At 39.5% G+C, this 71,375-nt stretch overlaps 2 protein-coding genes across 9 annotated transcripts; one reads left to right on the forward strand and one right to left on the reverse strand.

Moving 5' to 3' along the window:
* The first annotated feature begins 1,907 nt into the window (after positions 1 to 1,907).
* USP16 (ubiquitin specific peptidase 16) lies at positions 1,908 to 29,544 on the forward strand. 7 transcript variants are annotated; one of them, XM_030328904.1, is made up of 19 exons: positions 1,972 to 2,034; positions 2,941 to 3,005; positions 5,484 to 5,585; positions 7,503 to 7,681; positions 10,577 to 10,680; positions 11,493 to 11,596; positions 12,517 to 12,701; positions 13,481 to 13,576; positions 14,839 to 14,969; positions 15,302 to 15,389; positions 16,467 to 16,545; positions 18,332 to 18,423; positions 18,780 to 18,836; positions 20,002 to 20,178; positions 21,809 to 22,472; positions 23,568 to 23,662; positions 24,796 to 24,882; positions 28,849 to 29,005; positions 29,095 to 29,544. In XM_030328904.1, the coding sequence occupies exons 3-19, from the start codon at positions 5,525 to 5,527 to the stop codon at positions 29,217 to 29,219; spliced, it is 2,481 nt and encodes an 826-aa protein (XP_030184764.1). In that variant the 5' UTR covers positions 1,972 to 2,034; positions 2,941 to 3,005; positions 5,484 to 5,524; the 3' UTR covers positions 29,220 to 29,544. The 7 variants fall into 7 exon arrangements, with proteins under 7 accessions (XP_030184766.1, XP_030184767.1, XP_032450673.1 ...); XM_030328906.2 differs by lacking the exon at positions 2,941 to 3,005 and having other exon boundaries at positions 1,908 to 2,034; positions 12,520 to 12,701; XM_030328903.2 differs by lacking the exon at positions 2,941 to 3,005 and having other exon boundaries at positions 1,946 to 2,034.
* Positions 29,545 to 30,839: 1,295 nt separating this feature from the next.
* On the reverse strand, positions 30,840 to 45,874 carry CCT8 (chaperonin containing TCP1 subunit 8). 2 transcript variants are annotated; one of them, XM_030329688.1, is made up of 16 exons: positions 45,746 to 45,874; positions 42,814 to 42,904; positions 41,655 to 41,734; positions 39,691 to 39,840; positions 39,052 to 39,232; positions 38,877 to 38,938; positions 37,859 to 37,996; positions 36,307 to 36,485; positions 35,526 to 35,592; positions 35,360 to 35,447; positions 35,163 to 35,278; positions 34,748 to 34,819; positions 34,505 to 34,669; positions 34,074 to 34,193; positions 31,385 to 31,489; positions 30,983 to 31,062 (listed from the first exon to the last, which is right to left on the reverse strand). In XM_030329688.1, the coding sequence occupies exons 1-15, from the start codon at positions 45,803 to 45,805 to the stop codon at positions 31,397 to 31,399; spliced, it is 1,662 nt and encodes a 553-aa protein (XP_030185548.1). In that variant the 5' UTR covers positions 45,806 to 45,874; the 3' UTR covers positions 30,983 to 31,062; positions 31,385 to 31,396. The 2 variants fall into 2 exon arrangements, with proteins under 2 accessions (XP_030185550.1, XP_030185548.1); XM_030329690.1 differs by lacking the exon at positions 31,385 to 31,489 and having other exon boundaries at positions 30,840 to 31,062; positions 45,746 to 45,872.
* Between the last annotated feature and the right edge of the window lie 25,501 nt (positions 45,875 to 71,375).

The raw sequence follows: 71,375 nt of genomic DNA on the forward strand, positions 1-71,375 counted from the left end.
CACTTCTCCCTAAATACTTCAGCATGTATAACAGACTTAAATATTTGATTTTTTTATTTTGGGGTAAAAGTGAAATGCACATCTTAAATGTATATTGGTTGAGTTTTGACAAACGCATACGACTTTGTAGTTCAAACCCTATTAAGATATAGACCATTATTAGCACCCTAGAAATGCTCCTTCCTAGTCAGTCCCCCTCCAAACCCCCAACAGGGAACCGCTGTTCTGAGTTTTTCCTGCCATAATTAGTTTTGCCTGTTCACATGCATGGAATTAGTAGGTATTTTTGTATAAGGCTTCTTTCAGTATATTTTGAAGATTCGTCCATATTCTTGTGTCTATCAATTTTATTGCTTAGAATTCCATTATAAGACTACACCAAAGTTTTCCTATTCTTTTGTTCAAAACATGAGCTGTTTCTAGTTTTCTGGCTATTATGAGTAAGGCTACTATGAACACTCTTGTAAAATTTTTCATTTCTAATGACCTTCAATAAGCATTAAGCATTTACTATGTTGCCAACACTTCTGGTACAAGAGAGAGCCGTGAACAAGACAAAGATGTTTCATCTCTCAAAGCTTACAGTTGCACATTTCTGTGTATGTATGGGAATTAGGGCGGGGGGGGGAGGAGAAATATATAAGTAAACATGAGAAAAAAATACTAGATAGTGACAACTGCTGGGTAGTGGCATAAAATAAAGTGATGTGAGTGATCAGGTGGCTATATAACCTAGATTGCCCAGCCAATTTCTCTGTGAGAAAGTGACTTTTAAGGTGTGAACAGAATTACAATTACCAACCACAGAATATCATGGGGAGCAGCATTCCTAGGCAGAGAGAGCAGGTGGTACAATGTCCCCAAGGCTGTGTTTTAGAATGGAAAAAATAAAAATGCCTGTGTGCTAAGATACCTTAATGAAGAAAGCTTAAAAAATTGTATCAGCAGTAAAGAGCAGGAAAGCCAGATTCCCCCCCCCCCCCCCCAAAAGCCAAATGTAACCATTGTTACTCTGGACAATTCGACAGATTAGGACGCCACTATCTTAACCTACTTTTTTATATATTTTTTTTCAACGTTTATTTATTTTTGGGACAGAGAGAGACAGAGCATGAACAGGGGAGGGGCAGAGAGAGAGGGAGACACAGAATCGGAAACAGACTCCAGGCTCCGAGCCATCAGCCCAGAGCCTGACGCGGGGCTCGAACTCACGGACCGCGAGATCGTGACCTGGCTGAAGTCGGACGCTTAACCGACTGCGCCACCCAGGCGCCCTCTTAACCTACTTTTATCTGCTCACTAATATGGATGAACATTTCTTCATATCTTTTAAGACCAAGTGTCCTTTTATCGTGAATTACCTGTTTATATCCCTTGCCTATTTTTCTACTGGCGCTTGCATTTTTTTTTTTTTTCCAAGCGATTACTGTGTCTTCTGTAGAAGACTAAATAAACCCCAGGGCAGCGAGCCTGTTTGTTTAATTCACTTCAGAAGGGGCTCGGCACGTACATATCTTGAAAAGGAACACAGTAAATGTTTGAAAAATTTACCCTCCCTCGGCAAGATTAGTTCAAGACAATATACGTACTTAACTTTAGAAGTCCATCGGACAGAATTAGGGGAACTGCGTGAAATGTAAATGTCACCCTCTTGGCCAGCCTTCAGATGTAATATGAATAAGGTAACCCATCAAGGAGATTCCAATACTCTGACCACCATCAGGTACTTATGCTTCCGAAGCATTTAAACAACCTCATAGTTAACCAGAGTGGGGAAAACTGCTAGACTCCTCCGAGCAGCTGAATCTGAACTTCCGGAGGGAGCCGCGCGCAGGCGCCAATAAAATAGCATGGGCTCCGCCGGCCCCTGGGGATAAATTACTTCCCATAATGCCGCGTACCGGAAGTTGTTGCTTTCTAGCGGTCACTCTGGCTTCGGCTCTGTCGCTGTCTCTGTCACCAGGAGGAAGACGGAGCTGGCTGTCCAGCCCAAAGGCCCATTAGGGGATGCAGCTATGGGCGCTGTCGCCGTGGGTGAGTTCTGTTCCCACTGACTCTCAGTCACCGCTCGCAGGACGTCCTGCGTTCCGAGAGCCCGAATTTCCTGCCTTGACCTCGTTCTCCTCTCGAAGGCTCCTCTTCCTTAAGCACGTTACCTGGCCTCGGCCCGGTACCGCGTTCTCATTGGTTTCATGTCCTGTCAGTTCCAGGAGCTGGCCAATGAGTTGTCGGTGCTGGCGCCCTGTTCGACCCCGGACCCCAAGGTTTCTCCGTGGGTGCGGAGCAGTTGGAAGGGAAGGGGAGGTGTGCTGGGCGCCGCGCGGCCCGGAGCACCCTACTGGTTGCGGTTGGGTTTGCTGCCGTGTCCATATGGTGGTTAGTAGGAAAAGCAGGATCTGTCATCTCTCCGAGTCAGTGAACCTAGGGTAGGTCAGACCTGTGCCAAACTTGAAAGCCATATTTAAGACTTGCTGACAAAGTTTTCCAAATACTTCCACTTTTTTTTTTTTTAATGGAATCGAGCAGGTATGGGAAGACTGGGAAGGGAAGGGAACTGGATTAATATGCGAGCTGGCAAGACCAGCTTTGATTTACATTTTGTGTGGAGTCCTGCAAAGAGTAATTTGGCTAAGAAGCTGACTCTCCTCTGAAGACTCGCCTGAAAAACTTAATAGGTTTATTGATGTTTTATAGCTGATGGTACTCACCACTCTCTTCTCTCGACTCATTTGATGCCCTTTAATAGCTGCTAAAGATTTACTGCAGCGTTTTCCACAGCTTTGCAGTGACCCCCTACTGTCCTCTCCCTGTACTGGTTACAATTAGTCTTTGAAGTTTTTCTTTGGAATCTGGGCTACTGCACTCCTCAAACCAGATTTGCTAGTTCTGTTGTCTTCACTACTGGAGACTTCTTCATTCTTTACCTTTTTGATTTCCCAGGAACCTGTTTGCTTCATTCTAATGTGTGCCTACCTTTGCGCCTTGTAATCACCTTTATGTCTCAGGTACTATGTTCTTTTTCTATTTCGATGCAAGAAGTATTTCTGAGGACCTACTATGTACTAACAATCATTAGATGCTTTAGGCAATTCGGAAGTAATGCCTAAAACCTTTCTTTTTCTCCTAGAACTTTAGATTCCAGACAGAAATAACACATGTCCAGAACAAAGATTTAAGAAGCCGCCCATTATTATATCAGGTTAGGGGACAAAATGAGTAGTGCACATTATAAAGATTGGGGAAATTCAGTTGAGAGATTTATTTAGAGTAGAATGGTTGTCTACAGTTTCATTGAAAGGGACAGCTTGGAGGATTGATGAGATTTGGGTGGATGGAGAGAACTCCCAGCTAGAGATTAAAGGCCTAGAGGTGGTGTCGTGGTGTTTTGGAGGGGACATTAGGGGAGACAGTGGCTTGACTGGAATGTAAATAGTGGTGGTCTTGGAATCGAAAGATCTGTGTTTTCAATCCGTCTCTGCCACCCTGTGATCTTTCATCATTTTCTTTCTGAGTTCCTTCTTATAACAAAATACCCCACTTAAAGGGTTGTTGTGAAAATCAAATAAGATAACGTTTATGAAATGGCTTGGAAGATGGAAAGCACCATGTAATTACACTTTAGTGGTTTTTTGGGGGAAGTAATGAGAGTCAGGATTACCAGAGTATTGGGACAGTTTATAAAGGACTGTGAATGTACAGCTCAGGAGCATGGATGTGATGAAAATGGTATTATTAGATCTGGTACTGGGATGCAGCACAGATTAGAGCAGTTGGATTGGAGGCAAGAACTTGAGTACTATTTTCTTCCCCCCTAAAATCTACAATTCTGAATAAGATAAATTATGTAACATGTTATTTTAGGGTGACAAAATGTACACAAAGTATACCCTAGTTTTATATATATCCATATACTTTGTGTTCTTTTGTTAGTTGTTAGTTAATTCACGTATATTGTAGACATGGAAACTTGTTACATTTTAGATGATCCTTGGAAAGTTTAATAATTACTTGATGTGGCACTCATTTTCCACTATTTTGAATTAACTATATTTACACTAACCAGTTAAGAGCTAGAAGAGGAATATTTCTAAGATGCTAAGCCAGGACAGGATGACAGCTAAGTATCAGAATTAATTGGGAAGTGTTTTCAAAATATATCTTCCAGGTCCTACTTTTCACTTATGTAATCAGAATTTTTTTTTTTTTTTTAAATTTTTTTTTTCAACGTTTATTTATTTTTGGGACAGAGAGAGACAGAGCATGAACGGGGGAGGGGCAGAGAGAGAGGGAGACACAGAGGGAAACAGGCTCCAGGCTCTGAGCCATCAGCCCAGAGCCTGACGCGGGGCTCGAACTCCCGGACCGCGAGATCGTGACCTGGCTGAAGTCGGACGCTTAACCGACTGCGCCACCCAGGCGCCCCTACGTAATCAGAATTTTAATAAGCACTCCAGGTAAAATAACTATTATAGTCATTTAATTGACTTTGGCACTAAGTTATCCTATGTGAAGAACAAGTTTTTAAAATCATTATTATTTAGTTAGGTAGACCTGGATGTACTTTCAGCGCTTTTGATGTTTTCTAATTTTGAATTGTTGACTAAGGAGGTGAAGACTTGATGTGCAGCTAGATTTGTCATAGTCGCCCAAACTGATTTTGGCAATAACATAATAATGTAAACGGTTGAGAATGTGGTTGTAATAAATTCTCAGCTATTATCCATAGGAAGTCCTGGTGTGGGAAATGCGGAACAGTGGATCACTTTTTAATTTTTTTTTTAACATTCATTTATTTTTGAGAGAGAGAGACAGAACATGAGTGGGAGAGAGGCAGAGAAGAGAAGGAGTCACAGAATCCGAGGCAGGCTCCAGGCTCCGAGCTGTCAGCACAAAGCCAGATGCGGGGCTCAAACTCACAAAACATGAGATCGTGACCTGAGCCTAAGTCGGACACTTAACCAACTGAGCCACCCAGGTGTCCTGGCTTTGACTTTTTATATTTGGCTTTGAAATTTGTAAATTTTCTGACTCCCTTTAGTAGATTATCTTGAGACTTGTTTTAAACTTTTCTTGGAGAAATGATCAGTTTAGACTGCAGACCTAAGAAGCATAGTTTAGAAGGAAGGGGCATTATCCTGTTTCAAAGTGCCTACCACCATTCCACATTTATGTAGTGAGAAATTGAATTCCCAGTAGTGTGAAAGTGCTGAGATTTCTCAAGAAAGACAGGTTCTTTCCTGACCTTTACATTCATTGCCAAACTCTAAACCTTATTAAGAATCAGTTTTCTAAGCTATGAAAAACAGGGGTAATACTATCCTGTCTCCTTCAGAGTTCTTACTGATAATATGTGAATGGTCTTTGTATGTTACAAAGTGTGATGGACATGCAAAGTATGTGGCTTAGTTATATTACTGTCTCCTAGAGAAATATAAAACCTACTTTTTTTTTTTTTGTCAAGCTAACTTTATCTTGTTTTCTAGATTGTTATTTTGTGTCAGTAAGTAATCCATAAAGTGCCAACATGGGAAAGAAACGGACAAAGGGAAAAACTGTTCCAATTGATGATTCTTCTGAATCTTTAGGTATATTTCACCAATTGAATCTTTAAAGTTATGTTTATATCCCTAAATGGACATATATTTTAATATGTACAAATGGGATCAAAGTGTACATTATCATTCTGTAATTGCATTTTAACTTAATGTTTATATCTATATGTTATTTAATAGTTTTGACAGCATTAAAATTTTTTTTAATGGTTATTATTTATTTTTGAGAGAGAGAGAGAGAGACAGAACATGAATGGGGGAGGAATAGAGAGAGGGAGACACAGAATCTGAAGCAGGCTTCAGGCTCCGAGCTGTCAGCACAGAGTCCAATGCAGAGCTTGAACTCACAAACCATGAGATCATGACCTGAGCTGAAGTCGGACGCTTAACTGACTGAGCCACCCGGACACCCCTTGACAACATTTTTAATGGCATGATATTCCATTGATGTAAGGACGATGGGTGCTGATTTCATAATTTAGGTAATTCCCCACTGTTATACATTTAGGTAATCTTTACCTTTTCAGTGATATGAATGGAGTGATCTTAAACATTTTTGTAGCTAAATCTCTGTGCACATCCAGTTCTCTTTTTAGTACATATTCTGGAAGTAGAATTGCTGAAATAAATGGCATACGTATTTTCAAGGCTCTTTTGGTTCTGTTGCCAAAATGCCCTCCAAAAATATTGTAGTAATTTACAGGCCCGCTAGTAGTGAAATAAAGTGCCAGTTTCCCCAACCTTTATCAATACTGGCTAGTATCATTTGTAAAGACCTGCTGATTTGCTAGTTGAAAAAGAGTATTTTCTTTTTTTAGTTTGTGTTCCTTTGGCCACTTGCTGGGATTTAGTAGTTTTTTAATATGATCTCATTTGTATTTATTTTCTTTTGGTGCAAGTTCATTGTGCGTAAGCTAAATGTGCCACTTGACTGGTTTCTGAACCTCTGGGGTCCTTGAAACAACTGAAGCGCTTTAGAGTGGCTTGCAGAGCCCTTTACTGATCTGGTCCCAACAGGGTTTTTGGTCTCAGGTCCCGCTGCTCATTTTTACACACGTGTGACTGCCAGTCTGAGGAGACAGTATGACATTTTATACCTCCGTACTCTGTTCATGGGATGTGGCCTTTTCAGTTGTTTTTCAGTCCCCGAGTTCATAGCTTCAAGTGTGAGCTTTGAGGTCAGAAAGATGTGAGCTCAAATTCTGGCATAGCCACTTAGTAGTTATGTGATCTTGGGCACTAAATCTTAGTTTTCTCATCTGTCTTTGGGGATAGTAGTGTCTTTCTTTTAGGGGGGGATCTGATAATTAAATGAGATAGTGTATGCAAAACATTTAGTACAGTATTAGGCTCATAGTAAGTACTTAATATCAGAACATTTTATTACTGTTATTAAGGCTGTACAGATGTTACCTCCTGTATGTAAACTTTATTAATTTTTAGCCCTTCTTATACTGCTCTAGCACATTTTGGAGATTCTTATGTGTTTATTTATCTGCTTCTGCCAGAATATAAGCTGTTCAAAGAGAAGGGCTGCGACTTGGTCTTTTTTAGGTTCCCTGGCCTTTACCACAGTGCTGGCCCTGCGATAGTTTTATTGTTGACTGAATGAAGGACCTTCTCCGTGAACCTTTTAAGATAAAGGGGATAATTAATATGATAAAAGCCTTAATTTTAAAGGAAATAGTTAAATAAATTGAAGTGATTGGAATTGGAATGGTGATGGTTGTACCCAGGACTTCAAAAAACAAAATTTCAGATTTGTGTAAAATCTCTTTCTCACATAATCATAATATTCAAACATCAAACAGAAATTTAAGTTTTTAGATTATCTAACAGTTTGTTAATGGAGTAAATTCATTTTTAATGTTCACATGAATGGTAAGTTTTGAGATTAACCGCAGAAAGCCATATTTTACCTCACCTACTCCTTTTTATTTGTCTTAATAGAACCTACGTGCAGACACATTAGAAAAGGATTGGAACAAGGTAATTTGAAAAGGGCCTTGTTGAACGTGGAATGGAATATTTGTCAAGATTGTAAGACGGACAATAAAGTAAAAGATAAATCTGAAGAAGAAACGGAAGAAAACCCTTCAGTTTGGCTATGTCTTAAATGTGGCCATCAGGTATGCTTAGGTTTTGATCAACATGGGGTTTTGTAAAACTCTTTGAATTTATTTTAGAAGGTATTACCTAAAATCGCAGTTTGGGTGAGTAGGCTACCAGCTGGCATAGGCCCTGTTCCCTGGAGAACAAATCTGGGGACTGAGGTTTGTGTATAGGTGGTTTACTGCAGAGTGCTTCCTGGTACCACAACCTGGAGGAGAGTTAGGGAAGCAGGATTAAGCACAGGGAGAAGTTGAACTAAAGTGGAAGTGTGATGGGGCCTCACCTGATCCCATGATGAACTCTGGCCTTCAGAGAGGTTCTGAATTGAGGCAAGGGGTCAGGCTTTTGTACTTGTGCGTAGGCTAAGCATTGGATGCGGGATGCCCCTGAGAAGGGGGACTAACCTTGGGCAAGGCAACTCCATTCCACTGAGGATAATTCCTGGGGATGGACAGACTGAGCTGTGAGCTGTGAGCAGGCCACATTTATGGCAGCTGGGGGATGGGTAACTTCATCGTGGGGGATGGAGGGTATCTAGGTAACAGAACAATTGACAGATATTGCCATGGTGCTGAAGGTCAGGGACTCTTAGTTTCATATGGTGGTGGCAAGTCAGGTTCATATTTTGGGCAACTGGGCTGCTAGGCATTCCTGTCATGAAGCTTTAAGATGAGGCAGAGAACTTTTGTTTTCCCTCTTCAGTTGAAATTTCTACTGAGATAATTATAGATTCACATGCAGTATAAGAAATAATAGAGATATCTCTATGTAGTTTGCCCCATTTCTCCAAGTGGCAACATTTTACAAACGTCATAGATGTCTGTAGAGTTTTGTCACCTAAGTAGATTCATGGATCCACCACCACAGTCGAGATACCAAGTAGTTTGAAATCACACGGATCTCTTTGTTGCCCTTTCTAAATCCTACCCACTTCTCCACTGCCATCTCTCGCCCAGGCCCATGACAGCCACTAATGTGTTCCCTATTTCTAAAATTTTGTCATTTCAAAAATTTTACGTGAATGGAATCATACAGTATACAGCAATTTTGGATTGGCTTTTTTCACTCAGCCTAATCACCTGAAGAGTCATCTAAATTGTGTGCATCAATAGTTCTTTTTTTTATTGCTGAGTAGTGTTTCCTGGTATGGATATACCTGGTATATCACAGTTTGTTTAACCTCTCTCCTGTTGAAGGACATTTGGGCTGATCCCATTCCAAATTTGGTGATTACAAATAAAGCTGCTATGAATACTTGTGTACAAGTTTTTGTGTAAACTTAAGATTTCCTTTTTCTGGAAAAATGTCCTCAAAGTGCAATTACTAGGTCATGTATTAATTGAATTTTTAGTTTTTAAGAAACTGCCAAACTTTTCCAGAGTAATGTTTTTTTATTCCTACCAGCAGTGTATGAGTGATCAACTTTCTCTTCATTCATGCTAGCATTTAGTATTGTCATGACTTTATTTTAACCATTCCAATAGGGGAATTGTGATAGTTCATGGGTCAATTTGACGATATCTGAATGTTAGCAAAGAACATATTTATTGTATTTGAAAGGTTTTCACTGAAGGTCTTAAGTATATAGGTGAGTATATAGGTGAGAATTGTTACTTCAAATTTTCCAGAATACATTTCTTATTATATATTTTATTTTGCTATCTTTTTAATTCCTAAGGGTAAGACAGTATCACTATCAAGTGTTAACTTTTGTCCTACTCTAGTTACCTTTTGCCCTGTTAGCAGGTGATTCTCTCAAGACAGGGCATCTCATTCTTAGGTTTCAGGTGATCTCAAATGGTGTTATATTTTTCAAAATTAATGTCAAATTTCAACTCATTTATTTTAGAATCGAATGTTGAGTGGGATAAATTAAATCATTAGTGTTGATATCGTAGTTAAAAGATTAGAAACCATTGACGAACATTTCCCCTTCAAAGTATATTTTTCGTTATTATAGAAACAGGACCACTTCTGTAGTGCAATCCAGTGGAGTTAGTTGGTGGCCTGGTTCAGATAGATACACAGGGAAGATATATCTTAGCAGTGATTTGACCAGCAAAAAGCAGAAAATCCAGTCAAGTTCTTTTATGAATAGGCCTCTACATCTTGTAGGTGGAAATCTCCCATTTACTTGTTCAGTTAATGCTTATTAACCTCCTTCCATTTGCTACATTTTTTGGGTAACAGAAAGATTAATTCTGTTTTCTGGACTTTCAATATTTATGGTCCAGGGGAGGAAAGGATACAAACATTGGTAACTTTAATGTAAAGTGGAAGATAAAGAATGCCACAAGGAATTTACACCATGTTTTGTAGGAGTTTGTTTACAGTAAGACTACAGTGTTTTCTCATCCGGGAGAATAAGCATAGGCTTCTGAGAGGAGGTGGCTTTTGAGCTAGATCCTGAAGACTGGGTGGGATTTGATACAGGAGAATATGGGAGTTAACCCTGGAAACATAGGTTGAGGTCAGATGGTATCAGGTTTGTTAATTAGGGGTTTCAAAGCAATTTGTAATTTTTGAATGGAGTGTATGAACAGAACTTTGTTTTAGATACCAATAAACTGAAAAATACGATTGTGAGGAAAATGCTTAGGAAGACGTTAAGTTGCTCCCACCATACCCAGTGAAAGACTTCATTAGCATGGTGTAGTTGGGACTAGAAAGGACAAGTTGGAGACGAAGAGTGCTTTGAGTGCACAGTTCCTAAATACCTTCTTCCTGAGTTGTCCTCAGTTGCCTGTTCCTATTTAAGTTTTCACAAAATTTGGACTCAGTCTAGAATCTAACATCTTATTTCCAAAATCGTAAGAATGACAGTTTCTCAGGCCACTTCCTTGTGCATTAGGGATTATGAATTCTCTTGGTGAACGACTGTGGCTTTGAGGTTTCTGATTATGATTCTCTAGGGCTGTGGCAGAGATTCTCAGGAGCAGCATGCATTGAAGCACTATATGACACCAAGGTCTGAACCTCATTGTCTGGTTCTTAGTTTGGACAACTGGAGTGTATGGTAAGTTTCAACTCTTGTGCCTGTCGGTTGACTGGAAACTGTTTGAAGTATTGGAGAATGGGAGTGTTTGAAATGTTTCGGGAGCGAGAAGGTTTAAATTTTTGTAGAATTTCTTTAAATACCATCACTTTTAGAAGGCTAGAGAATGTCATATTTGCGTGCCTTTTGCTTAGTATTGTACACGCATAGAAATGGTTGCGGGTAGAAGACATAAATCTTTCATCCTTTTGTTTTTCTTGCTTGTGATACTATAAATGGCATGTGGTCGGTTATTATTTAAAAATTGGGACACTGAAAACAAATTTCAGATGAAGTGAGAATATAGTAAAATTTTGACAGTTAATTTGCGTGAAAATCAATGTGGGGCTGGTGTGTATATTTCCTGTATTGTAACATCATCAAAACAAATTTTCACATCTTTAAAAACCATTTACACAGTGGTGTACATTGAACATCATCTGTCAGTTGTAAGATTTGTTAATTTTGATGATGTAGATCTATATTTTGGAATCTGTGTAGAAAAAAACTTTTGACTTTAATATTGTGAATAGCCATTTCAGTAAAATATTTGGAGTCTTTTTCACCCTGTTTGTATATAGCCATGGTTCTGGCTAACCTTACTAATGGTCTCCTATTAGTAAATCTTGGACACTATGGATAATCTTCTTCAAGAAAACACAGAATTTTTATTTTCACTTTCTTTAATAGGATGAATTGGTTGTTACACACTTTGGGTTCCAGGAATTATAATTTGTCCCCTTTTTTGGTTGACAGTTTGTCACTTTTCTTCTCTGTGATCTTTTGGGACACAGGTGTTACCTATGTGATGATGAGGTCCAGTATTGTAGTTCAAACAGATTGGGTCAGGTGGTTGATTATGTTAGAAAACAAGCTGGAATTACAACTCCAAAATCAGGTAAAATTATTTATTTCTCAATATACTCTGTAATGTTGACTTGTATATCTTACCTGTCTTATGAATGTATTTAGATTAATTTACTGTACTACTTGGCATTCCATAAACCTCAATAACATTAATTGTGGTTTATTTCAAACTATGAAACTATTTTTGGTTAAGAATGTAAAACAGTGGGAATAGAGATAAGTATGTGTCAGAAGGAAATCTGAGGAACAACCTAGTCAGATGTGATGAAGAGTCTGTGATGAGTCTGGAGTAAGTAACGAACAGTGATGCCCTTTCTGTCGGGGTCTCGAGGTACACCTGCCTCATACTGAATGTATTTTGTTGTATTTGGATGATATACAAGTGAAGTGCTTGTAACTCCTTCAAAAGGCCAGATATTTCACAGATTTTCTTCATACATAGTTAAATTGGGTTGGCATACATCATCTGCTGCTTTAAGCTTGTTTTGATTTTCACAGTCACAGAAGTATCTTTGGCACAGCCAGAATTGTTTGTTCCTAACTTCAGTATTTGTTTTTGACCCATGGAATTTCATTTAAAAATTTATTTCATGTCTGCATTCTTCACTTGATTGTTTCATACTCTAATTTCATAAAGTAGGATGTGCTTGCTCATTTGCAAAAAGCTTCTGTGTAGTAAAAAAGGGAAGATTTGTGCCAGACATAAACTGTTTGGTTTTATTTGTCAAACTGTTGCTTACATCATTTCTGAATTTGTTTTATTGATTTTTCTCTTTTGATGGTAATTTACTTATATTTGTTAGAAAACATTTAAAATGAAACAGGTGGTGAATAATGATGTTGGGTAAAATTCACGAATTCTAGTACTCTGTCCCAAGTATTACTTTGCATTTGGTATAGTTGTACTACACATTTTGCCAAATCTTTTTTCTTCCTTTTTTTTTTTTAAAGCAGCAAAAGATGGTAACATTGAACTTGAAAATAAAAAATTAGAAAAGGAGAGTAAAAATGAACAAGAGCGAGAAAAAAAGGAAAACTTGGCTAAAGAAAATCCTTCCACGAATTCTGCTTCCCAAATAACTGTGAAAGGACTCAGTAATTTGGGAAATACATGTTTCTTCAATGCAGTTATGCAGGTGCCAATGTTAATTTTTCCCGTATTAAGAAATTTTTTCCCCTCATGATATAGGATGTTTTTGCATGCTTGTTACTTAACAGTATTTTTTTTTACCCCCAAGTAATTTATTTCTGGGTTTTTAAAGAATACTTAAGGAAAGGTTGACTTCGCATGACAATAAAACACTGTGCTAAGTATTGGGGTGCGTTAGAGGCCATGCTGGTCTTGAATTCTGCCACTTGGGTGGGGGAAACACAGGATAACCTAGTACAAAAACAAATACTTGGTAGGGTAACTACTTCATGTTGGGTAGTAGGTAGTGCCCTTTTGAAGTGATGAGTAAACTGTAAACTGAAGTACTTATGAGCCAAATAAAGTAGGGAGAATAGCATGCCATTACTTTTTGTTTCCTGAGATAGATATAATAAAGGCTGCAGTGTTGATAGTGATTTCCTGTTTCGATAGAATGGACACTTAAGAAATACTTGAATTATTTAGGGGTGCCTGGGTGGCTCAGTCACTTGAGCATCTGACTTCGGCTCAGGTCATGATCTCACAGCTCTTTTGAGTTAGAGCCCCACATTGGGCTCTGTGCTGACGGCTCGGAGCCTGGAGCCTGCTTCGGATTCTGTGTCTCCCTGTCTCTCTGCCCCTAACCCACTTGCATTCTGTTTCTGTCTCTCTCAAAAATAAATAAACATTAAGAGATACTTGAATTATTTAAATATTTGAATGATGAAATAAATATTTGATTTGCCTTTAAATAATTTTCCTTTTCTTTTCCATTCTACGTTTCAGAATTTGTCACAAACACCAGTGCTGAGAGAACTACTAAAAGAAGTAAAAATGTCTGGAACAATTGTAAAAATTGAACCACCTGATTTGGCACTAACTGTACGTACTTTAAGTTTTTTTTTTTTTTTTTTTTTTAAGTTTATTGATTTATTTTTGAGAGAGCTTGCAGGCGCGTGCAGGGGAGGAGCAGACAGACAGAGAGAGAGAATCCCAAGCAGGCTCAGCCCTGCCAGGGCTGAGCTCAATGTTGGGCTGGATCTCATGAACTGGGAGATCTTGACCTGAGCTGAAATCAGGAGTCAGACGCTTAACTGACTGAGCCACCCAGGCGCCCCAGGATTTTCTTTTACAGTCAGTAATTTTCCTCTCTGAATATACACATTCTAAATTACTATCATTATTACTTCTTAATGTTTATTTATTTTTGAGAGAGAGCATGAGCAGGGCAGGGGCAGAGTGAGAGGGAGACAGAGAGTCCGAAGCAGGGTCTGTGCTGTCGGTGCAAAGCCCAGTGTGGGGCTCGAACTCATGAACTGTGAGATCACGACCTGAGCTGAAGTTGGACACTAAACCAACTGAGCCACCCAGGCATCCTGCCATTCTAAGCTATTTTAAAGAATTGATGCTCATTTTCACCTTTTTTGTTTGTTTTGTTTGCTTTTGTTTTAGGCTACTGAGTTAAACATTTTCAGGCTAATAGATTTAGCTTTTAGATTTATTTGCTATGTGTATGTCGTATTCTGCTGTGCTCTAGCGTTCAGTGTCCTTCTTGGGAAAGTTGTTGATATGCATGAAGCCCTAGGCATACATTATTTTTTTTAACAGCTTTTAAGGTGACTTAAATGCTGTGTAGCCAAATGAATTTTACCCTATCAGTTTTTTTAAAAGTTTATTTATTTTGAGACAGAGATAACACGAGTGGGGAGGGACAGAGAGAGAGAGAGGGAGAGAGAGAGAATCCCAAGTAGGCTCCACACTGTCAGCATGGAGCCCGATGCTGGGCTCAAACTCATGAACCGTGAGATCATGACCTGAGCCGAAACTAAGAGTCTGACATTTAACCGACTGAGGTGCCTAGGTGTCTCCTACCTTTTTTTAATTATTCATATTTTGCTCTGGCTCTTTCAGTTCTTAGGTGGTTAATACTCCTGATACTCTAAAACTAAAACAGTAGAACTGAATTCTTCATCAATAGTCAGTGACCAGGAACTTTCTCTGTTGTTCCTGATGTACATTTTGAATTTTTAAATGGGACAGTTTTGTCAGGAACACTGGCAATGCAGGCAATACTAGCTACATTTTCGTAAAATAAATGTTTCCAAAATTTGACTGAATAAAGCAATTTTTATTCCCATATTCAGGAACCCTTAGAAATAAACCTTGAGCCTCCAGGCCCTCTTACTTTAGCCATGAGCCAGTTTCTTAATGAGATGCAAGAGACCAAAAAAGGAATCGTGACACCTAAAGAACTCTTTTCTCAGGTCTGTAAAAAGTGAGTATCTGCCTTGATTCTGTTTTCAGTGCCTCAGTAAGATGCTGAGAATTAATATGAAAAACTCCGTAGCGTTAGAAGTCAACCCAGTAAATGTATTATAGTGTGGTTTATTTCTTTGGATTAAAAAATATGAACTTTATGTGAGAATTAAATCTGCCAAGGATGTTGGTGAACTAAAGGGAAATTTTGAGAAACTGGAACACTCTGAGATTTTGGATATGATCTTAAGATTTTTGTAAAAATAGTTTCATATTTTAAAAGACTCATCATTGCTTTTTTTCTTTCTTTTTTCTGTTTTGTTTTCTTTCTTTATCTTTTATTTTCTGTAGAGCAGTACGGTTTAAAGGCTATCAGCAGCAAGACAGCCAGGAGCTGCTTCGCTATTTATTGGATGGAATGAGAGCAGAAGAACAACAAGTTAGCATATTTCGACCCGTATATTTTATGATCCCATGTTCATTAACTTGTCTGTCATTTGAGGTCTTAAGGATTGTTAAAGCAATGAAAACTAGTTACTGAGGCCATCGTATTTAAAATTTTTTTTCTATACCAGTGTTTTCAACCAGTATGTTTTATCACTAGAATGAATGAAGAGAATTAGAAACGATTCTCCTTTTCATGATGCTCTGTTTTCCTTGCTGGTTAGAGCATTATTGTTCTTTGGGAGTTCTATCGTACTAGCCTACACCAGAGAGCTCCAAAGCGTTGGAAAATGTTTCTCCCAAAACAGTTCCCAGTTGCAGCGCATTCCTACTCTTACTCTGAGTGTGATTTAACACAGCTTTTTGAATCTAGGAAGTGCGTTCACTTTTAAGAGTCAGGGAGCATAGTTACATTTAGAAATTTCTGCAAATTGCCAGGATATAAAGTAAAGTATTTGGGGATGTTGAGTATAATTAATAAATGTAATAATAAGACTAGTGATAACAAGTGATAACTAATGATAATATTTAGTTTGCTCTTATTTTATGTCGAGCACTGTTCTCAGAATCTTATGTGCATTTCCTTACTTGGTCCTCACAACCTTTCTGTGAGGTAGATGCTGTTAATCATTTTCTCACTCCATAGATTGTGAAACTGGGATGTGGAAAAAGTGCATTACCTGGTTGAGGGTCACCCAGTAATGATGGCGCTTGGCTTTGAGGACCAGAGTCCCCTGTAGCTCTCATTTAAACAGTCTGCTTCTAGGACATGATATTTCAGTGGTCTTTCCAAAGGAGGTGGGCATGTGCTGAAAAGCTTTGGTTTGAATAGATTAAAATCTTGAAGTAAGACAGTGCCTTTGTTCAGGGGTTAGTGCTTGTTTTGTAATTCTTTTTAGCTCCTTGAATTAATTTTGAAAATGTGATTTTAGAAATACTATTTTTTATTCAGTAAGTTTGGGGAGCTAATTCTTGATCACTTTCTTGACTTGATTACATATTTTCTAAGGAAAACAAACTATAAACCTTTAAAAATTTAATAGTATATATATATCCATTTTATTACTTTTAGAGAGTGAGTAAAGGAATTCTTAAAGCATTTGGTAATTCTACTGAAAAATTGGATGAAGAACTAAAAAATAAAGTTAAAGGTAATGTCTGACTTTTTGAACTAAAACACTATAGTTGAATTCTTCTGTATCTTAGGACAAGATATTGGCACGTGTATTTCAAATTCACAGTTATTAACATACATTTTTCTTTATCACCATTGATTTAAAAAAATATTCAGAATTCCAAGGGTGAATATTTTGGAAAAATTTAACTTTTGGTGTATTTTTATGCACTATTGTAGTGAAATTTTTAAAGGTAGAGCTAAGATGACATCACAGTTTTATATTTCAAAAGCTGACACAGTTGACCCTTGAACAATGCAGAGGTTAAGGGTACCAGTCCTTTCCCTGGCCATTCCCACACAGTCAAAAATCTACTTACATAACTTTTGACTCTAAAAACTTAATTACCAATAGCTTACTGTTGACTGGAAGCCTTACTGATAAACAGTAAAGTAACACATATTTTATGGGTAATATATATTATGTACTGTGTTCTTGTTCTTATAATAAAGGAAAGAATGTTATTAAAATCATAAGGAAGTTAAAATACATTTTCAGTACTGTACTATATTTATTGAAAAGAATTGCACGTGGACCCGCACAGTTCAAACCCGTGTTGTTCGAAGGTCAACTGTATTTCTAATGAGCAGTGACATGTGAATTAGACTTGTCTGTGAGTTGTCAGTAGCTGGCTTATTAATTGTGGAACCAACTTCATTATTACTGTTTTGTGTGGCATTTAAAGGTTTAGGACAGATCAGTCCAATAGAACTTTTGTGATAATGGAACTCTTCCATATTTATGCTGTCTGATATAGTAGCCACTGGCCACATGTGGCCATTTAACCCTTGAAATGTGACTGGGGTGACTGAGGAGCTAAATTTTTATTTTTATTTAATATTAATTTAAATTTAATATTCACAAGGTCTAGTGGCTACCATATTGTAAAGCACAGTTGTTTGTCTTTTTAAGTAGACTCCATGCCCAATGTGGGCCTTGAACTCTCACGACCCTGAGATCAAGAGTTGGATGCTCAACCAACTAATCCAGCCAGGCACACTTGTAAATCACAGTTTAGAATCAACACATAGCACCTGTTTGCCTCCTTGGTGTCCTTTAGGGCCAGGCCAGTGACAGAGAGAATCCTGCCCTGTTGGCACTATCTGTCATCAAGTGTGTTTCTGTACAAATGGGTACACCTGTCATTTGAATAAGGGTGATACATTTCTTGTGTTTAGAAAATTGGGTGACCAGGTAGTAAAATTGTCACCTTACACTAACTTACCAAGAAAACTTACCGAGATTATTTCTGGGAACATAGAAAAATCAAAAGAAAGATTTTGTCTGAAACATTTTCCTGATGGTTTTTTTGTTTTGTTTTGATTTTAAATGGAGTTCAGTCTTAGAGTTCGTAAAACAAGTTACATGCATTTTCTCCTATGTTTGCTGCTGAATATTAGAATGGTAGAGCTAGAAGTGGTCTTGAATATCGTGTAGCTTAGCCCCATCTGTTCATTTTACTAGTGGGGATATTGATAGATAGAAAGTCTCACTGACTTGCATGGTTTATTTTGCACTGACTAGATCTAGGGTGAGAACTTTTTCTTTTTACAAGACACGATTGTGTTACATTGTGTTTATGCTCAAAATTGGAATATATCCTGCTGATGATAGCATAAAAATAAAAATTATAGTAATTATGAACAGAAAAAGCCTATGGGATCAGAATTAAAAATAAAATTTTAAAGTTAGGTAAGTAAATAGTTTTAACTTACTCAGTTAATTATATAAGGGTAATTGATAAACATTTTTCCCTTTATAGATTATGAAAAGAAAAAATCCGTACCAAGTTTTGTGGACCGCATCTTTGGTGGTGAACTAACTAGTACAATCATGTGTGATGAGTGCAGAACTGTAAGTTGCTGTGGTGTGGACTGGATCCACGCATTAAGATTAATGCAGTGTAGTTTGTGAGTTGTGTCCTTCAAAAACAGAAGTATCTAGTTTTATAAGCTGTTCTTAGTTCAACTGCCCAAATCTGCATAGTTCTGTCCTGGGACTATGAACCCGCCCCTTAGATCTGAAAGGAGTTAGTTTAACATTTTAATTTATTTCCCCTAACCCTAAGTTTTCAATGCTGTATAATTTTTCATTTTCTTAAGTCTTTATTTTAAAATGTCCCCCTCCCCCCATGATCTTACTATATAATGTCTAAAGTGAATCTTTTTCTTCTTTTTACTTTTTTTTTTTTTTTTTTTGGTTTGGTTAAGGTCTCTTTGGTTCATGAATCTTTCCTTGATTTGTCTCTACCAGTTTTAGATGATCAGGTAAGACTTACTCAACTTATTTTATTTAAGTAGATTTTTTTCCCCGTGTTAGATTTTATAACGGAAGCCTCGTCAATTTTTTTTTCCAAGTTTGTACATTAGCCCTTGTAGGAATTTTTAACCATATATTTAAGATAGAAGAATTTTAAAGATTTGAATAAAAATTAGGGTAAATATCTTTTTTTTTAAAGAGGATAGTTGGTGTGCCTAGAATTCTTTACAGATAATTAACTTGATTGGTATATGTATAGGGAAGTGTTTTCTTCATATTAAAAGTTACTATTTCTTTTCATTATTTAAGAATAAACACAAATCCTTTAAAGTCTTCAGTTCATACACGTTAATAAGAGTATCTCAATTTTCAGCCATATCAATTTGGTTCCTATCAAGTAGTAGTTGGAGAAAAGAAAACATGTTATGAATATTGGATAAATCATTATTCAAATTAATATGAATGAGGGGGTCCCTTTAATCACTGTTACTTAGTGATTAAAGTCTTACCAAACTTACTTTATTTTCTCTTTTTCTAAAACTCTTTAACGTGGAAAGGAGAAAGATAAAAAGGGCTGCCTTAGTGGGACAAGTACATCACTGATAAACACGAAGTGCATTTAGAAACAGACACAGTTAGGGGCGCCTGGGTGGCGCGGTCGGTTAAGCGTCCGACTTCAGCCAGGTCACGATCTCGCGGCCCGTGAGTTCGAGCCCCGCGTCGGGCTCTGGGCTGATGGCTCAGAGCCTGGAGTCTGTTTCTGGTTCTGTGTCTCCCTCTCTCTCTCTGCCCCTCCCCCGTTCATGCTCTGTCTCTCTCTGTCCCAAAAATAAATAAACGTTGAAAAAAAAATTAAAAAAAAAAAAAAAAAAAAAAAAAGAAACAGACACAGTTACAGTGTGATAGAGCGTGTACCTAATAACATTCATTATATTCCTTTCTAGTTAACTTGCATGTAAAGTTGTCTTTTTTACTGTTTTGTTTGTTTGCTTGTTTTCTCAGTATGTGAGGATTGCTTTCTAGTAATTGAGATGAATGAATTTTGTCTTGGATATATTTTCAAACATTGTGGAAAGTAAATGTAGTGTAAAATAGTAGAAAAATATTTAGGTAACATGAAATCTTTTCACCAAATAGTAGTTGTAAAATTTTATTTTTGGCCCATATTTTAAGAGTGGTAAGAAAAGTATAAATGATAAAAATTTGAAAAAGACGATGGAGGATGAAGATAAAGACAGCGAGGAAGAGAAAGATAATGACAGTTACATGAAAGAGAGGAATGACATTCCCTCAGGAACAAGTAAGCACTTACAGAAAAAAGCAAAGAAGCAAGCCAAAAAGCAAGCCAAGGTGGGTAACTGGGAAGAAAACTATGCTTTTCTAATTTTATATCTGCAACTGTTGCGTTTGAAGTCTGAGTGACTGAAAGAAAAGGTTGTGCTTTTTTGTTTTTTATCTTGCATTACTTGTGAGAACTTTTAAGAATTTTAGTTCACCTTAAACAATTTTTTGAGTTCTTAAAATTTAAAAATTTAAAAATCTCTAAAGATGTACAGTGAGAGGCCCCCACCAAGCCTGTCCTCTTACGACACAGATGACCACTTCCTTAGTTTCATACGTGTCCTTCCAAAGTTTTTTGGGAAATAGGATTAAATACAGATACATAGTCTTGGTTTTTCCTCCTTTAAAAAATTATACACACTATTCTGGACCTTGTGTTTTGTTTGTTTCTACTTAATTAGACTCTTGGAGATTTTTCTGCGTCAGGATACAAAGAGTCAGTTGTTTTAAACAGCTGTATGCTATTCTGTTTTATAGATGTAACCATAGTTCATTTAACTGTTCTCTGTTGATTTAGTTTGTAGTCTTTTGCTGGGTAATAACCTGTGCTCTGCAGGGAATAATCCTATACACCTGTCATCTGTAGGGCACATTTTGAGAAGAGGGATTGCATTTGTAATCTAACTGCCCTCCACAAAGATTGTACCAATTTATATTCCCACCAGCAGCATACGAGACTTGCTGTTTCTCTTCATCCTCGACAGCAGTTATGTTCTATGACTTCTCCCAGTCTGATGGAAAATACTATCTCAGTGCAGTTTTATTTTCCATTTCGTTTAACATAAGTGAAGTATGTTTTTATGTTTGAGTCATTTGTGTTGCCTTTCCTTTGCAGTGTTGTCTTCTGTCCGTTCTCCATTTTTCTTTCATGGTTTAACTGTTTTTAGCCAAAACACATTGGAAAATGTGTCCTGCGTATTGTCCTTCAGCCGTCTGGAATTACAGATTAGCCTCACAGGGACTGTCATTTTACCTAGAGTCTTCAGGCATTCCAGTGACAAGAGTGTGCTGAAATGCCTTCCCCTTCTATGTGGAAATAGGCTGCAAATGGGAAATAAAATGCTTCTAGGAAGGAAGTCCTTTGTCGTCCTCTGTACATGAGGCTTCCTTGCTTCCTCCCTAATTTTGGGCTATTTGTTTCCTGGGATGTTCTCCTCCATCCTGCCCAAAGCAGTCCTGTACTTGTGCATCCTTGAGTTTTCAGTTTGCTTTTTCTTCCCTCAGTGAACCTTTGACCCAATAATCATAACTTGCACGGGTATACCCCTTCCTGTTGTGTGTATAGTCAGTCTCCCTGCTTGGTTCCATACTAGTCTGCTTGGGTGTAACAGTTACCGTCTCATCCACTGCTCTGTCTAGATCACTTCTCTTAGAGCACAGACCATGCCTTGCACAGTTTTATTTGCCCTGTGTAATAGTATTTTGATGATTGGTGATGGTTTATTCCTGCTTTAAATTAAAGAACTTTCTTCATAATTTCTTTGATCCCTGATAGTAAAGGAACTTTTAGGATCAGAATTCTGGGAATGAACTCTTCCTTATAAACTTATTTTGGATTGATAAGCAAGAAAACCTGATGTGGTACATGCATACTCTTTCTCTTCCTATTTTTAAAAAACGTTTTATGCTTTTTGCACAGAACCAACGAAGGCAACAGAAAATTCAAGGAAAAGTTCTTCATTTAAATGATATCTGTACCATCGACCATCCTGAAGATAATGAATGTGAGGTTGAAATGTCACTTCAGGGAGAAGTGGATGTTAAATCCAACCATATCTCAGAAGAGGAAATCACACATAAAGAATATTGCGTTAATCAGAAAGATTTGAATGGCCAAGAAAAAATGATAGAAAATAAAACTGACAATCAAAAATCCACAGAGGAAGTAGATATGAGAAATGTCAACATGGATAATGATTTGGAGGGTCTGGCCTCTTCTCCCACTGAATGTCCTAGGAATTTAAATGGTGCCTATCTGACAGAAGGGAGCAGTGGAGAAGTGGACATTTCCAGTGGTTTCAAAAACCTTAACTTGAATGCTGCTCTTCGACCTGATGAAATAAATATAGAGATTCTGAATGAGAGTCATTCTCCTGGGACCAAGGTATATGAAGTTGTAAACGAAGATCCAGAAACTGCTTTCTGTACTCTTGCAAACAGGGAAGCTTTCCATACTGATGAATGTTCAATCCAACATTGTTTATATCAGTTCACCCGAAATGAGAAACTTCGAGATGCAAATAAACTGCTTTGTGAAGTATGCACCCGGAGACAGTATAGTGGACCAAAGGCAAATGTAAAAGGTATTTGGAGTCTCTCACTGAAAGTGAAATTCATGTTCAGGGGCCCGTTTTGCACTGCATAGGTAGAGTACTGCTGTTGTAGTTGTATCAGGATTTGGATGGCATCTGGAAGTTCCTTCTCCTGTGTAAATATTTTGGTAGAAGGATAGACAAACAGATTGAAGTGGCTGATGCTGTATGGCAGCCTGACAGCAGATAGAGCGGGACAGTTCGCTCTCCAACACCTCTTTCTGTGGCCAGATTATCCCCCTGGGATTTATCACAACAGGGTCCTTACCCTTACAGATAGTGGCTAATTCTTTGCATCCTCAGTTTCCTGTCAGCATTTGTGATGGCCCTCATCTCCTTTGTATCCAGGAAGCTTCACTTCATCAGTGTACTCATGAGATATGCCCAGTGCCAGGTACTAGGAGGACAGCGATTTCTCTAACCTCCCTCAAATATACAACAGAAAAATACTGACAATTCCCTTTCTCCCCAACACCCCCCCCCCCCGTTTTTTGAGCTTGAGTAAGTGGGGTAAGGCGGGATTGTGGATTCCTAAGGATTCTTCCTAGAGTTGTTGAAACATTTTAAAGGTCTAGTTTTTTATTTATTTGCATGTCAATACAAATAGTAAATTGTGTTGATTTTATAGCAGTTCTGTTTGCCTTAGAGCAGACATCGGCAAACTGTTGTCCACAGGCCAAGTTTGGTCTGCCATCTGTTTTTGTAGGGGGTCTAGACATGTTTTTATTGATGAACATTTGAAAGTGATCTGATGGTAGTACTAAGTATGAGCCCCAATTAAATGGTATCTGTCCAAAAATGATTTCATTTTTTCCCTCAGTAGACTGTAGTCGTACTCATTTGTTACTATATTTAGAATTACATCAGTGAAAAGTTGTGGGAATTTGTGGAAATTTTTACTGATACCTACAACATATACTTAATTTTGCCTCTTGGTCCACAAAGCCCAAAATATTTATTATATGGCCCTTTCCAGAAAGTTTAAAGATGATTGCTTGAGATGTTTGAAATGATTTTATAGTAAATGTGAATGCTTCAGAAATCTGAAACTATTTCCACACTGCTAAAATTTCTTTTTTTCTTTAGGTGAAAGGAAACATGTTTATACCAATGCCAAAAAGCAGATGCTAATCTCTCTTGCTCCTCCTGTTCTCACTCTCCATTTAAAGAGATTTCAGCAGGTACCCTTTTGTTACCTCAAATTTGTTTTAAATATTTAATGCTTTATTTGTTACTGTCTCACTATATTCCTGTGTTTCTTTGGTTTTCTGTTATTTCTTAATTCTAACTTTCAAAAAAGTAGGGAAGTAAGAAATATATACGGGTGTGACAAAAGCTTAGATGAAGATACCCGTCGAGGTGGAGGAGAAACTTAGGCACAATCCTTCCTCAGTTTTACTAGAATTCATGTTGCTCTTTTTAGTAAAATTAGTATCTCACTCTATCCTTAATTTCAGGTTAAAAAAAAAAGCCCAGTGTACTAGCTGTATTTCACAGTTAAGAAATTAGTGCTATTTTTCTGTTGTGTGTGTGGTACGTTCTTTGTACTGACCCTTGATAAAAAGACATCGATACCTTGGATTTTCATCATTTTGGTGACCTTGTTTTTTTCTGGAAGACTTTTACTGTAAGCAGTACAAGTTTTAAACTCAGTTCCAAATTTCCAAAGAACCTTAAGAATGTATTCCCTCCTGTGGTTGTTATATGGGTTTGATTAATTGGGTCGGTGTCTCTGAAATAAGCACTAAGTTTGGGTAGGGAGGGAGGCTCGAGAGGATGTGTTGTACAGGAAAGTATTTTCCAGTTGTTGAGTTTTAAGCACTTAAAACCTCTGGTCTAATGTGGCTTTTCTGGATGGCTAAAGCAGAAACACTGAGAATTTTCTCATGGGAGTAGATTTTTTTTTTTTTCTTAAGTTTATTTATTTACTTAGAGAGCATGTATGCATGCTTGGGAGGAGCAGAGAGAGAGGGAATCCCAAGCAAGTTCTGCACTGACAGTGCAGAGCCTGAGGCGGGGCTCGAACCCACAAACCACGAGATCATGACCTGAATTGAAATCAAGAGTTGGATGCTTAACCGACTGAGCCCATGTGCCCTGGGAGCAGCTTTCTTAATCTGTTGGGGTGTGGGGTGTGTGTTTGGTGTGCACTTCGCAAAAATCATTTAGTGGTCAGAAAGAAAAGAGTCTCCTGAGAAGACTGAGCTAGGGTTTGATGTTGGTGTTCTTTTGTGCATTCGGGTGGGAGTACAGTTTACTTAATGTGTACAGCTTTTCTAGGAAAATAACTCAATCTGTTGTCTCTCTTTTTTAGGCTGGTTTTAACCTACGCAAAGTTAACAAACACATAAAATTTCCAGAAATCTTAGATTTGGCTCCTTTTTGTACCCTTAAATGTAAGGTAGGTGAAAGTGGTCTTTTTGGGAAAATCCTTTAAAGGGAAATCATAGCTTATTTACCAGATACTCCCAACAGTAACTCACTGAAGTATGAGGTTGATAAGAATGAATAGAGTGGGTCTTTGATCTTTGTACCATTACAATTTCAAGATCTGTGATGAATCATTTGGAACATTAGGTTGTTAATTTCAGTTAATTTTTTGAATCTCTATTAATTGTGGCAGACATTGTCTTGGGAGCTGAGGGCACAAAACTAAAGATCAGCAGATACATTAAGTAATTTCAGTTAAAAGAAATTTTTTTTTTAATGTTTATTTGTTTTTAATAGCGAGCAGGGGAGAGGGAGAGAGAGGAAGACACAGGATCCAAAGCAGGCTCCAGTCTCTGAGCTGTCAGCACAGAGCCCAGTGTGGGGCTCGAACCACAAACTGCAAGATCATGACCTAAGCCGAAGTCAGAGGCTTAACTGACTGAGCCACCCAGGCGCCCCAAGTAATTTCAGTTTAATATGGTTGAGTGTCATAGACACAGAGCGGGGGTGGTATGCACTTAACCCAGTATGTTGGTGGTTCAGGAAACGCTCTGTGAAGTAGACCACACCTTAACCACTCTTTACAGGAGTAAGAGTTAGTGTGATGGGTCAAGAGGAAATTCAGTTTTCCAGGCAGAGGGACCAGCCAGAGCAAAGACAAGTAAAATGACATGGTGGGGGCTAGGCACTAGCAGCAGAAGCAGTTGTAGAGCTTCTGGTACAAAGCTAGAGAATGTTGGGAGGTGAAGCCAGAGCAGAGATGCAATGAGGTTTGGAAGATTATCATGGTGAGCAACTTGGGCTTTATTAGGTATGCAGTGGGGTGCCACTGAAGAGTTTAAAGCAGTGGGGTGACAGCCAGATCTGTGTTATTATACGAGTTACTTGCTGAAGCATGGAAGTTGGATTTTAGGCAGGAGCTCTCTAGTTTGGAGGCTGTTGAATTAATTTAGTCAATAGATGGTGAGAGCTTAATTTAGGATAGGAGAGGGCAAGCTTGAAAGAATATTTCATGGGGTAAAATTATCCAGACTCATGACTTATACAGGCTCTGGAAGCTGAGGAAGAGGCCTTGAAATGGATGGTAAGGGTAGCACAAAAAAGAGTTGAGCATGATTCCTGAGGCCTGGCTTGAGTGACGAGGCATTTGGTAGATGGGAGTACCATTCATTGAGGTAGGAAATACAGGAAGAACAGGTTGGGAGGTAGAGAAAGGATAATGAATTTGGTTTTAGATACACTGAGTTTCAGGTATTTTTGAAATACTCAGGGGGACACAGATGTGCATGTCTGAGGCTCAGGGCAGAGAGGTCAGGTCTGGAGATAAAAATTTGGAAATCAGTACATAGGTGATGGTTAAAACTATGAGGCTAGGATCCCCTGTGTAGAGCATGGAGAAAGAGAAGAGATGGTTAATGACAACTCTGGTGAGCATAGGGGTGTAAGAGGCATATGTAGAAGAGGAGGACACCACCAACGATTTTGACAGATCTCCGTGTTGAAGAATTTGGACAATTGGAGAAGCTGTAGGATTATATTCGGATTTCAAATGCTTCAGTATAAACAATAATTTGTGTGCAGAATTTGAAATGATAGAAATTCTCCTATCCTCCCTCCCAACTTAAAATTTTACAATTCTCCAAGAAAGGTATTTCAGAGCTGGTGGGCAGAGTGAATTGTAATTGTTTTTATATTATCACCATGGTGCAGGGCCACTTTTGCCAGTAAGCAGAAATACCTTTGGTTGGATTAGTTTGAACACAAGGGTATTAGGAATCCATTGTTTGCCTACATTGCCCTGCGCTCAAGCTTAAGGGAGAAGACTGGGTGGCCTCAAGTGTCAGCATATCAGAGAAAAAGACCTAAAAAGTATTTGTGGATTAGAAGGTATAGAGGTCATGGTAAAATTTTTAAGAAGTATTGGTGACTTCAGTGGATTGAGCAATGAATGACAATATTGGAAATAAAGCATATAGGTATGTTTGAGGCATTGTTGAAAAGGAAAAGTGGTAGATCAATTTTTTTTTTTTTTTTTTTAAGTCTGGGAAACTTAGGTGGGTTTGCAGAGCAAGAGGAAAATCTAGAAGTTAAAGATACAGAAAAGAGAGAGATTTGACTGAGCAAGACCCTGGAGGAAGCCAGAAAGGCGGGGATGAGGACACTAAGTTGGACTGTTGTTTCCGAACAAAAGGGACAGGATACTTCATCTTCCTGAGAATGGGCAATTTACGGTTGGGTAGGTTTTATCTGTTTTCCTGAAGTGGGAGGTGAGGTCAGCTACAGAGAATAATAAAGGTGATAAGGAGAGGCTATAGGAGTGGTTAAAGTCTGGGCCCGTTGCTGTGAAGGATAGCTGTGGAACTAAGGAGCTAACTAGGGAACAGGTTCCAAGATTAGACAGTCACATGGGGGACCCTGATGAGTCCTCAGTGATTTTACCAATCTGCAGGGATATGTAATTTTGTTTTCTGGCAATAGCAGCTGTTTGGGTGTGTGGTTGGGAAGGCTCATCGTAGGATTCAGAAAGGAGTTTTGTTTTAATTAAAAAAAATTTTTTTTAATGTTTATTTATTATTGAGAGACAGAGACAGAGCAGAAACACAGGAGGGGCAGAGAGAGAGGGAGACACAGAATCGGAAGCAGGCTCCAGGCTCTGAGCTGTCAGCACAGAGCCTGATGTGGGGCTCGAACTCACGGACCGTGAGATCACGACCTGAGCCAAAGTAGATGCTTGACCAACTGAGCCACCCAGCTGCCCCTGGAGTTTTATGATCAGTGTGCCGGCAAGGCTGGTGGTGGGTGTTAAGAGAGATTATTTGTAAGACTGATACACATGGTTCAAGTTCTCCAGCTTTAATATGCATGTCCTTTGGGCATCAGTAGGTCTTGGGTGGGGGTCTAAGATTCTGCATTTCTAATAAGCCCTCAGGTAAATGCTGACACCGCCGTTCTGTTGCCATCTTGAGCAGTGAAGACACAGACCTAATAGGGGAATGAGGCCAAGAGAGGCTTCCTTGGCCAGGAGAAAGTGAGGACTCCAGGATCCAGTTAGGTTAGAGAGAGGGGAGATCGGTGAGAGGAGAACTGGAAGAGCGGGAGCCTTGTGAACGGAGACTAGAAAAGTGGGAAGACTTGAAGTTGAACAGTTCTGGGTGAGGATCGATTGCAGAATATAGGCCTGGCACTTAAAGTGGGATGGCAGGAGAAATCCTGAGAAGCTCACTGAAGGACACTGAAGTCCCTAAGGAAGCAGACAGGACTTGGAGTGAAGGATGAAGTTCTTCTGTGAAGAGGGGGCCACAGATTAAAGAGATGACAGTATTATTGACGGATAATGATGCCCATTCAGGGGGACTTTTTACAAGAGAACCTAAGTGGAATAGTTGTCTGAAAGCAGCCCCAGCTCAGAGAATGCCTGTCCTTGTCGCCAGTCAACCCTGTAGCATATGGGGTCTTAAAAGAATAAGCAGCCTCCACCATCTAGCTAGCGGAAGTGAACCCTTGAGAAGCCAAATCTCTGAGGAACGTTTGTAAACATAAGGGGTGGTTTGGGCACGACTTAAACGCGATCCTCTTGCTGGTAAAGGCTTACAGTCTCGGCAGGAACTGGAACGATAGAGCTGTTAAGGTATTTCGCAATTATCAGAGCCCGGGACTCCTATGGAAACTGGCAAGCTCGGTTACTGAAGTATCTGGGCCGGGAAGCTGCAATTGAGGCAAGTGGCCTCTGGTTTGTGATTCTGGCAGACCGCAACGGTGACTTTCTAATAAAAACCTAAGTGTGACACTACTCTGTAGGGGGAAAATAGTAGTCAAGGTCAGACTCATGAATGATTTTACATTCTCAAAGGTTAGAAAGCCTTCGCTTAAATTATCTTGCCCATGGCATCTATAAACGGGACTAGAACTAACTCCTGAATTCTCTTCATTTTGAAAGAATGTCGCGGAAGAAAACACAAGGGTACTTTATTCCTTATATGGAGTCGTTGAACACAGTGGCACCATGAGGTCAGGGCATTATACTGCCTATGCAAAGGCAAGAGCTGCCAACAGTCACCTCTCTAATCTTGTTCTCCACGGTGATATTCCACAAGGTAGGAGGGCGTGGGAAATTCTGGCATTCAGAGGATTATGGCCAAACCAAAAAATAACGGAACTTCCCATTTATGTTTTCTCCTGACAGATTTTGAAATGCAGTCAACCAAAGGGCAGTGGTTTCACATCAGTGACACGCACGTGCAAGCTGTGCCGACAACTAAAGTCCTGAACTCACAGGCGTACCTCCTATTTTATGAGAGAGTACTATAATCGTTTCAAAAAGTGCTTTCTCCACAAACAAGTTTATAGCTTTTAAAGTGGCTCTAATTAATAGTAAGCGAAGACTGACTGTAAAATCATGTTTAATAAAGAAGCGAAGACTCTAAGATCATGTTCACTTAAATACATGCCAGAAGAAATGTTTATTAAAATATTGAAGGGAAAATACCTAAAAATTTACAATGGTTTTGTATTGTCATAGTGGTTTTTATTCTTGCTTCCAGTTTCTGGAAAGGATTTTGAACCCCAGTCCTCTGTGCTTAAGTATGTCTGGTTGATGGGTTGTAACACATCAATAAATCGACTTACCCCCAAACCTTGTTTTGTTACTTGGAAGATGTAAAGTTGTGTTCTTACTCTACCACGTAACATTTTAAAATACGTTTGGCTAATGAAACTTCAAATGTATTTTTAAAAAGTGTTGACTTTATAAGCAGACATTAGATAATGGCAGTAGTACGTACTTGGAAGAAGTCTCTTACCCACAATTCTGCTGACACCATACAGTGTACATAAGCTGGGGTGTAGGCCTGACTCTGCTCTTTTTCTGTGAACAGACCCAAAGTAGACACTCCTGCGACTCTTAATTCAGTACCAGGTCCCCTTAATGCCAGCATGCCAGAGAAAGTCTGCGAACTGTCCTTTTACCCAAGCGAGCGCCAGCATCTCGAAGTTGCGTGCAATCCTAAACCTTAAGGCTCAGCCTCCGCTCTCTAAACTTCCATTACTCTCAACACTTACTACCTAAGACCCAGTGAGTCTTACTGCTTCCAAAATTTCCTTTCAAATACCAAAACCATCATTTTTTAAAAAAATGTAACTTTTTATTTTTTAACGTTTATTCATTTTGAGAGTGTGCATGCGGGGGAGGGGGAGACGCTCCCAAGCAGGCCCTGTGCTGTCAGCCCCAAGCCCAACCCGGGGCTCCATCTCACAAACGGCAGACCAGGACTTGAGCAGAAATCCAGAGTCAGATGCTTAACCGAGTGAACCACCCAGGCGCCTTCAAAATGTTACTCAAAGACCAAAGATTATTACGTGACCAAGACATAGGAGTCAGCACATGTCCCATAAAATCAGTTGACCTTTCATGTTAAGTTTTTTCAAAACTCCTTACTGATCTTAAGAAAAAATAAGATCTACTTTACAAAAACCGAATTTCTACTAGCAGATACGTTTTCAGTGGTATTACAACTGTCTTTATACTACACTACTAGACTATTTTAACTAAGCCATTCAACAAATGGGTATTAAAAACATGTCCTCTCAAGTCTTAGAATTCCCAGAGCAGAGATGTGAAAAAAACCCTGAAATCCAGTCTGGGGGTTGACCGATTTCCTGCAAAGGAACAGATATCAAATATTTTTGGTCGTGTAGGTCACTTGGTCTCTATCATGACTACTTCATTGCCATTTCCTTGCAGGAAACAGCCATAGACTATATGTAAATACAGAAGCACGGCTGTGTTCCAAACAGGCAGCAGGCCAGATACACACAGGAATAGGCCCCTAATTACTTAAGTGGCTTGCCTTCAGTCCCACAGCTAACTTCATTACCAAGGTTGAGACAAACAGGTCATTTACATCCAAGAACGGTGCTCATCAGACTATGAGGCTTTGATAGCAACATGTTTATTTATCATCCAGCTGAGGATATAAACACAAAACACTTCTTAATTTAAGGAGAATACGAAAACATCAGGCAATTGCTAGACTATTACTACAAACGTCTTCACCTACAGTAAAAACTAAGGCAGTCAATCATTTTGGTCATCATCCCAGTCTTTCTTCCCACTTGGAGGTTTGGGCCCACCGGCTGGTTTTGCCATGATGATCTGAGAAAACAAAACCATAAGCACATACTTATAAACTCAACCTTTAAAATGAAGAGAAAATATTTTTCTGAGGCTGATTCAAGATGAAGCAATCATCTCAACATAAGCCATCTGTTATAAACTGCATATGAGGCTCTATCAACATCAAGTTGTTAGCTTCCAGCAAAGCGTTTCCTGCTTTTATGGACATGAACGGCCACACGATCCACGCACGTTAGTAAAGGGCATTTTGAGACACGCACTTCAAGAACTCGATGGCCCTGTGAGCCGAATGTGAAAAATATCCGCATGCATTACTAGTATAAATCCGTCAGCTCGGCACCTGATTTGCTACTTATATATGAAGTTCGTCTTGCCAACCATCTTTATCCCAATTTCCTTGTGGTTTAGGAGCTTTAGGTCCACCTGCCAGTTTTGCCATTATAATCTAAAGTGGTTGGTACATAAACAAATATGTATAAAAATTTAATACTGAAATTTCCTAGTACCTGTAAAATGAAAACCATTCAAGTGGTAGGAAGTGTGTATTCAAAAAACGTTACCCAAGTAGGTAGACTTCCCTGGTAACTTAAAAGAACACAGCAGGAAACCTCTAATTTATCTAGAATGCATTAACCGAGTACTTTGCAAATATAACCATCTAGCATTTTGAAAGGATTCGTTTGGAGAAAAAAGCGGGGTGGTGGCAACTCTGGGTTCAAATAAATTTGGGAGAAGCTAAATTAGCTTCCTCAAAGTGGAACTCTCAAACTCTAATCTACATTCTGAATCTCAAAACTGTAAACAGTATTCTTTGCTTCCCAAATTGACAGGACTGAGATCTTTCTGTACAACATCAAGAGGTTGGGGATGTGTCTCAAGCAACACTAAATTGTAAAACATCTTCACTACCACTTCCAACAGATTCAGGACCCCTTTTCAGAAGCTTCTGGAGGAAATCTAACCTTGAAATCCTTGGAGTAACATTTTACTAATTGAGATTAAGTTCAGACTGAATTATTTTACTAATTGAGATTAAGTTCAGACTGAATTAAAGGCACCAAGGACGATTTTAGAAGCTAAGTGTAGCTTGATTAAAAAAGACAGCCAGAACAACAGTTCTCAAGCTGGTAGGCACCAATTATTGCAGAGCTTATTTGAAACATACTCCTGGGGTGCCTGGGTGGCTCAGTCAGTTAAGCATCTGACTTCGGCTCAGGTCATGATCTCATGGTCCGTGAGTTCGAGCCCCGCGTTGTGCTCTGTGCTGACAGCTCAGAGCCTGGAGCCTGCTTCAGATTCTGTGTCTCCCTCTTCCTCTCCCCCCTCCCCTGCTCATGCTCTCAGAAACCAACATTAAAAAAAAAGATAATAAAAAAATAAAAAACTCCTGGCCTTCGTCCAGAGTTTCTAACTCAGTGGGACTGCTTAGGGGCCTGAGGATTTATAAATAATTTTTCGCGTTCTTACGTTATCTTGATGCTGTTGATTTGGGGACTGTATCTTGACAACTAGTGAAATAAACACTCGAACAAAGATGAACCCAGCTCCACATTATCCAACACTTAAAACTTGATTTACATGTCCCTTTCCAGACTATATACTATGCAAAATTAGTTAAAACTATTAAAGAGTACAAGTTCACTATAGTTATTAACAAACTGGTTATTGATAGTCATGGGTTCTTCAGATCATGTATTTTAGCAAAGACCAGGGACACATAACAATGAACATCCTCTACTGTAAAACAGAGACTTCCCAGTTTAAAACCAAAACTGACAAGCGTCTTTGTGATCAAGGAACTTGTATTATTACAATTATTATGTCATTTGGGTAATGGACATTCAAAAAAGTTCCTCTATTAGAATTCCGGATTACCTCATGCTTCAATATACTCAGCTTCCCCTGTCCCTTTCTATTTTAAGTTTCCCCTATTAGCCACATGCTAATTTTTAAAACAACCATTTCCTTAGGCTTCTATTATCATTTCAGAACTCCAAAACCGCATTCTTCCACTGAAAATTACCTAAATTTACTGATATAAAAACACCTATTAGTAAATCCAGTACATGAACATCCAATTTATTTCCAATGGGGTTGAAATTGGACATCCAGCTCCATTTTCTGGTCATCTCAAGCTAGGAAAAAATTGTTCTTCCTCTTACTGAGATGGAATGTTTGCTGTAATTACCACGAACTAGTCCTTGTTATGCCTAGAGTAAGTCTAATTTCCTTCTCGTTTAGTTTTTACCTACAACTTCCTTCTCCCAAAATTAATTTGGCATGATTTCCACCTAATGGATCTGCCCTAGGCCCCTTGCAATTGCAATTTTCCATTAAGTATTTACAAATAGTTTATTGCTTAATAATCAGTTCGAGAAATCTGCAAGAAAATGGATTTCACTGTTTTACTAGAAAACATCTTTTTGAAAAACTTTGAATTCAAGCTTATATCTGAACCTACCATTTTCCTCTGTGCCACAATCTCCCTCCCACTACCCTCTTGGAAAAAAAAGGTCAAAAATACTATGATTTTTAACACTTTTCTTTTAGTTCCTTCAAGATATAATTTGTCACACCCAGAAGAACTTTAAACACATAGATTCTACCTCCATGCACAAGTAGAGGTTTCGTTTTCCTTAAAGTTGGTGGCACACAAGTGTTTCAGGGCTTTATGGGCCTTCCACATTCCACATTATTACACAGTAAACTCCCTCTCCAGACTGTTTGTATAAAGAGATCCTTAGGCTAAAAAAAGTCCGAAAACTATAAACCTTAAGTTTGTTTTAACGATTCCAGTTTAAAAATGGCAGAAGTTTCTTTCACTGGAAAGATCCTTTCAAATTAGTTGAAATATACTAAATACAATTTAAAACTGTAACAGAAAAAAATAAATGGGTGGGGGGGGGACTTTTAGAAACACACTTTTGAGTAGAATGAGAACTGTGCTATATTCTGGTTCCATAAAAATACACTACTGACCCACATGAAAATTAGTACTTTCAAAGATCAAAATTTCACTTGTAACTCACCTGATCCACCCTAAGTACAGTGACAGCAGCATTCGTAGCCAGTTTGATAGCCCAGTATTTTCCCAAGTAAGTGTCTAGAATACCAGCTTCCAACATGTCCTTTACAGCGGGAACTTCAGCCTGTTGGTACAAAACAATTTTCACTCCTTCACTCTAAATTCTTATGTGAAAATTAACTCAGTAACAAAACCCCAGGGCTCTTTGCCTGGAAGTTGCCAGGCAAAAGTCCTCTCCTACACACAATATAAAATAAAGACTATTTTAAGGAAAATCATAGACAAACTCTGTCAGAGCTCTTTGTTATGAAAATCATTTGCTTAAAAAATCAGAATATTTTTGATTTTCTTTTAAACTTACTACTTCTATTTTTATATTACACATTCATGAAATAAAAGTTTAAATTCATAGTTTTTTTTTTTTTTTCCAAATACCTCAATATCTAATCCAACATTTTTATTTCCTTCTTGATGTACTGCATAAAGTTTAGAGATTACTTCATTGGCTTTCACTCCAGAATTTTCTGCCAGTGCCCGGGGAATAGCTTCAAATGCCTCTGCAAACTTCTTAATGGCATACTGTTCCAGTCCAGGACAGGTCTACAAAAAAAACGTGTTTAGTATTGTATTTTATTCAAGGAACATGAAGGAAGGCAATTTATACAAAGAAAGCTATACCTCTCCATATGACGTGATCTGTTTGGCTAATTCGATTTCCGTTGCTCCACCTCCGGGAACAAGACGTTTATCCTACAATATGTAGTTAAAAAAAATTTTACTAAGAAGCAATTTATAGTTTCCTAATCTTCTCAGACTCCAGTACTCCAACCAGACTAGAGGTACTGTTACTCAAATTCTAATTACAAACTTTGTAAAAATGGAATAATCTGGGCAAATTACCTTACTGTACGTAGGGTCTGGTATATGAAAGAGGAGAACCAAAGTGAGGAATGGGAGCAGCACACAATACCTCATCTGCATGTCCACAGATGTAGCACTAAGAACATGCTTAAGCAACTGAAGGTATATTTAACTCAAGAACAACCATAAACTACCTTTAACAGTTAAAATTAAGATCACTGCTAATACTAACCCTTGTGAGAACTTTGAAAGTATTAACACCGTCATCTACTGCCCTTTCTATATCATCCATCAGATTGTCTGTAGAGCCTCGAAGCACAATGGTAGAAATGGCACCATCTTCCTTTTCTGTCAATAAATTTAAAAATATTACTACAAGCAAATGAACAGCCCCCACTTAAATAAACATACTTTGCCATCTCCACATACCATGCTTAAAAACCACCACCTGTGTGTCTCCAACTTCTGAGAGATAAACACTGTCACAATGTCCCATTTCTTCAAGGACGGGAGGAGTCTGTAAGAAAGGGACTACTGTAAAACAAAGTAATTCCAATACATTCTACTATCTTTTAATGTTGTCCAAAATACATACCAATCTAGGAAGAGCTGTAGCACCAACTGTTTTACATAGTCTTCTGAGATCCCATTTGGAATTCAACCTTTAAAAAAACCCGAAGACCTTAATGAAAATTTTAACACCATTAGGTGCCACAATAAAATAGAGATGAAACAGGAAACCATACACTGGTCCCCAAAAGTCACATTCTTTTGATCCTGAATTTAAGCTCAGAACAGGTCTGGACAGCACAGTGTAATCCACACACAGGTGTATATGGCAGTGTTCTAGAATTGGGAAAATTCAAGTTTCAGTAGAATGTCACAAGTTCTAGTTCTAAAACACTAAGGAAGGCCTGGTATACAGAAAACTTGCTATACTCTGGGCAAGCGCATGAGCTGTGAGGAAGAGGAGTGATTTATGCTGCAGATCTGGTTTGGAGGTGGGAACGGGTAGGTCAGGTGTCTGGTGTGCCCCACAAATGGGTTCAAAGGTTAAAAATGACATTCCTGATCCCACACTCTGACAGCGTGTACCAGGCTTGCGTCTGGTCTCTAATGTTGTTTCTTTTGTCTGGAATGCTTTTCTCTCTTCCTCTTCAAGTAACATGTTGATTGCTCCACCTCTCAGTGCAAATGTAAGCTTTCTCATAGGTATTTCCTGTCTCTCTAGATCAAGTTAAGTCCTGCTTTTGGAGCCAAGATGTTATATTTGCCCTTTTGTAACAGGCATGAATTCACCATGTATTGAATGTGTTTTGTGTTTCACCAGCAAAGGGCCATTTACTATACAGGTTAATGGAACACAGCAGTCTTACCTCACCAACATGATATTGTACTTGTTTGCGTAATGAAGAGCCATGTCTGCCACTTTGCCACCTGTTACGATGACATTTGCACCGGTATCAGCTATAGCTTTGACTTGTGCATCCATGAGATTCTCTTCTCCCCTACTAAAATTCATCAATTCTTCAGCAGTCTTTATCAGCACTGTTCCCTAGTAAGACAAACATGCTCTTAAGAACCATTTTAGTACCTTGGTGTCCGAAGTCACGGGGTAACATTTTACTGAAGAAATATTTGGGGAAAATAATGAGATTATACATGCATTATGAAATACAAAGTATGTATGAAACTCAGCTTATTCCTAGACCCCCCCACTCCCAAAACCGATGCATTTTCCTCTTTGACAGGCACTTTGATGGAGTAGTTGGGAGAAATACTTACACCTATTTTAGATATATTGGGCAGGTGTCTTGGCATTTGTCTTTTGACAAACGTCAACTAGCGTACCAAAACAACCACACTGTGGTTCTGAATTTTTTTTCTAGAATATGGACTCAATGACTCTTCCTGGCCTATCTCCAACCTGTGGAACTTTTACAACTATGAACTCAGATTTTAAGAATTCTAGGGACCAAGACAGAAGTGACCTATAAACAAGAACTTCAAACTTCGTAACATGTATTTTTAAAAACAAACCTATCGATTTCAAATTACATTGGCATATTTTGTTTCAGGATGCTATAGGACCTCAATATTAAAATACATTAAGGAAGAGCACACAAGTATTTGTATTCAGTGAGCATTTTACTTGCTGAGCATGTAAGAACATGCTGTATAAGAAGAGCTGTATACTAGAACATAAACAACACTGCCACCATTTCACGTTTCAAATTTAGTATCTGAATTAGGTATTCAGAAAAGAAAGGGAATCTGACTTTAAAAAGCAGATATAGGGGCGCCTGGGTGGCTCAGTCGGTTAAGCATCTGACTTCTACTCAGGTCATGATCTCGCGGTCTGTGAGTTTGAGCCCCGCGTTGGGCTCTGTGCTGACAGCTCAGAGCCTGGAGACTGCTTCTGATTCTGTGTCTCCCCCTCTCTCCCCCTCCCCCTTCACACTGTGTCTCTCTCTCCTTCAAAAATAAATAAACGTCAAAAAAAATTTTTTTTAAAGCAGATATATAATCCTGGGGCATCCGGGTGCCTCAGATGGTTGAGTGTCTGACTCTGGATTTTGGCTCAGGTCATGATCTCACGGTTTCAGGGGATCGAGCCCTGCGTCGGGCTCTGTGCTGATAGTGCAGAACCTGCTTGGGATTGTCTCTCCCTCTGATTCTCCCTTGTTCTCTCTCAAAATAAGTAAATAAATACTCCTGTAACATATATATACACATACATATATATACACACATACATTATGAGTGTATATATGTGTATGCGTATGTGTGTGTGATGCTACAATCTTCCATAATTATGTAGTATTCACTGAAGAGCACAATCTCCACCTAAAAACTTAAAAATCATAAAATGTTAATCCGAACAGGCAACCCAAAATTTTTACTTTTAAGGTTTTAAAGTCTACATACCTTAGTTTCAGTTATCATGCCATCAAAAGGACAAGAATACACTGCTATTTTTGCACTTTTGACAGAAGTTACATCACCTTCAGTTTCCTTCTTAAAAACCATGCCATGCAATACTGAAGAGGAATAGATACCAGAACCCTAAGGAATTGAATACCAAAATCATCAGTGATCTCATGAAAATAACATCAGGGCTCAGTTGTTAATTCTTCATGTACCAAAAATAACGTTTTCCACATAACATAATATGCCAAGGGGTGACTCCTGGGAATAAGGAGTGGGGTGTTGGATGTAAAACACACCAGTCTACTTAAGGTAGAAACCACTCTGAGGATGAGCTATTAATGAAAGGGGGGCCTTCAGGGTACCGGGAACAACCAAGGACTGAGAATAACTCTTCTAAGTCATTCATTCACTCACTCACCAAATACCTGGTGCCAATGTACTAGGCACAGCTGTTAGCACTGGGGACAGGAGACGGAACAAAGCAGTACAAGTGTCAGAAAAGGCACAGCATCTATGCATGCATGAGCGTGCACAAAGATACACACACACCCTTGTATTTACGTAAGCTAAACTCAACTCCAATCACAGGTTTTACTACAGGAAGCACTAAATTTTTTAAATATAAAATACTCTTATTTCAATACTAACAACAGTAACACGTGAGTTCTATTATTGTAGATCAACAGAACATCTCATTCAAAACTGGTTCTGAAGGTTATGGTTTTAATTCAGCACACATGAAGAATTCAAAACACATAATATTTGATGCATTATTCTCAACCTTCAAAGTTGTGATGGAAAAATGATGATTTCATAAGGAGATAATACATCAAACACCCTTTAAAATTTAATAGTAGTATTACAACCTCCAAATACCAAAATGTTACAAATGTAACAAAGTCCTAAATATTCAAAATCTGAGGTAAAATTTGGGTTTTGATAAACACATACATTTTTTCTTTTTGCAAAATATAATGGACCTATTAGACAACACTTATGCATTTTCTAAACTTACCAGTATCTTACACACTCTGATGTTATCAACATTGAAATGGCCGGAATCAGGGAAAATAGACACTGTTTAAGAAAACGAGACACGTCAAAAGATGCATGGAGACAACAAAGAAAATATCTTAGTCTCATTAAAATATTTTTAGTTTGGATCTTTTCATTTACTGAGATTTACTCACCACACGCCTGAGCAATGAGCTTGGCCAGAAACACTTCATTGCCGTACTGTTTACTCATTATGGAGGTATGGAGCACAGAAGACACTTCATCAACATCTCGAAGATTTTTTGCAGAACAACACACTAAATCAGGAAGAATCTCATGGGCTTTTCTGCAGGCTATTTCGTAACCTTCTATGACCTTAAATGTAAAAAGCCAAAGTGTTTCTTCAAAAGACACAATTTTGACATGACTCTAAAATATAGCTTATTTCAGTACCCCAACGAATATGGGTATTTGTTTTCCATATAAAATGACAAAGCACACTTTCAGAACAGCATTCACGGCAGGACGTGCTCATCACGAGTGTAGGCTTTTGTGATGGCCCGAAATTGAATGCTGTCACTTATTAGCTGTTAAGATCTTGAGTAAGATTTTTCTAAGTGTCACTTTCCTCATCTAAAATAAAAAATTATTAATTTTTATTAATTTTTAATTACTCACACGATTCTTATAAGGATGTAGTAAGATACTGCATAGACAGCACATGTACTACAATGCCTGGCACAGAGTAAACTGCTCAATGTTAACTATTACTACAACGATGACTCTATACAGGCACAAATTAAATAAAAGTGCATTACAAAATGAACACTCGCCTCCGAAACCGAGAGCCCAATTCTCAGAAGCTCTTCAGCTAGTTCCAGGAGGGCTCCAGCAAACACCAGCACAAAGTTTGTGCCATCTCCAACCTCTTGCTCTTGCATGTGAGAAGCCATTACGATCATTTTTGCAGCAGGATGCTGTACCTGGTAGAAGGGGTTTGAATTTTAAAGTGCGAAACATTTGATCCTGAAAGCAACGTGAAGTTTTTCATTTTCATTTCTTTAAAAAAATTTTTTTTATTTTTACATATTTATATATTTTTGTCAGAGAGAGACAGAGAATGAGTGAGTCAGAGCACGAGCAGGGCAGGGGCAGAGAGGGAGGCACAGAATCCAAAGCAGGTTCCAGGCTCTGAGCTGTCAGCACAGCCTGATGCAGGGCTCGAACTCCCCAACTGCGAGATCGTGACCTGAGCTGAAACCAAGAGTTGGATGCTTATACAATTTAGCCACCCAGGTGCCCCTCATTTCCATTTTTTCTTAAGCTAATACACTTCAATCTCCCTGTGGGCCAGGTAACTCCAAAATCACACTGCTACATACTACTCAGTGCGGTGGCCAGAAGACAGTCCCAATCCCTCAGAGACTATCAGCACAAATGCATCACTACAAATGCAAACAACCTGAAACCGCATCTTCTTTTAATGGCCAGTCACCCAGTACATACATCTCTGCACATAAGGTGCAGAAAATCACATGTCCACTAAGTTAAAAAAGTAATTCCAAAAACCAAACCTAGGCATTAAAAACCAAAATAACCACCTCATTTATCATGAGTGTCAATGCCTATGTACATTTCTATTGGAAGGAGTACCAATTGTGGCTTTTTAGAAGACAGAGGTTTCTTAAAAAAAAAAGGTATCAAGATTTTAAGTAGTCTATCCTTTGGATTTAGGGTTTAAAAACCAAGCAAGGAGTAACAACCGATAGCGGTGAGAATACTACAAAGTTGACACTATCGTTTTTATTGAGGCAATATTTCCATCATGGCTGAGTAACTCCTGAGACCACCATAGCGTCCAACATTAACACTCACAAAGACTAATTCCTCCTTGTGGAATTAAAATTCGTTTTGCTCACTACGTTAACAATATTATTTAGTTATTTAAGCAGTTAGAGAAATGTTAACACACCTACAGTTTCATTTGAAAAGATTAAGCTACAATTCTCTAAGAGCTAAGTTCAGGACAATTTCGTGAAGTTGAAAACATCTTTCCACTACAGAGCAGCTAGACGAGGAATAGTTCTCTGATGTTCAGGTGCCAGACTTTACTTATAATTCTGCCTGCAGAATCTATTCTACACACTCTGCAATATCAAAACTGCAGGTAAGCAAAGCAAAATGCCACCATTTTTGTGTTTCATTTTCACAAAGCCAAAGACCTGGTTTAATTTTTTTTAAACCACTGTTTTAAGTATCAGCTGTTTCTGCATTTTTGAATAACTCACTTTGGTGTCATACTCTACAGAATGAGACAGCATACGCAATTTGATATAATTATTAGCAAATGTATTTTTATCACAAGCAAGCCTCCATAAATTAATAACTTGGGAGATTTTTAAATTTAAGCGGCTAAAAAGTTAAAACTACATAATAAATTTTCAAGTTGGGAAAAAAAATAGTCCCTTATTATCCTAAGAGGTTTCTTCTATGTTAAAATGTTTAATTTCGGGGGCACCTGGCTGGCACAGTCGGTTAAGCGTCTCTCTGACTCCTGATCTCGGCTCAGGTCATGATCTCACAGTTTCTGAGTTTGAGCCCCACATTGGGCTCTGCGTTGATGGCATGGAGCCTGCTAGGGATTCTGTCTCTCCTTCTCTCTGCCCCTCAACCTGCTTGTGTGCTCGCCCTCTCTTTCTCCCTCCAAATAAATAAACTTAAAAAATATATACATATACATATATACTCAATTTCTGACATCACCAAAACATTTCTTGGCTTCAAAGTAATGACCTACTTCTAGCTCTCTTAAAATAGTGGCTGCGTCGTTTGTCACAAACAACTTCTCCAGGTGGTTGATAACCATTTTGTTCATTCCTAGAAAAACAAAAAACAAAACACAGAAAAAAAAAGTTAGGGGGGGGGAAAATCGTTCAAATCTGTCTCCAAATAGCCCCCAAAATTTAGTCAAGAAATATAAACTTGTATCTATTTCTTTTTTATTTTTAATTTTTTTTTTTTCAACGTTTATTTATTTTGGGACAGAGAGAGACAGAGTATGAACGGGGGAGGGGCAGAGAGAGAGGGAGACACAGAATCGGAAACAGGCTCCAGGCTCTGAGCCATCAGCCCAGAGCCTGACGCGGGGCTCGAACTCACGGACCACGAGATCGTGACCTGGCTGAAGTCGGACGCTTAACCGACTGCGCCACCCAGGCGCCCCTATTTCTTAAGGTATCTTTGTAAAAACTCAACACATATTATCTACTCTGGCACCCTAATGGCACCCCCGTCATTATTCCTGTCCTTTCTAATCTCCTATAATGTTTACTTGGGAGGATGTCAATCTTCTTAGTTTTGTTCAATAAATATAAATTACATTAACATGTAGAAAAGACCAAAAAAATCTAGTTTTGGGGCACCTGGGTGGCTCAGTCAGTTAACTGTCTGACTTGATTTCAGCTCAGATCATGACCTCAGTTTGTAGGTTCGAGCCCTGCATCAAGCTTTGTGCTGACAGTGTGGAGCCTGCTTGGGATTCTCTCTCTCCCTCTCTTGCTGCCCCCCCCCCCCCACAAAATAAATAAACATTAGAAAAAAAAAAGTATAGTTTTATTGCTTTCCATACATTTGTGTCAATTAAATTCAGTTGACGGTAGGAGGCAAGAGAGATTTTCTCCCTTACGTCAGGTACCATATCTCAATGGTGAAAGCTCCGTAATTTTTCTATCTCTCAATATGATAAAAATTAACATTTTGATTCCTATTTTTCTAAAGAGATATGAGTTGTTGATTAAAAACTGAAAACATTACACTGGTGGCAATAAACTATACAATTACTTTTGTATTATGGCTAAAACTCAGTTTATGTATCATATTCTCACAGAATAAGTTGGAAGAAGCTAGCACACAAAATTCTAGTATTGTATCTTTTAAAACATGAATTTAGAAATTACCGTTTGGTCCATATGCTGTACGAGTTGTTTGGGCAAGCTCCTTGCAAGCCTGTATGTTCCTGTATACAGCCTCTTCTAATCCTGAAAAATGCTGTAAAATAAACCAAAAACAAAAACCCTTCTGATTAAACAGTGAAACACAATAATCTTCTTCATCTGTAAAATGGGGATAATAATAGTACCTACCTCACAGGACTGTTGAAAAAAAATGAAGCAAGGTTTATGTATGTAAAGCATGGTGCTTCAAATGATCCTTAAATTTGCTCACTGGTTGAATATGACATTTTCAGAGACCACATGTATCTACTCACACGTCAAAACATAAAGCATATATAAAAATGTATATATATATATAAAATATAAAGCATGTACATATTTTTAAATGTTGTGAAAAGTGCAAGAAAGAATGCTACGATCGATCAGCAAAAGATAAGATATTTTAGGTAAAAATACCTCTTCAGAGTTTATCATTACTTTTTGAAAAGTTGAAATATGGTATATTTCTTTTATTGTTAGGAGCCTGAGCATCATAAAACCATCAGTTTTCCGATCCCTGGGAAATCCCACTTAACACACCTACTGCCCAAATGTTTAGTATCCTGACTGCTGAACGCTCTTGTGAATTGCAACACAATTCCAATGCGTACACGTTGAAAAATTGCTGAACTGCTCACAATACGAAAATTCTCAAATTTTACACTGGACTTCTTTTAGAATTGAGATTTACATGTAGCTTCAGATGGGTTTCATGAGCTTCCAGTTTGTTCATGTGAACATTTTTACATAGTTGCTATGCCCAATAAAGGAGCCACTGGTCACATGTGGTTAAATTGCAAGTAATTAAAATTAAAAATTCAGTTTCTCCACTGCAGTAGCCACAGTTCAAGTGTCCAGTAGCCACATGCGGCTCACGGATACTGTATCAGAATGAATATAGAATACTTCCATCATTGAAGAGCTTCTAGGAGACAGTTCTATCCTAGGCCATAAGACGTGGCTTTTATACTACTCATAAAAGGAACTGTTATCCAAACGAGGTGAATAATCATTACTTTAGGAGTAGTGTCTTCAGAGTCAAGGGTTGACGGACTCTTACGAAAGCACTTAGTCTGACCTGGCTTACACTCTAGTTTTTTCCCTTTACCCGTTCTCTGAGGAACAGCCATGTGATCATAAATCAGATCCCATCAATGGTCTGCCGTCACTCTTAGGGTAAAATGTAAATCCCTCCTGAAGGCTACAAGGTCCTATATGTTCTGGTCCTAACCTACAGCTCCTCTAAAGTCATCTCTCACCATTTTTGCTTTCCCTTGATGAGCTTCAACCTCATTACCTCTCTTGCTGTTTTCTTTTTTAACAGGTCAAACTCCTTTCATCCTCAAGGCCTTTATACTTACTGGTTTTTCAGCCTGGAATACTGCCCTCTTCAATCTTGGCTGATTCTTTCTGTCACTTAGGACTAAGCTAAAAGTTCTTCCTTGAACATCTTATTTACTGGTTCTATCTATTCCTGACTCTTCCCTTTTTTGGGGGAGGCAGACTTGTTTACTTCATTCTCTACTATAGTACTTTCTATCTAATCTTTTTATTTATTTTTACTACAGTAGTCTTTATTTCCTTTATCATTATTTGAAATTATCCTGATTTGATCGTTTATTTCAGCCTCAAAATAAAAATTATGAAAAAATTTCAATTTTTTTAAAGTAAGCAGTCCATGGGGCATCTGGGTGGCTCAGTAGGTTGAGTGTCTGACTTCGGATCAGGTCATGATCTCACAGCTCGTGAGTTCGAGCCCCGCATCGGGCTGTGCGTTCACAGTTCAGGGCTTGGTGGCTGCTTCGGACTTTGTGTCTCCCTCTCTCTGTCCCTCCCCTGCTTGCACTGTGCGTTGTCTCTCTCAAAAATAAAGAAACGTTAAAAAAAATTAAAGTGAGCAGTCCATGTCATTACCTGCAAACCTGTTTTACCAATATTTACATTAAATCCTGATATGCTGTTATCCCAAAAGTGTATTCTGCAAACAATGACCTAGTTCCCTAAAACTGTTACTGTAAACTGCACGACAATAAATTAGATCTCTTTAACGAGGCATAGGGAATTTGGGGGACAAATAAAGCCAAGATTTGATTTGAACACAAGAGACAAATTTATCAGCAGTATATATTAAGATGTTTTACACAAATTATGCTCTTGAAATACATTCATAATCTGGGCATAAAACGAAGTCGTTTTAATTAGTCCAGAGTGTCTCTTACACTTACAAAGTCAGATAGTTACAAGTCAAAGGTACCATCTTTTGGTCAATTTAAAGATGAGGCAAGGAAGAACTGGGGGTTGGTTTTACATCAAGCCAGCTAACCTAAATTGGCATACAATCCATTTGGATTGAGTAACGTCTGTCCTACCACAACGCACTGCTGCGAACGAAACGGGGAGCCCTCTAATTCTCATCCGAAGGAAAACTGTCGAGAACTGGCCCCCGTCCCTCTTCTCTCCGGATTACCCCCTCCTTGAACAGTGTCAACTGGCTTCGCGATTCCCAAGCCTACATTATTCGACTTCACCCTCAAAACACCCTTTAAGGGTCGAGTGGCAAGTCAGCCCGGTTTTAGGGGTGGAGGGAAAATGCACGAACGGCTTTCCTTTTGCCCAGCGAGGAAACACAGAATACGAATCCTGCGGCCTTGCCTCTCTTGCTCCTTCTGCCCGTCGACCCTTCCCTGCATCGGGGAAGAAAGAAAATGCCCGCTCGCCTTAGTGGCCGAATCCCCTCCTTCGCCCCCCTTCACCGAACACCTCCCTTTCTGGAATCTTCTCTGCCTCCGACCGCTGTACCCAGGGAGCACACCCGGCCCGTTACCAGGCCCTTCTTCCCTCTAGCCGCCGCAGCCCTACGTCGACTCTCCTCCCTCTCCCTTCTTCCATTCCTTACCTTCGCCCCCTCCTTAAGCATCTGGGCAAAGCCCGGGGCCTTGGGGACGTGAAGCGCCATGGCCTCTGCAAATCGCCGTTCACGCGCTCGCTCAGAAGATCCCGGAGGAAGCGAGGGGCACGCAAAGCCTCCTGGGAACGCAGCGTGCGGCGACCTTACGCTCCTCCTTTCTTTCCAGTTGAGCCTGCCCCTTCCTTAGCCTCCTGGTCAGAAGCCTCGCGAGAAAAAGCAGTTCCCGCAGCCAGAACTGAGTTGACGATCCTCGATCATGTCGATCGGTTAGGGCAGTCGCAGGGCGGGCCTTTGGTCTTCTGGCTGGCGCACGCGCAAGCGGTCGGGCCGTTATGACTCGTTCCGATTTAACCCCTTTGCCAAGACTCCAAGGTCGGGACATTTGATATTTGCCATCTGTGACCTGAAACCCACTCCTCTTAAGATTTAACTTGCACGAAATCTTCCAGACCCACCCGCAACGTCAGGGCTGGTGTGCCCTTCCCCCCTCACCTCCAGGCAGAGCACCTGCCTCCCCCTACCCCCCCCCCCCCCCCCTTCAAAATCTTTCTCTGGGCATCTGCTCTGTGAGAAGCGCGGGCGACTTAAAGGCGATAAATAAAATCTGTAAGAAGAACTACACACCGAATGCTCATATGTGCCGGGCTCTGTGTTATTTAGGTGCGACATTTTAGCTAAGGGTCGATCTTACAAGTTAACTATTGCTATCTCCATTTGATACATAGAAAAGTTTATAAATGGTAATTTGTTCAAGATCACAGCGCTACTAATGTTAAACGTAGGATTCCTTTACGGATTGACTGACTACAAAATGCAAGTTCTTTTTTTTCTTTTTCTTTTTTAAATTCAGATTCAAGATAGTTATAGTGTAGTATTGGTTTCAGGAGTAGAATTTAGTGATTCATCACATAACACCTATCGCGCATCCTAAGAAGTACCCTCTTTAATGCTTATCACCCATTTAGCCCATGCCCCCCACCCCCACCTCCTAGCCATCAACCCTGTTTGTTATCTATGTTTCAGAGTAGGTAAGAGTACCTAAGAGTATGATTTGCCTCCCTTTCTGTTTTTATCTTATTTTATCCCCTATGTTCATCTGTTTTGTTTCTCGAATTGCACGAGTGAAATCATATATTTGTGTTTCTCTGACTGGCTTATTTCATTTAGTATAACTTATTTTGTTTATTTCCATCCACGTTGTTGCAGATGGCAAGACTTCATTCCTTTTGATTGCTGAGTAATATTTCATTGTATTTATGTACCACATCTTCTGTATTCATTCATCAGTTGATGGCTATTTGGGCTCTTCTTATAATTTGGCTATTGTTGATAGCATGGCTATAAGTATTGGGGTGCCTGTACCCCTTCAAATCAGCATTTTTTGTATCCTTTGGATAAATGCCTGCTAGTGCAATTGCTGGCTTGTAGGGTAGCTCTATTTTTAATTTTTTGAGGAACCTGCATACTGTTTTCCGAGTGGCTAACCAGTTTGCATTCCCACCAACAGTGCAAAAGAGTTCCTCTTTCTCCACATCCTCCCCAACATCTGTCCTTGCCTGAGTTGTTAATTTTAGCCAATCTGACATGTGTGAGGTGGTACCTCCTTGTGGTTTTGATTTATATTTCCCTGATGATGAGTGATGTTGAGCATCTTCATGTGTCTGTTAGCCATCTGGATGTCTTCTTTGGGAAAGTGTCTATTCGCGTCCTCTGCCTATTTCTTCACTCATTATTTGTTTTTTGGGTATTGAGTTTGATAAGTTCTTTATAGAGTTTGGGTACTAACTTTTTCAGATACGTCATTTGCAAATATCCTCTCCTATCCCATGGGTTGCCTTTTAGTTTTATTGATTGTTTCCTTTGCTGTGCAGAATCTTTTCATCTTGATGAGGCTCCAATATTCATTTTTGCTTTTATTTCCCTTGCCTCCAGAGACATATCTGGTAAGAAGGTGCTGTGGCCAAGGTCAAAGAGGTTGTTGTTTGTTTTCTCCTCTAGGATTTTGATGGCTTCCTGTCTTATGTTTAGGTCTTTCTTCCATTTTGAGTTTATTTTTGTATGCAGTGCAAAAAAATGGTCCAGGTTCATTCTTCTGCATGTTGCTGTCCAGTTTTCCTAATACCATTTACTGAAGAGACTCTCTTTTTCATTGGATATTCTTTCCTGCTTTGTCAAAGATTAGTTGGCCATACGCTTGGGGGTCCATTTCTGGATTCTCTATTCTGTTCCATTGATCGGAGTGTCTGTTTTTGTGCCAGTACCATACTATCTTGATGATTACAGCTTTGTAATACAGCTTGAAGTCTAGAATTGTGATGCCTTCAGCTCTGGTTTTCTTTTTCAGGATTGTTTTGGCTATTCGGGGTCTTTTCTGGTTCCATACAAATTTTAGGATTATTTTTTCCAGCTCTGTGAAGAATGCTGGTGTTATTTTGATAGGGATTGCTTTGAATATGTAGATTGCTTTGGGTAGTATTGACATTTTAACAATATTTGTTCTGCCAATCCATGAGCATGGAATATTTTTTCCATTTTTTTGGTGTTTTCTTTGATTTCTTTCATAAACCTTCTATAGATTTAGGTCTTTCATCCACAAAATGCAAGTTTTTAACCATTACCTATATTCCTCTCTTCTGCTTCTTCCTGGAAATAGAAATCTCTTTTAGGAATAATTTCACACTGTGAAAGTAATCCATTCTTCTTGTAGAAAATACAGAAAATGTGAAGCAGAATGTTTTGGTTCAATATTTGTTCTTTGACGTGGACACTTGCAAATTGCTTTTTTTTTAATTGGGACAGATTTGGTGTGCCTTATGTAATAATCAGATGTGTCCAGTGTATTATCAGTTATAACTTCTAATAAACACTTAAAATACATAATTATTGAAATAAAAACTTTTTCCCACCTTAAATCAAATGGTTTGTGAACCATCTGTTGGGAAACATTACAAGACACCAGGGCTTCTCAAAGTGTGGTTCAGGGACCTCTGAGATGCACCAAGACCTTTTTAGGGTCCATCAGGACAAAACTATTTTCATAAGACTATGACATCTCCTTTCCCATTCTTTTATTGGGGAGTTTTCCAGAGATACACAGTGTGTGTGATTAAAACAATTTGAAGCATTTTTTAAAGTTTATTATTTTTTGAGAGGGAGAGAGAGAGAGGATCCCAAGCAGGCTCCCTGCTGTCATCATGGAGCCTGATGTGGGACTCGAACTCCAGACCATGAGATCATGACCTGAGCTGAAATCAAGAGTCGGATGCCTAACTGACTGAACCACCTAGGCACCCCAAAAACAGTTTGAATGTAAAGGGCTTGGGAAACCAGTTTTCTATTAAGCCAGATATAAAAGAGATTTGCAAAAATATAAAACAATGCCACTCCTGATTATTTGGTTTTGAAAAATAGAATATGTAGATTGAATATGTAGATTGTTTTGGGTAGTATCAACATTTTAACAATATTTATTCTCACAATCCATAAACATGGATTAACCTAAAAACTGTAGGTTAACATGTGATGGGGTATCACTGTTATTTTAAGATACTTAAAAAGTTATCTGTTTTAATTTATAATGCAACCAACATTGATAACTATAATCCACACAAACAAAAGCTCATTGAGAACTTCAATAATTTAAAAAAAAATTTTTTTTTCAACGTTTATTTATTTATTTTTGGGACAGAGAGAGACAGAGCATGAACAGGGGAGGGGCAGAGAGAGAGGGAGACACAGAATCGGAAACAGACTCCAGGCTCTGAGCCGTCAGCCCAGAGCCTGACGCGGGGCTCGAACTCACGGACCGCGAGATCGTGACCTGGCTGAAGTCGGACGTTTAACCGACTGCGCCACCCAGGCGCCCTGAGAACTTCAATAATTTTTAAGAGTAAAGGGGTCCTGAGACTGAAAAGTTAGAGGCCCATTGCAATAGATCAGTCCCGAGCAATAGAACCATTTGAGATTTTCTCATGGATTGGATAAAATAGACAATTTTATTCATCTGCACCTGAGGATTACATATAAACATAACCAACACAAAATAAAACTGAAAGGGGTTAAAAATGACACTGATGAAATGTTATTAAACATGACTAAGGAATCAAATTTGATGAGGACCATGGAAAATTAAACTTGAGGACAACTATTGATGAACCAAGTTTCCATGGAAAGTTTGTAATAAAAAATCAATCTCACATTAATTTTAGTAAATTGAAAAGGAAATGGAAATAACTGAAATCAATTAAAATTGTCTGTATGGTAATGTACCAAAAAATTAAATTGATTTAATTGCTAAGAAAAATGCTTTTTAGATGAAAATTCATTGCCTTTGTATTATTTGGGTTAAACTGTGTATTCATCAGCATGGAATCAAAACGTCGAGGGCAACATTTCCTCAGGATCCAAATAGCAGGTCAAATATTCTTCACTCGGGGTAGAAAAGAAACAAATTCTTTTTTAAAATTTATTTTGAGAGAGGGAGCATGAGCAGGGGAGAGGCAGAGAGAGAGGGAGACAGAATCCCAAGCAGGCTCCACGCTGTCAGCACAGAGCCAGATGCAGGGTTCGAACTCGCAACTGTGAGATCGTGACCTGAGCCAAAATCAAGAGTCAGATGCTTAACCAACTGAGCCACTCAGGTACCCCTAACATAGGTTCTTAATGTGGCTTCAAGGCCTAGGTTCTGGTCCCTGCTTATCTCACATGTATCTTCTCCCTCTTGGCCTTCTTCTCTGTCTTTTGGCCACAACTGCCTGGATAGTTCCTCCTGTCTGCTTTACTTCTGCCTCAGGTGTTAGCCTCTGCTGTTCTCTCTACCTAGAATGTGCTTCTGCTCTCTTTTGGCTGAGTTCATTCTACTTCAGTAAACAGACACAAGTTAGAAAGCCTTTGATGACTCTCAAGACATTTTCCATTGGTTATTTTAATAGCTTCTGTGTTTCCCCTTCATAGCACATATCAGAATTAAAAAAATTTTTTTAATGTTTATTTATATTTGAGAGAAAGATAGTGAATAAGGGAGGGACAGGGAGAGAAGGAGACACAGAATCTGAAGCAGGCTGTAGGCTCTGAGCTGTCAGCACAGAGCCCGACGTGGGGTTCGAACCCATGAGCTGAGAGATTATGACCTGAGCCAAAGTCTGAGGCTCAACCAACGGAGCCACCCAGGCGGCCCACCCTTATCATAACTGTAATGAAAAATTAGTTATAATCTTTCCTAACCAGTAGGTGGTGCTGTGTCACCAGCACCTTACTGGACATAGCGTAGAGACCTAATGGATGACCAAATGCAAGTCAAGAATAGGAGACCAAAGAACGTAGAGGTGAAGTCTCTATTTGTCCCATCTGGACAAATGTGCTGTAAAACCAGGCAACAACAAAAAGCAATCAGAAGGGTTTGCCCAGGAGTTTGCAAACGGTCAAGGAGATTGTAGGTTTCTTCTGCTTTGATTTAAGAGTCCAGGTTCCTCTTGTTAGGTAGCAATGGAAACACATTGCTTCCACCATCCAGATGCCTTGAGGATAAGGGGGGCCTCCCCCTTAGCTCCCCATTCAGCAGGAACTCCACTGTTGGCCTGGGGATGTCTAAGCCATCTAAGAACTTTGATACAGACTCAGGTTATTAATTGTTTCCTGTGGCTACTTCTATTTTTTCCTCTTTCCTTTGTTTGCCTAAAGTTTTAACCTTTTTGCTTCAGACTTGTTTTAACATTTTTGCTTTGTCTGTGTGTTTTGATTTTTCTTTTTTCTTTTTTGGTATTCTTATTTAATTTTACCGATTCCCATTAGGTCTCTAATCTTCTGGCTTTATTTCTATCCCCTCCCACCTATTTGTATTATCTATTTTGTGTTACTATACCTTACTTTTCACTATTTTCTATTAAAATTTAATTCTTTTTATTTTAATTTTATTTTTTTTTATTTTTTTTTTATTTTTTTTTATTTTTATTTTTTTTTTATGAAATTTATTGACAAATTGGTTTCCATACAACACCCAGTGCTCATCCCAAAAGGTGCCCTCCTCAATACCCATCACCCACCCTCCCCTCCCTCCCACCCCCCATCAACCCCCAGTTTGTTCTCAGTTTTTAACAGTCTCTTATGCTTTGGCTCTCTCCCACTCTAACCTCTTTTTTTTTTTTTTTTTCCTTCCCCTCCCCCATGGGTTCCTGTTAAGTTTCTCAGGATCCACATAAGAGTGAAACCATATGGTATCTGTCTTTCTCTGTATGGCTTATTTCACTTAGCATTACACTCTCCAGTTCCATCCACGTTGCTACAAAGGGCCATATTTCATTTTTTCTCATTGCCACATAGTATTCCATTGTGTATATAAACCACAATTTCTTTATCCATTCATCAGTTGATGGACATTTAGGCTCTTTCCATAATTTGGCTATTGTTGAGAGTGCTGCTATGAACATTGGGGTACAAGTGCCCCTATGCATCAGTACTCCTGTGTCCCTTGGATAAATTCCTAGCAGTGCTATTGCTGGGTCATAGGGTAGGTCTATTTTTAATTTTCTGAGGAACCTCCACACTGCTTTCCAGAGCGGCTGCACCAATTTGCATTCCCACCAACAGTGCAAGAGGGTTCCCGTTTCTCCACATCCTCTCCAGCATCTATAGTCTCCTGATTTGTTCATTTTGGCCACTCTGACTGGCGTGAGGTGATACCTGAGTGTGGTTTTGATTTGTATTTCCCTGATAAGGAGCGACGCTGAACATCTTTTCATGTGCCTGTTGGCCATCTGGATGTCTTCTTTAGAGAAGTGTCTATTCATGTTTTCTGCCCATTTCTTCACTGGGTTATTTGTTTTTCGGGTGTGGAGTTTGGTGAGCTCTTTATAGATTTTAGATACTAGCCCTTTGTCCGATATGTCATTTGCAAATATCTTTTCCCATTCCGTTGGTTGCCTTTTAGTTTTGTTGGTTGTTTCCTTTGCTGTGCAGAAGCTTTTTATCTTCATAAGGTCCCAGTAATTCACTTTTGCTTTTAATTCCCTTGCCTTTGGGGATGTGTCGAGTAAGAGATTGCTACGGCTGAGGTCAGAGAGGTCTTTTCCTGCTTTCTCCTCTAAGGTTTTGATGGTTTCCTGTCTCACATTTAGGTCCTTTATCCATTTTGAGTTTATTTTTGTAAATGGTGTGAGAAAGTGGTCTAGTTTCAACCTTCTGCATGTTGCTGTCCAGTTCTCCCAGCACCATTTGTTAAAGAGGCTGTCTTTTTTCCATTGGATGTTCTTTCCTGCTTTGTCAAAGATGAGTTGGCCATACGTTTGTGGGTCTAGTTCTGGGGTTTCTATTCTATTCCATTGGTCTGTGTGTCTGTTTTTGTGCCATAATTCTTTTTATTTGATTTTGGGATTTTATGACTCATTTTGTATTGGCTTATTATTTTCCTTCATTTTTTTTCTTTGTTAAAATCTCTTAATTTTCCTTTGTAAATTAAAACTTTTTTTTCTGTTTTAATCAAATTTCTTTGGTCTTAGGGAATCTGTGTTCCCTCTCCAAGTTTGGAAATAATCCCATGGGAGTCAGGCAGCTGGGATTGGGAGCATCACTGGACTTTGGAGGATATGATTCGGTGTGAAAGCCCAGACATGCTTGTTCATGGTTGCTGCATTGCACTGAATTGCAGTGCAGAAGCAGAAAAGAGGATGACAAAAGACAAGCTCTTAATGGATTAATTCCATGTAATCAATAGAGGTGGTTCCATGTCAGTTACCTATCAAACCAGATCACTCCCTCTAATCAGGGGAAGTAAGGAGCGAAACAGCAGGCCAGGGGGATTGGGGAAACCCAGAGGAATGCAAAGAAACACCCTCCTCCCACTGTGTTACTTTTAGGTCTTCACCTCCCTCCAAGCCTGCAACTCCTAACCTTCTATCTATGGGTTGGGGGCATGGTTGCACGAGATTGGGCCTCAGACTACCATGTCAATCTCACGGCTTTTCCGGTTTCTGTCAAGCACACTTGAGGCAAGGGAAGGTCAAGGCCAAGTCCTGACTGATTTGGATGATAAAGATACAAGGAACCACAGAGGGGCTGGGAGATTTCAATGGCTGGGAGGTTGTGGGATACTCACTTGCTGAGGTGCTAACTCTAGACTAATTGGATTTGTATTCTGCCCCTCTATTCTGCAGAGAGTAGAATAGGAAGGTCCATACCTCATCAGAATGCTGGAGATGATGAGAAACTGCCTCATGACAGCTTCCCAGAGGGGAGGGGAGGTGGTGAACTTTCTAGACCCAAGATGGAGCCACTCCTGTGCAGGTTGGCATATCAGCAACCTGAAACTTAGACTGCTCTTGTGTCCCTGGAAATGCTCTGCTTGACCAGAAATTCAGTATATTCAGTTTCAGCCAGTCCCCAAATGTCAAGCCAACCCTGGGTTTTCTCACCCCCAACAAGGTTGAATCTGTGACCCCAGACAATACAATCAGAAATTTTCTATTTGTCTCTTTCTTATTTTTTTAAATGTTTATTTATTTTTGAGACAGAGAGAGAGACAGAGCATGACAGGGGAGGGGCAGAGAGAGTGGGAGACACAGAATCTGAAGCAGGCTCCAGGCTCTGAACTGTCAGCACAGAGCCCGACGTGGGGCTCAAACCCATGGACCGTGAGATCACGCCCTGAGCTGAAGTCGGGTGCTCAACTGACTGAGCCACCTAGGAGCCCTCTTATTCTTTATCCTATAAGAGCTTCTTGTCTTGCACTGTATTTTGCAGTTCTTCATAAAGGTGACTGCTTCATGAAGTGTTAAATAAAGTTTGTTTTTATCATCTAAATAGTCTTCTTTAATAATTTTTTTTTAAACAGAGGTGAGAGGGAAATGGCCTTGGAGAAGCTCTTTGCAGGCCTCCCCTCCTCTTGTGTTCCAAAAGGATTACAAGGCATACTGCCAAGACTCAGATTAGTTTGGGATGAGCCTTAGCCTGTGTGGTCTATGTGGATACATGCAAAATTGCCATGATGCCATGGCAGAGCCATTCCCCTAGAGTTCCTTGGCACTGCTTTTCCTTGTGGCTATCCTTAGAGGGCTCACTCCAGCTGGGATTCCTGATCCTCAATGAGGCCCATCTTACCATTCCATCCTTTGAATGCTTATCCTTCCTCCCGGCTCTTCTGAAATAACACTTCCCTAGCTCCATGTTGTGAGAGATCTTGTAGCCTTTGGATACCCCTGATTATTTTCTTATGCCTGTAGTTTACTGGCGTCCTACAATATCACCAAGACCACATGTTTATAAGACAAAGCTCAGTTTATTGTCCTGCAGTCAGGGAGAGTACTACTTTGACAGTCTTAGTAAGACCTCAGTTGGGGGAGTTGCAAAGTTAGGATGTTGATAAGTTTTTGAAATCTGGGTCATGAAGGTCTTTCAGTGCAGGGGTTTGGGTCGGTCTGAATAAAGATCATGATACAGGATTGATGAGCACAGCAAGGTAAGGATTTGAGGCAAGGTGTTCAAAGAATCTCGAAGTATAAACTGTCATTTGATGCTTTCTTTTGAAGAGTTGGTGGGTATTTCAGGAACTTCCCAGAATAAACAATAAAGCTATTTGCAGTTTTTATCTTCCTGGGTCAGTGTTTCCTGGAATAGTTATGTTGATGAAGACATCGGGACTAGTAAAGTCATGCTAATGTGGACGTCACACTGTGTGGGTTGAGATGGTTTCAGTTGTCACTCCTGACACTTTATCTAGTGACAGTCAAAGGAGATCCTCTCCAGATGATTAAATCTCCCATGAGCTCAGCAGCAGGAATGGTTTATTGGTTCAGAGAGCCTGTGCATTTCCTTTGATCCAATTGCTGTGGGGGAGGCCATGTTTGGAATCAGAAGGGGGGCTGGATCGACGCTGCACTATCACAGGCAGAGGCAGCTGTTGCTGACACCAATCCCCACACCATGACCAATATGTCTCTTCGCTATTAGCTGGATGTTGTTTCCCTTCCAATGAATAAAATTCCTCTGTTAGCAGGTGGCATAATTGGGACCTTAAGCCCTCACTTTAAAAACTTCTAAGTAAACTTACTATATGTGTTCTCACACTATTAGTCATTTGAAGGAAGGAAGCCTTAAATCCAAGGTTTTAGGTCCCTCTTTTCCTGGTTGAGGGGGGAAAAAACTTTCACAGAGACAAGGAGGTGCTACTTATGCTCACGTTTTTCAAACTTACAGGAGGCACAGGCTTATTGCTCCCATGCTCTCTCTTAGTCAGCTCAGGCTGCTATAACAATATAGCCACAGACTGGGCGGCTTACGCCAAAGAAATTTATTTTCTCACAGTTCTTGAGGCAGGGAAGTCTAAGATCAAGGTGCAGGCAAGGCAGGTTTTATCCTGAGGACTCTTTCTTGGCTTGTAGGTGGCTGTCATCCTGCTGTATGCTAGATCCTTGATGTCCCTTCTTATGAGGACATCGATCTTATTGTATCAGGGCACCACCCTGTTGACCTCATTTAACCTTAATTACCTCCTCGTAGGCTTATCTCCGAATATAGTTACATTGGGAGCTAGAGCTTCAACCTACGAATTATGAGGGAGGTACAACTCAGTCCGTAGCATTCTCCATTCTTATAGAAACTTTTTGTCTTGATTAATTTCTCTGATAAATCGGATGAGATTCCCCTCAATGCACATATTGCCCTTAGCAGACTTCCCACCGTCTTCTGGGTGTTGGGCTACATTTCTGTCATCTTTGGACGTTCATTTAGTCTATGAACCCCCTAGCAGGAAGAACCATTTAAACACCTGGTCTGTGAAAGAACAGATGGAGACATTCCTCAAACCTCAAAACATCAAAAGACAGATTTAATTTCCCATGAGCCATTTCTCTGGGGCTCCCAAGGAGATGTTGAATGGCAAATTTCCCACCAACTTCATTTTCAAACAGAGGCTACTCATTCTAAACAGGAACACAAGGCATAAACCTGGAGAAGTCATTTCCCTCTATTCTGGGAAGGGTTATTGTAGGAGTTAGGCTTCTGAGGTTGCGGGAAAGAAAATCTACATGCCAAGACCACTTTGGAGGGTGATGTTTTTGTGTTTTTTTTCAATGTTTGTTTATTTATTTATCTATCTATTTATTTATTTAGAGAGCAAGTGGGGGAGGGGCAGGAAGAGAGGGAGAGGGAGAATCCCAAGTAGGCTCCAGGCTGTCAGCACAGAGCCTGACACGGGACTGGATCTCATGACGGCGAGATCATGACCCGAGTAGAAATCAAGATGCTTAACCAACTGAGACCCCCCAACCCCCCGAGGGTGGTGTTTATTAAGGATTATAAAAAAGTAAGAAATTGTACATCTGTCCCAGAGTCGGATGACTTTCCATGTATACTGCTACATGTTGGGTGTCTCTGAGTTACTATTTTTATACCTTAGTTTATCTCCGTTCTTATGGCTTCTACCAAGGTGGCATCTGCTTTCTTCACCTCCTTTAACTTTTTGTTCTCTCTACATCTTAGCTTCAGCTTGTTTCCTTTCCTCTATGTGTCCCTTAGCTTCCCTGCCCTCCTCAGGTGGGTATCTGTGTGTCTCATATTTAAACATCCCAAAAGAGAACATCTGGTTGGTTCAGTTAATTGCTATCTAAAGAAAAGCCTTCTGGTTCTTTTGAATTCTCAAGTCAAAGATACTATAAGCCTCTATGGCTGCCTTGGCCTCTGCAACAACTGCTGGCATACTTAACGGTGACCAGGGGCTGGGATCATCTGTTAACTTTAGTGTAAAGGATGCTTTATGACTGTTTTGTTCCAAAATGGGGTGTGCATGTGATCCAAATTTAGACTTTCATAAGCAGGCCAGTCAATCTGTCCAAGGCAGTGCTGTAGTTAATAGCTCCCCTAAAGTCTTTCTGGATCCAAAGCAGAGTATAAAGAAATGAAATGTGCGATAGTTAATCACTCCCTGATTATTACCATTCTGAGAATGGAGATCTTGGATGCTATGAACCTGATCATTTCCCCTTACTTTAAATGATGGCTTAGTTGTCCTGGGCCAATTTGTACCTAGCCAGGATTACACTGGTTAGGTTATGGGGATGAGAAAGTTGAAATGGAGCAAGACATGTTTAAATTCTATCGGTGATGCTTTGGATCTCGGGAGATTGATGAAACCTCTGTCTCGGGGGACTGGGAGAGAAGTTTGCCTTTGGCTTTTAACGAAGAGATTGTTGATAAAATAAAACTGTTCTCATCAGTCCCTCTTTTAGAAAAACTAGGAGTTATTGCCATAGCTTCCCAATAGACATGCTAGACTGGCCTGTGTTGCCGAGGCCAGGAAGCCAACTGTATTTCCCAGATTCCCTCTCAGTTACGATTCTGGATGTAAATGAGTCCCCGGCAGTTAGACACATTCATATGAGGCTGGAAGGTGGCGAGGAAACCCGGTTTATTTTCACAAGTCCTTGGTGTGTCCTTTAGCAGACAGAGTCATGATGGATGGCATTTTTGGCATCAAGATTCCATAGTTACTCTTCATGCAAAATGTGTGGTGGGGTGACAGCTTCCTCATCCTGGCCTCTTGCTCTCTGCATTAGAGCTGTAGTGGGGATGCTCTTGGTCTCAGTCCATCCATCCAATGGTGTTTCCTGATTCCCAACTTTCCCATCATTTAGAAAATGATAGCTCCTAAGGCTGAGTCAGTTCTGTGACATCTGGAATTGGTTCCCAGAGGCCAATCCTCTCACGGTTGTTTGAAGCATCTGATTCCTTGTATTAAAGCCTTTCTGCTTAGAATACCTGGAATGGTTTCTGTTTCTCACATGGGATGTTGATTGAGAAATTCCTGTGTATGTGATTTTTAGCTAAAAGCAGTCATGGCCAGCCTTGTGATCTAATATAGCAAACGAAATTCAGAAGTCACTCAGGATCTTGCCAAATCCAATTTTTACCCTTGATTTAAAAAAATTTTTGTTTTGTTAAGCTTAATTTCTTGTGGCTGGCTCAGACGTGGAAGTTGGAGCTGAGTCAGGAGAGATTTTGAGATGAACCTGGTGTGGATAATTGAAGAAGATCCAATAATAAATGATGCAAGAGACCAAGTCCTCCTTTTCTCAAATTTATAGTTTGAGATAAATTGCTCTCTCCAGTATATTCAGAAAACATTCCTTTTCATAGTCTTGCTGATTTAAAAGATCAAATTAATGAGTTCTCTGGTGAAGATTTTCTGTTCTTAAAATAGTTTACAGTCTTTCGATGATTGGCCTTTCTAACATTGTTATTTAAAAAAAATGTTTATTTATTTAAGAGAGAGAGAGGGAAAGCATTCAAGTAGGGAAGGGGCAGAGAGAGAGAGAGAGAGAGGGAGAGAGAGAATCCCAAACAGGCTCCAAGCTGTCATCTCAGAGCCAGACGCAGGGTTCAGTCTCATGAAACATGAGATCACGACCTCAGTCGAAACCAAGAGTTGGACGCTTAAGTTACTGAGCCACCCGGATGCCCCTGTAACTTTGCTCAGATGGACCAAGAATATAGTATGTCCCACCCTTCCACCCCCAACTTTAAAAAAAAGATAAATCCTCTACTCCTTCCTAATTATGGATTTATCAGATTACTGTTTCTTTCTTTTTTTTAGATTAGCGTTTCTTCAAAAAATTTTTTAGCTAGTTTCTCATGACAAATTGCAAATCTGGATTTCTCAGGCCAATACTCTATGGAAGGAACAGGCTTATGGCAAGGCCATTCCACAGTAAATTATTTTTCCTTTCTGTATATTTTATGCAGAAATCTTTCAAGAACAAGATAAGATCATTCACATCTCTTATTGATCCTTACTCAGTATTTGGCTTTGAGGATAAGAACCAGTTGTAGTCTAAACTGTACAACCTTGGACCCAGTCCTGAATCTTGCATAGAATTTGCATCTTAATTACCAATGTAGAGATCTGGGTTTGGAAGAACAGTTTCCTGATCAATTAAACAATTATTTAAAGATGAGTGAAGCAGCGATGTATGAGAACCTCTTTTCTTTTTACTCATTTCTTTTTCTTTTCTTTAAAAAAATTTTTTTTACATTTATTTATTTTTGAGACAGAGAGAGAGCATGAACGGGGGAGGGTCAGAGAGAGAGGGAGACACAGAATCTGAAACAGGCCCCAGGCTCTGAGCTGTCAGCACAGAGCCTGACGCGGGGCTCGAACTCACGAGTCATGAGATCATGACCTGAGCCGAAGTTGGACGCTTAACCGACAGAGCCACCCAGGTGCCCCTTCTTTTATTTTTAAGTTAATTTTTATTTATTTTGAGAGAGATAGAGATAGTGTGAGTGGGGGGACAGAGAGAGAGGGAGAGAGAGAATCCCAAGCAGGTTCTAAGCTGCCGAGGCCGAGGTAGGGCTCAAACTCAGGAAACTGAGAGATCATGACCTGAGCTGAAACCAAGAGTTGGATGTCTAATCAGCTGAGCTACCCAGGTGCCCCTCTTTTTACTCATTTCTTAATATTCAATATTGCTTTTGGATGAGCTAATTGAATCCCTCCCTACTCCCATTGAGAATAAAAGTAGGAAATATTACCTTCTGATAGTACCAAGCTCAAGAAATGACTTTACCAACTCTTGATCCTATTTTCTAATACGACATAAAAGAATAGCTCGAATTCAGGCACTGTAGCAGTTAATGATTGCTTCATCAGTTATCAATAACAAACCACTCCAAAGCTTAGTGGCTTAAGACAATAGCCGCTTATCATTCCTCTCACATACAGGACTGGTTAGGCACCTTGGCTGAACTGGGCCAGGCTTTGTTGTATTAGGGCAAGGACTGCATATGTATCTAGAGAGTCAGCTGGTGGGTAGGCTGGGAGTCAGCAGGTTAAGAGGTTAACTAGAACAATTCAGCTGTGCTTTACATGGCTTCATCCTCCAGCAGGCTACCTGGGCTTGTGCTCGTTGAAATGGAGGGTTCCAAGAGAGCAAGCAGAAATGTGCAAGCACTTTGTCCAATTTGCTACTATCTCACTGGCTGAAGTAGGACACATGGCCCAGTCTAGAATCAGTATGGAAGGACAGTATCAGAGAGTGTAGATGCAAAGAAGTCTGACGGCTGAGGATAATGGTGCAGTCTACCATAGCCACTCAAACTCTAATAATCTTTTTTGGTAAGAGTTTTCCAACATTCATTGGCTTTGTATTCAATAATTCTACTCAGCAAAGTCATCTTAGGAATATATCAGAATGAATTTGTTTTGTAGGATTCACTAGAAAGCATTATTACTTGAACTAAAGTTTTCTTCAGTGTTTTACAGATTTTTCTCTCTTTTTCTTGAGCCACAGTGAATGATTGTAATATCTGTATTGAAAAGATTCAAGCTAAAAATTAGTGTGGTTGGCGTGCCTGGGTGGCTCAGTCAGTTAAGTGTCTGACTTCGGCTCAGGTCATAGTCTCTCAGTCTGTGAGTTCGTGCCCTGCGTTGGGCTCTGTGCTGACAGGTCAGAGCCTCGAGCCTGGTTCAGATTCTGTGCCTCCCTCTCTCTCTGCCCCTCCGCCACTCACACTCTGTTTGTCTCTCTCTCAAAATTAAATAAACATTAAAAAATTAAAAAAAAATTAGTGTGGTCATTCTTTGTGTTGTTGAGCCTTGGTATCATTGCCATTTATTTATATTTTGAAGTGAATTCAGAGATTTTTTGCAGGCACGACATTAGTCCATTCTAAAGGTACTTGGGTGTTGGTTAGTTCTTCAGTTTTCTCTGCTTTATTTTGCTACACAGAATATCTGCACCTTGGAATTCTAGTTTGAGAATATAACTTTTAATCATCCTTTATCCTTATCAGAAGCCTAATTGCAAAAATTTACGTTTGAGAGAAATCCCCTGAATACCAGGCAGCTCATTCTCCTTTAGATAATAAATTTGCCATTGGATCAAGCCAGACCATCAAAATTCTAGTTCTTTGGAGAACTGAGTTTGACAAATTGCATTTTGGTATCATGCCATTGTCTTATAATAAGGAATAGCAAAAGGCACAGCCAAATGTAATGGACTGTTGTCTCTAGGCCTGTTTTTGTGGATGTCAAACATTTCATTACATTTCCTTTATTTTTATTTTTTCTTAACACTTATTTATTTTAGAGACAGAGAGAGACAGAGCATGAACAGGGGAGGGTCAGAGAGAGAGGGAGACACAGAATCTGAAGCAGGCTCCAGGCTCTGAGCTGTCAGCACAGAGCCCGATGCGGGGCTCGAGCTCACGGAGTGTAAGATCATGACCTGAACCGAAGTCGGATGCTTGACTGACTGAGCCACCCAGGCGTCCCATTACATTTCCTTTTTATGTGACTTGTCAGGAAAACTTATCTCATTATTCAACCATTGTTTTTTATTTTATGTCCTCTATGAATCTTACAACTGTTGTGTTAAACTGCTGGAATTTTTGAGCCAAATGTGTAACCTGGCTTTGCCAACCATAGGGGCCAATGGTGCACCATTTTGAATACTACTCTTACTACTTGATTATTGTTTATTCAATTTTTCAATTTTTTAAAAAATGTTTGTTTATTTTTGAGAGATAGAGAGAGAGTGCAGGGAGGGGCAGAGAGAGGAGGACAGAGGATGCTGATAGCAGAGAGCCTGATGTGGAGCTCAAACTCACAAGCTGTGAGATCATGACCTGAGTCAAAGTCAGCTGCTTAACCAACTGAGCCACCCAGGTGCTCCACTATTTAGTTTTATTATTTTCTTGCTTGTTGTTTCTATTTTTGCCCAGACTGTCTCAACTTCAAAAAAAAAATATTGATTTTATTTGCTCTTATAAGCCACGACAAATCCTTTACGGAATGAAATGGGATAAAAAAATATATTTAACGTGCTAGTTTATTAACTTACACATGGTTTGAGAATGATTAAAGGGGTTAGAAGTCTCACTTCAGAATTTTTTTTCGCCACTGATTTAGGGAGAAGAATTTACAATTTTTGCTAGAAACAACCAACAACGAGTATGACAATACCAAGGTATAAAACAAGCTTGAGAACCTCTCACATTACTATATATAGATTCTGTTAAAAATAATAAGGGGAGCTAAAGGAACACTGTAGAATTCTTTTCCTCAAGGTACGCACACTAATTGATTCATATTAGATGTCCCTGGTTTCTTTTGGGTACTTAGCCCATGAGGCAGTACTTATTTTTTGTGGTTGGATTAGTAAGGACGCTTGATGGTTCAAATGCTTATCAGCCATCGTCATGCTTGCTTGTCCTATTCTTAATGTTTTGGCTATTTTTATTGCAGTGATTTCCACTAGGATTTTCATTAGGGTCAGTTTCAGGGAGAAAAAAGTAAGAACGGATCCATGTGTCTATTTATGTAGTGGTTGGCTAGAGAAATTACATGTTCTCATTGCTATTTGATTTAACTGTTTTCTATTCTTTCACAGATATTCACTCTTCAGGCTGTGCCAAATTGTACTACTGAGGCCAGAGTTAAATCACATCAGAGATCCTGATGAAGAAGAAGGGTAATGGCTACCAAAAATCCCTTCTAAAAGATCTATCCCCTTACATCACCATACCGGAATCTTTTTGACAACTTAGGAAAATGCAACCTAACAACACTTAGAAATTAACTTTCTATTTATTAAAAAGTTTATTATTTATTTTGAGAGAGAGGCAGAGGGAGAGGGAGAAAGTGGGAATCATAAGCTGACAGCACAGAGCCCCATGTGGGGCTCGAACCCACAAACCGTGAGATCATGACCTGAGCCAAAATCAAGAGTCAGATGCTTAACCTACTGAGCCACCCAGGCGCCCCAAAATTAAGTTTCTGAGATGAATAAGATAATTTATGCATAAATGAAAGATACGGGAAATATGTTTGGAAAATGCAATACTACATGGTCACTTAACTCCAGATGACTCTCCAATGGTGCCAAAACATTGCAAAGGACAGAGGAAAACACGTTAGCGAGGAAAATGCAACCTCAAGCCCACCACTTTCTTCTCATTTAAGATATGAAATGACTTTTAGGCCCTTAGCTGGGGCCTTTTGGATGGAAAATTATTGTCCCAAAATGCCACTCCCATAAACTTTGTGCCATAGCCCAGGTTCTCACACACGGCAAATGGGAACAGGTGTGAGAATGCACAAGCTAATAGTCCTACTGATAAGAGTGAGGAGTGACAGATAATAGCCAGACGGACAAGGACCTGACATACTTAAATGTTTATTTATATTTGAGATAGGGAGAGGGGAGAGCACGAGTGGGGGAAGGGCAGAGAGAGAGGGAGACAGAGGATCTGCACTGACAGCCGTGAGCCCAATATGGGGCTTGAACTCACAAACCCAGAGATCATAACCTGAGTCAAAGTTGGACACCTAACCTACTGAGCCACCCAGGCGCCCTAGGAGCTGATATGCTGAAAGGAGACGTGAAGGAACAGAGGAGGTCAAGTGGGGCTATCTGGTGAAGCCATCCCTTTGCAGCAGTGTGTTATGCTTCCAGAGATCACTGGCTGTTAAAAGATAAAACAGGGGCACCTGGGTGGCTCAGTCGGTTGAGTGACTGGCTCTTGGCTTTGGCTCAGGTCATGATCTCATGGTTTATGAGTTCGAGCCCCACATCAGGCTGCACACTGCTAGCTTGAGATTCTCTCTGTCTCTCTCTCTGCCCTGCCCTCACTCTCTCTCTTCCAATAAATAAATAAATAAATAAATAAATAAGACAAAGAATGGTTCTTGCATCTTGTTTAAGTGGTTGTTGAATATGTAAAATACATTTAAATTCTATCAAAAATGATGAAAAAACATCTTTTGATCCTTGATGGGGGGAAGCTTCACTTGTCTGGGAAATTCATGTCTGTAGAAAACCTCATTCCCCCCCATATTATGTATGAGTGAAATGTGACTATGGTTAACAGTATCGAATGCTAGTGACTGGTTAGTATGTTGTTTGAAGCAGTGCTGTGATGGCTTTGATGTAGAACCCTAACTCTTTACCACTCTTTGTGAAAGACAACTGGGGTAGTTAGCATCACTTGCATGTGAAGAGACCAAGTCGTTCAATCACTGCACCTTTAGTAGTCAGATGGGATGTGACAACAGACCTTACCGTATGGCGGCCCTCTCCCCACCCCTTCCTCGTAAGACCCTCAGCCACAGTCTTGTTTTCATTAAAAATAGGGTATGAAAAATGTAGAAAAGCAGCAGAGAGAAGTGAACCCAGAAGTCTCATAGCCAACTATCGTTGTTGGTCAACTGTGGGCAATCTGCGTGAGGTTAGTCGTCTGTTTGTTGAAGTGCCGATTGAAACTCTAAGGTTCTTTCCTTTAATACAAAACCAGTTTCCAGCCAAGTCATTTAAGACCTTTTGAAAACCTTCTCTAAAATAGCATGTGATATCCTGAGGAAAAAATAAACCATGATTTAGTAAACTAAATGGTCCACATAGTAAGGATGACTTTATATGGTGGTGTCACAGAAAGAGAAGGCACAGATGGTCAAGTGTGGCCAGGAAAAAAAAAATAATTCTTTGGCACACCCATGTGTGCAACTTGAAATGGACTTCTTGATATTCCCAGCCCAGTTAAGTGTTTGCTCCCTACCAGCTCTGGGAAATGGGTAGAAGGATTGTCACCAAACCTGGGAAATAGAAAGTCCACTTACCCAACGATGCTCTGGAAGAAATTAACGAATGTTTATGTCATTTCATAGCATTAAGTATTGCTCCTTCAGATTGATTTTGCCATAGACACATTTTCATTTCACTCCAGATGGCAAAAGTCAAGGATGGTGAAAAGTGCTGGCCTAAGATTGGACCTCAGTTTAATTGATGATAGTCATGATGAGAAAGACAGTACAGTAAAAGAGGCTGCACAAAAATGAGAAGCCTCATTATAATGAGAATTTGACTTTATGGTGCTTGGCAATTGACTTCTACCCTCTGATCAGGCCCTTTTCTCAATTAATCTTACAATAAACTGACCCCGACTTTGTTTTTTCTTTTTACGTAGGCTTCATGCCCAGTGCAGAGTCCAATGCTCATGGCTCTGAGATCAAGACCTGAGCTGAGATCAAGAGTTGATTAACTGACTGAGCCACCAAGTATACAAGTTTGCAGACTTGACCCTGACTTTTATAGGAATAAACATTTTGGGCCTCACTTACGGTATCATGTGTCAGAGTTATTCATGTGACAATGATGATGACGACATCACTTCCAGGTGAGTCCTCACTACGTGCCTTGAGTTTGCTGCGTGGAGCCCTTCATGGAGGTTATCTCATTTAATCTTTGCAACCACCCTGATGCAAATCCTCTGGTGACTTCCCATTGGACTTCAAACAAAAGCCAGACCCTAAACCAGGAGCTCTAAGGCTCGGCATGATCTTCCCTGTCTCTGTCTCACATCCTGCTTCTTTTTCACTCATTCTGCCTCATTTTGCTCTTGGAACACGCCAACCTCATTTCCTCCCTAGAGCCTTTCTACCAGCTGTTTTCTCTGGACATCTCTTCTCCTAGACCTCAGCACAGATGGCCTCACCTTGTCATTCAGGTCCCAGATGAAATCTCACCTCCCAGAGAGGGCTAGCTCAACAACTCCATCCAAAGGACCTCTGGATACATCCTTCAAGTCACTATGCTTTATTTTCATCCTAACACCGAATACTCTCTGACAATGTTCATGATAATTTCAAAACTCTCTATCCCCACCCATTCTAACGTAAACGTCCTGAGAACTTGGACCACACATGCTCTTTATTATTATGTTCCCAGCTCTTACAACAGTGCTTGGCACATGGTAAGTATTGGATAAATGAATGAACTAGTTTCCAGAGCAAGAAAACTGAACCATCAAGAGGTTAAGATATCTGTCTTAGGCCACACAAATCGTAAAGACGCATGCAGGATTTATCCAGGCTTAATTCCAAAACCCATTTTCTTAACCACTGTGCTATGACATGGATTAATAGATCCCTTTACATCAAACCTGGACTCATACAAAGGTTATAGTGAAAACAAAACTTAGATGCCCATGAGGGGGATTCTGGTTGTGTTTTAATCTACTAAGTTAATTGAGTGGGTTCAGAGCTTCTTTTTTGAACCGCTATGCACTTTTTTTCTGAACCACTATTAAATAGTGCCTATATTGCTCAAAAGTGCTGGATTTCAAGACTGTGCACTCAGGAGAGAGCAAAACTGTGAAAATATTTCACTTATGTTCTAATAACTCTGATCAAGATAGATGCTTTCATTTTTTCAGTAGTTGATGGGAAGCAAAGCTGAAATGTTTAGACACACAATTTAGGCTGTTCTAAATATTCTTGCTTAAGAAGTTTAAATATAGGCACAGGAAACACCAACTAACAAATGCTAACATCTTTGTTGCATTGTTCTGCATTTGTTTATTTTAAGATATGTAATCCGTATTTGACAAAAAGTGTACAAGTTTGCAGCCTTGCGTTACATTTTCATCATGTCTTGAATTATGTGTAAGAAATAAATATAATTTCTGGGCTCTCCCAATCTCCTTCTCTGAAGCTCTCCTTAAGTTATTTCACACCCTGCAAAGTTTAATTTAACCATGCTAGTTTTATTTGATAGGTTAAAAGGAATTAAATTGGTTTTAAAATAAATTACACTGCAAATAATAAAAATGCTAATAGGAAATATATTCCATAACACTAATGCTATATTTCTTGAGGCTACTGAAGCCCAGTTATTATTATCATTACAGACAGTCTTAGCCTACAATTGACCAATTTATGGATGAATTTTGGTGACACAAGGAAAAGTGTGTGTGTGTGTGTGTGTGTGTGTGTGTATGTGTGTGTGTGTGTGTTGGAGAAGGCAGGGCAATCTACCTTTTGTAATTCTTTCTTTCTTTCTTTCTTTCTTTCTTTCTTCTTTCTTTCTTTCTTTCTTTCTTTGTAGTTCTGCTTTCTTTGATGTCACTAAGATGAGAAATTCCCTTTGTTTCCTTTTTTCTCTAGTTTAGAAATCTTGGGGTGTAGTTGTGCCAATGAGTGAGCTCCCTTTTTTGGCAACATAGAAAGCTAACAAGACACTGGTGCTCAAGGTATCTGCCATAGGTATCCCAGAGGTATGTACCTCTCATCTCTAAATCCAAGAGCTATGAGAGCTGCTCATACTGTTCAGGGAAAGGAGGATGGGCTCCTGAGATACCAAGTTGAGCCTTATATTTGTCTCCCCCCACCAAAAAAAAAAAAATACTGATATACTACTATTTGACAGAGTAGAAATAATGGTGTTATTAGTGTAATGTGTATTTGTATATTTTCAAGCTTTCCCTTGAGCAAATGAGAAAAAGTTTTCCAATTGTAAACGGCCAGTGTATAAGCTGCCTTTGGAACAGGATAACCCCTTCCTAAGTTGAGGGCTGCTTACCATGATGCACTAGACCCTATTAAGTTTGTAGCTGGTGAATGTTTGTGGTCTCGCTGTGTCTTGACCTTGTCTGTGTGGCTGGGCTTGGAAACATGAATGAGGTATTAACCTCAGGAAGACATTGTACAGAAATAAGCAGCATGCGTCTCTAAGTTGAATTTGACCTTATGGCTTCTGTCTTTACACAGGATTTATATAAAAGGTGTGTCTGAAGGGCTCAGAGTGAAAGAGAGAAAAAAAAATGAAAGGAAAGAAGGGAGGAGGGATAAAGGCAGGAGGGAAGAAAAGTAGAAAGAGTTTGCATGACCTAATAACTAGTTTTTACATTATCAAACCTCTTTTCTTGCCTTTCTTTTCTTTTTTTTTTAAAGTTTATTTTATTTATTTTGAGAGAGAGAGAGAGGGAGGGACCGAGACAAAGGAGAGAGAGAGCCCCAAGCAGGCCCCATTCTGTGAGCACGGAGCCTGATGCGGGGCTCAATCCCACCAACTGTGAATCATAACTTGAGCTGAAATTAAGAGTTGCACGCTTAACCAACTGAGCCATCCAGGAGCCCCTTGCCTTTATTTTCATCATTATTGAATCCATGGTGGAAACTGTAAAAGCAATAATGTGACACGTAATTCATTCATTCATTTATTCATTCTACAAGATTTTTACAGATTCCTTCCCTGGGCTTATTTTTTTCTTTTAAAATTCTACTAAGCAGCCTGCAGAGGGCGCACTTTCCTCAATTTATGTCCTTTCAAAGACTTCCTGACCCACAGAGAACAAATTGTTTTATAAGATGAAAAACTGTTATCTTGTCATTCATGACAACATGGATGGACCTGGAGGGTATTATGCTAAGTGGAATATGTCAGACAGAGAAGAACAAATATCATATGATTTCACTTACATGTGAAATCTAAAAACAAGACAAATGTACAAACAAAAACCAGAAAAGGACTCATAAATACGGAGAACAAACCGGTGGTTGACAGAGGGGAGGGGTGTGCGTGTGGGAAAATGGGTGAAATAGGTGATGGGGATTAAGAGGTACAAATATCCAATTTATAAAATGAATAAGTCACAGAGATGAAAAGCACAGCATAGGGAATATCGTCAATAAGATAATAATGCTATATGGTGACAGATGGCTGCTACACTCACTGTGCTGAGCATTGTGTAACATACAGAATTTTAAAAACTCTAGGCTGTACACCTGAAACTAATGTAATATTGCATGTGAACTCAACTTCAATAATAAAAATTAAGAAAACTTATGCAATAAAAAGAGGTGAGAGAGGTACAATTTCTCTTTTCTTTCCTCTACCAAATATTACAAAATGGAATATGTAAAAGGCATACCTCTATTACCTTTTTGCTAATAGAAAAATCAATCTTGATGTCTTCCTTTCCTTATGTGGAGCTAGGATCATCAAGCCTGTATCCTCCCTCATGAACTTAGTCTTTTTAAAAAAAAATTTGCTACATCCTTGGGGCTTCCTTTTTTCCTCACTTGTGTGTGTGTGTGAGGGAGGGGTAGGGGGGTATCCATAACTAAAAGTGTATTACAAAATGGTGCTATGTATGCAGGGACCCTTTATGTTTAATAATCTACTAATTAGGAAGCAGGAAACATGAGAAATGGACTGTGCTCCTTTGAGAGACTTTCATCTACCAGTTCTGAGAGACTTTTAATAGAATGTAAATAATATTTCTTAGTCACTTTTTAAGTGGCTCTAATTTCTTCTGTCACAACATGAGGTATAGTTTAAAAAATTTTTTATGTTTTTATTTTATTTTTGAAAGAGAGACAGAGTGCAAGCAGGGGAGGGGCAGAGAGAGAGGGAGACAGAATCTGAAGCAGGCTCCAGGCTCTAAACTGTTAGTGCAGAGCCCGACACGGGGTTTGAACTCACAGAGTGCGAGATCATGACCTGAGCTGAAGTCACATGCCCAACCGACTGAGCCCCTCAGGCGCCTCAACAATACGAGGTATAGATTTTAATCAAAGCCTTCGATTTTATTTTTCTGGGTGTCCACTTTCAAACAACTACCATTTATTTTATACTCCCTCTGTGCCAAGGATTGTGTGCTAATTGTTTATCTGTAGGCTTCCATTTAAAAGGTATAGGGGCGCCTGGGAGGCGCAGTCGGTTAAGCGTCCGACTTCAGCCAGGTCACGATCTCGCGGTCCGTGAGTTCGAGCCCCACGTCGGGCTCTGGGCTGATGGCTCAGAGCCTGGAGCCTGTTTCCGACTCTGTGTCTCCCTGTCTCTCTGCCCCTCCCCCGTTCATGCTCTGTCTCTCTCTGTCCCAAAAATAAATAAACGTTGAAAAAAATTTTTTTTAAAAAAAATAAAAAAAATAAAAATAAAAGGTATAGTAGACCTGGGGGTAGCTGGGTGGCTCAGCGTGTCGAGTGTCCGACTTTGGCTCAGGTCATGATCTTGCAGTTCTCAATTTTGAACCCTGCATCGGGCTTGCTGCTGTTAGCACAGAGCCCTCTTTGGATCCTCTGTCCCTCCCTCCCTGACCCTGCCCCACTTGACTGCTCTCTCTCTCTCTCTCTCAAAAATATAAATAAACATTAAAAGTTACAATCGCCCTTTGGGTTGGGTACTATTACCATCACCTCTATTTTAAAGATGGGGTATCTGAGGATGGGAAGGTTAGGGAGTTGTCCTGTGTGGCCCAGCTAACATGGCAGAATTGGGACTTCATGTTAGGTCTCAGTGACTCTAATGCCTGGCTTTTTAAACTTTACCCATGGTGTTTCCCAAGTTGTGGGCATATTAACTGCAAGTTTACGATGTTGGTAAAGAGGAGAATCATACTAATGGAAGGAATCCTAGGCTTTCTGTAATCACATCTCTCTGCTTTATGGAAAAAAATAAAACCCAAACCTGAGGCTAAAGGAGGCTGATTGGCTTCTCCATTGAACATCCAGGATCAGAACCCAGGCCTTCTGACTCCAGGCCCAGTGCTCTTTCCTCTGATTAGAAATATTTCCAGATTTAAACTCCAGTTTATAGGACCATTAATAATCCTCTCTAAAGAAGAGGCAAGCGGTTTCAAATTCTCAGAGCAAAAAAGAACTGACATCAAAAGGTTTCTTTGGGGTCATTTGTCTCATTGTGACTTTGATTTGGCCTTGATCTTTATTTAGAATTTCAGTTTTATGCTCTGTAACAAGTTTGGCCTTGTTGGAGGACCGTCCAAAGGTCAGCGAGTTGGCTGTTGGTGATTGGATGCTCACTGAGAAGCCAAAGTCTATTACTGTGCCCATGGA

This window comes from Lynx canadensis, chromosome C2 (assembly GCF_007474595.2).
Source record: "Lynx canadensis isolate LIC74 chromosome C2, mLynCan4.pri.v2, whole genome shotgun sequence".
NCBI classification, from domain to species: Eukaryota; Metazoa; Chordata; class Mammalia; order Carnivora; family Felidae; genus Lynx; species Lynx canadensis.

Excerpts from the sequence above, each read along its gene's own strand:
- CCT8 (XM_030329688.1), bottom strand. The coding sequence starts at position 45,805 with ATGGCGCTTCACGTCCCCAAGGCCCCGGGCTTTGCCCAGATGCTTAAG. Across the intron at positions 35,279-35,359 it reads GGTGGTGGTTTTTAAGCATG|AAAAGGAAGATGGTGCCATT; the intron begins GTATGTGGAGAT and ends ATTTATTGACAG. Across the intron at positions 34,670-34,747 it reads AGATCACGTCATATGGAGAG|ACCTGTCCTGGACTGGAACA; the intron begins GTATAGCTTTCT and ends TTTTTTTTGTAG.
- USP16 (XM_030328903.2), top strand. The coding sequence starts at position 5,525 with ATGGGAAAGAAACGGACAAAGGGAAAAACTGTTCCAATTGATGATTCT. Across the intron at positions 14,970-15,301 it reads TTTTCTCAGGTCTGTAAAAA|AGCAGTACGGTTTAAAGGCT; the intron begins GTGAGTATCTGC and ends TATTTTCTGTAG. Across the intron at positions 23,663-24,795 it reads ATTTAAAGAGATTTCAGCAG|GCTGGTTTTAACCTACGCAA; the intron begins GTACCCTTTTGT and ends TCTCTTTTTTAG.